General features: G+C 53.1%; 4 protein-coding genes and 1 long non-coding RNA gene across 5 annotated transcripts in view; 1 reads left to right on the forward strand and 4 right to left on the reverse strand.

The window, feature by feature from the left end:
• Positions 1 to 1,764: 1,764 nt before the first annotated feature.
• GJA4 (gap junction protein alpha 4) lies at positions 1,765 to 4,442 on the reverse strand. The gene is made up of 2 exons (XM_045548307.1): positions 4,328 to 4,442; positions 1,765 to 3,237 (listed from the first exon to the last, which is right to left on the reverse strand). The coding sequence occupies exon 2, from the start codon at positions 3,218 to 3,220 to the stop codon at positions 2,219 to 2,221; it is 1,002 nt and encodes a 333-aa protein (XP_045404263.1). The 5' UTR covers positions 3,221 to 3,237; positions 4,328 to 4,442; the 3' UTR covers positions 1,765 to 2,218.
• Positions 4,443 to 10,296: 5,854 nt separating this feature from the next.
• On the reverse strand, positions 10,297 to 14,378 carry GJB3 (gap junction protein beta 3). Its single transcript, XM_045548308.1, has 2 exons — positions 14,297 to 14,378; positions 10,297 to 11,785 (listed from the first exon to the last, which is right to left on the reverse strand). Exon 2 carries the CDS (start codon positions 11,749 to 11,751, stop codon positions 10,954 to 10,956), a length of 798 nt encoding a protein of 265 aa, XP_045404264.1. The 5' UTR covers positions 11,752 to 11,785; positions 14,297 to 14,378; the 3' UTR covers positions 10,297 to 10,953.
• Positions 14,379 to 31,304: 16,926 nt separating this feature from the next.
• Positions 31,305 to 32,546, reverse strand: GJB4 (gap junction protein beta 4). Its single transcript, XM_045548310.1, has one exon. It carries the CDS (start codon positions 32,370 to 32,372, stop codon positions 31,572 to 31,574), a length of 801 nt encoding a protein of 266 aa, XP_045404266.1. The 5' UTR covers positions 32,373 to 32,546; the 3' UTR covers positions 31,305 to 31,571.
• A 2,589-nt stretch (positions 32,547 to 35,135) lies between these two features.
• Positions 35,136 to 36,260, reverse strand: GJB5 (gap junction protein beta 5). The gene has a single exon (XM_045548311.1). The coding sequence runs from the start codon at positions 36,241 to 36,243 to the stop codon at positions 35,437 to 35,439; it is 807 nt and encodes a 268-aa protein (XP_045404267.1). The 5' UTR covers positions 36,244 to 36,260; the 3' UTR covers positions 35,136 to 35,436.
• Positions 36,261 to 68,501: 32,241 nt separating this feature from the next.
• The window catches only part of LOC123635798, a 7,487-nt gene continuing 6,481 nt past the window's right edge, over positions 68,502 to 69,507 (forward strand). The window contains exon 1 of the long non-coding RNA XR_006734211.1: positions 68,502 to 68,621. This is a non-coding gene — a long non-coding RNA (uncharacterized LOC123635798). The remainder of the gene's footprint in view (positions 68,622 to 69,507) is intronic.

Consider the following 69,507-nt stretch of genomic DNA (forward strand, 5'->3'; position numbering starts at 1 on the left):
AAATAGGGATTTTCCAGAGGTTAAATTCCAAGTTAATTTGAGGTCATTAGGGTGAGTCCTAATCCACTATGACTGGTCCCTTTCAAGCTAGGACAGGTAGGGAAAACCAGAAACACAGGCTTCTAGGGCCCTCAGGTAGGGCTGGCTCTGAGACCAACCTCTAACCCACAGCCTCTGGCCGCTCACCCTGGCTAGGGGAGAATTCCTTAGAAGACCTCAACTTCCTGGGCTCATGCTCGTCCAACGTGTGGACAGATTTCTTTCTGCCCTGTCTAACTCAATCCCTCATTTCACAGCCAAAGTGAATGCTGGGCTAGGCCCATGAGGAATGAAAGTGTCTCCTTGGCGATGCTTAGAGACTTGCTGAGATAGGCACCTACTAAGCAGGGGTCCAGATCCCTGAGAGATAGAGGTCATCACTGGAGACTAGCTGGAGAAGTCACGGAGGGCTTCCTGGAGGAGGAAGGATGTATGTTAGCCTTGCTGGAAAGTGTGAGCTGAATTTCACTACGTGCTACGTTGAGCCAGGCATAGTCATATGCTTTCTCTTATTTTATTTCTTGTCGCATGTGAGGCAGGCAGTGTTATCTGTGTCTTAGAGATGAGAAAACTGAGACTCAGGGGAGTGAAATGATTGACTCCAAACCACATAGCTTGTACATATTGGAGGAAGCATTTAACACATTGGCTGGCACACTAGAAAAAAAAATTTTTTTTCCTTGGGGCCACGGTGTTATATTATGAAAATAGAATAAAAACTTTGAAAACAAAGGATCTTTTCTAATTTAATGAAAAATTAAATCAACCCCTCATAAAGGCATCGTGGCTCTCAAGGAAAAACATGTGGCCACATGAGAAGGACTCATTCCCTCCTCCAGCCCCAGCCATCCCCGGGTAGGGAGGACGACCAGCTTGCTCACAAGGGTCACTACCTGAGGGCTCTCCCCTCCCTGGGTCACCTTCCACGTGGAAAGTCAGTTTGGCCAACAGTGGGTTAATCCTCAGCCCTGCCTCCTGCATTCTAGATGGCTCGTCAGGCCACAAGCACCCGCTCCACCCCCTGGCCATTCCCCTGCTCTAGGCCTTTGCACGAGCTGTCTCCTCTGCTTGAATCTCAGTGTTCTTTCCCTACCCAGTGAACTCCAGTTCAATTGCTCATTTTTTTCCTGCAGCCTTTGTGACTCATTGGCAAGGTTCAGTCCCTTCCACTTCTGCATACTGCCATTGTCTGTTCTGAGTTTTGGGTGCATGGAGAGATGATTTAGATCCTTAAGTTGCTCCTTCTGGTGGGCAGACTAGAAAGCGCCAAGGTAGGAAGGACAAGTGACTGAAACCTCCCTTTCCAAATCCCAAGGGGTCCAGGATGAGGTGGGAATGCAGGGCCCGTGTGAATTGGACTGTGAGGGGCTTGAGTGGCAGGCTTGCTTGGGGAGCAAACTGTCCAGTTAGGAAGCACATTGTCAGGGGTGGTGTGGCCGGGCCACCGGATGGGCATGGGGCAGGCAGGGCAAGGACGCTGCTTTGGCCACTGATTAATGGGCTGGGGCTGTGGGGACGAAAAGAGGCATTTCAAAAGCAGAACACTTAGGGCTGTTGAAGGCAGAAGGTATGAGTTAGAGGGTTTAAGATGCTGGGTGGAGCTGGGGTTGCAGAGACCGAAGACAGATGATGTAGGACCAAAAAGAAAACCAAGTCTGGTCAAAATAACTCTCTGTCCCTGGCCCTCCCTGAAGCACACCAGGACAGTATCAATACACACCTAGCTTGTGATCAAGTCCTGTTTATTTTAGAAGCATAAACAGTAGAACTAGGAAGGAGTGATGAAAACAAGGCAGCAGTCCCCCTGACAGGCGAGATCCAACACAGGCTCTGTCCGTGTGACCAAGGCCAACCCAGAAGCCCCGGTCTGCCTTCTCCTGTGAGGACAACCTGGGCAGGGGTGAATCTTCCATAAGGGTGGGGTTGGGTGAGTTGGCTCTGGGTCCCCCTGGAGCAGGTGAAAAAGGCTAGAGGGCTCACAACACCCTTGGCCAAGAGCACCCCATGCGGGCCCTGTGCCTGGGGCAAACCCACCTTCTGGACAGAAGCCATGGTGCTCTCTGGTCACCAGGAAGGCCCCAGGTGTTCAAGAACTACCTGCAGTGAGGTCCCCTGGCCAGCAAGCACCTGCTTCTCCAGTCTAGTCACTTCTCTGTTGGTTGACATAAGCCCCAGGCCCCTACACATACTGCTTCTTGGAAGCAGAGCTGCTGGGGCGACTGGGGGATTTCCGGCCACCCTGCGGGGGTGGGTCCAGGAAGAGGGGGGTTCTGGAAGAAGCCAGCCTCTCCTCTGTGGTCAGGTTGGCCCAGTTCTGCTCACTGGATGAGAGCCCGTTATAGGTGGGGCATGGTGGGGACGAGGGCCCCTGGCCCATGGGGAGGTAGAAGAAGACCTGGTCCGTGTAAGGGTCTGAGGAGGTTCCCTGGGCTGGAGGGGTGTCCTGGCCCTGCCGGGCCCTCACTCCCCGGCTGAGGCAGCGGCACAGCAGGTACACCAGCTCCAGCAGGTTGAGCACCAAGGAGATGAGTCCGACCACCAGCATAAAGATGATGAAGATGGTCTTCTCCGTGGGGCGGGAGACGAAGCAGTCCACGAGGTAGGGGCAGGGTGCCCGCTGGCACACAAACACGGGCTCCATGGTCCAGCCATAGAGGCGCCACTGGCCATAGAGGAAGCCTGCCTCTAGCACACTCTTGCAGAGCACGCTGGCCACGTAAGTGCCCATCAGCGCTCCACGGATCCGCAGGTGACCATCCTCTGCCACTGAGATCTTGGCCATCTGGCGCTCTATGGCCACCAGCGCCCGCTCCACCTGTGGATCCTTGGCTGGCAGTGCCCGCAGCTCCCCCTCCTTCTGCCGCAGCCGCTCCTCTCGCCGAGACAGGTAAATGACGTGGCCCAGGTAGACCAGGGTGGGCGTGCTGACGAAGAGGAACTGCAGCACCCAGTAGCGGATGTGGGAGATGGGGAAGGCCTGGTCGTAGCAGACGTTGGTGCAGCCTGGCTGGAGCGTGTTACACTCGAAATCCGACTGCTCGTCACCCCACACCGACTCACCGGCCAGCCCCAGGATGAGGATGCGGAAGATGAACAGCACCGTCAGCCAGATCTTGCCCACCACAGTCGAGTGCTCCTGGACCTGGTCCAGCAGCTTCTCGAGGAAGCCCCAGTCACCCATGGCTGCCGGGCCTGTGTCTGCAGGGACAGAGCATCAGCGCGTCAGCGCAGCATCCTTCTCACTCGCCCCAGCAGCAGCCCTGCAGGGAAACCCCATCCCACTGGCCTGGGTAAGGTGGATCTTAGGAGGATGGCTGCTAAGCTCTTTCTGTGGCTGCCCTCTGCTTCTCTGAATGGCCCTGGGTACGGCCACGGTCCCTGCCTAATCACACATCTGTGTCCCTCTTGTCCCCAGCCAGAACCCCAGGATGGCCACAGGCCAAGGAGACATGGATCAAGTTGAGGTTCCTTTGCCTATGGGAACAGAGAATTTGAGGAACTTATCCGAGGCAGCACAGCTGGGCATGCCCTTTCCTGCTTTTGCCCAAGGCTGGCCACCCCAGACGGCGGGGGATGGCGGTGGTAGAGGTGCTATCAGCAGCTTTCTAGGCACTCAGAGCCTCAGGTCCCTGCCAGCCTCCAGCCTCTCCCCTCCCTATCTCCCCCAGCTGGCCTTGACTGTAATCTTTGAGCTTGCAGTTGGAGGGGGGATGGGGTTTAGAAGCTGAAGGCAGCATCTTGCATTAGCTCTACGTGTCAGCTATAGCGAGCACCTGCCACTTAAGCAGGGACACTTGGTGCTGTCCTCTGCCTCCACCCCCACCCCTCCCCTCCAAAGCTGTTGCTGCCAAATTCTAGGCTCTTGAAAGGAATTGCCATTGCAGGGTGGAGGCACGGGCCACATGGTTCCCAAAACATTTCGGGGGAAGGACGGCAGGGGCAGGGGAGGGGGCAGTGCCCTTTCGCGGGGTGGAGGCTGTGTAGGGCCAGGCTCTGGAGCCAGGCCTGGGTGCAAATCTTGGCTCTTTCTTACTAACTGGAGCCTGGGAGAAGTAACAACCTCCGAGCGCCTCAGTCTCCTCTCTGGTAAAGTGCAAACAACAATGTTCCTGCCTCGGGGCTGCTATAAATTCTATGAGAAAACGGCAGGAACCGCACTCAGCACGGAGCTGGCCAAGGGCAGGCGACCCGCCCCGCAGCCACCCTCAGTCCCGGGCTGTGGCGGGACCCCTGTCCCCCGCCGGACCTCCCGCTAGCAGGTGGCGCCCCCGTCCCTCCCCCGACTCACCGCCTGCCTGCCGGGCAGCCCAGGTGGCGGCGGGGACGATGCTGGAGCGGGGCCCGCGGGAGCCGTGCGGGACCTGCCGGCGGCGCGGGCGGCGGGCGGGGCGCCTTAAATAGCGCCGGGGGCGGGGTGGGGGCAGGAAACGCGGCGGGGAGGGCGGCGGGGCCCTGAGAGGGACGGGGGCGGGGACTGGGAGGTGCGGACGCCCTGAGCCCACTCACGGGAGGTGGCAGTGTGAACTGGGGACGCCAAGAGGGGCTGTGAAGCCCCCTGCCCTTCCTCTCCTCTGCTCTCCATTCACCAGGTGTGCCAGGCTGACTAAACTCTCCTCCCCTGCGATCTTTGGCCATGGAAGGGGCTTCTCCCAGGCCAGGATTCTCCAGGGTGGCTGGATTAGGTGGCAGTAAGGGCGGTGGATCCCAGCAACTGGCCTGCGGGGCTGTGAGGGGTGGCCGATAGGGACGAGGGGTGGGGGCCACTCATTTGTCAGGTGGCCCTAGTATGCCAGGACGCGGCCATCAAGGCCAATTATGGCATGGGGAACCATGGTGGGAGACGGGGTAATAATCCACACGTCCTTGAGTCTATGGGATCTGGGGTCTTCCAGAATTCTCAGACATCCCCATGCCTGGGCAGGCTCAGAGGTCACTAAGCAGCTCCGATGGGCCGCTTGAGACTCAGGGTGGGGGGAACCTCCTGACCTTTAGCTTGGATCCCATTTTCATGCGTCTAAATGGTGTGTGGGGGGCATCCAGAGGGAATAAAGGGGTGGCAGACCCCGCCGTCATTCGTTTGGGCATCACCCACGGTGGATGAAGGTTAAGCAGGGGAGCTGGGGATACCACACTACACCCGCCAGCCTGGTCTCTGGCCTCCAGCTTTCACTGGCAGATGCAGGGACTGAGCATCTCAACCCTTGGATAACGGTAAAATTACAGATGTGGGAAGTTGTCCTGAGAAGTACTGGGTGATTGACAGGGAACTTGGTTAGGAACATTTCCCGGAGGAGGATGCATCAGCCAGAGGAAGGGGGAAGAACATTCTAGGCAGAGGAACAGCATGAGCAAGGGTTCAAAGGCCTGGAGCTGTGAGGTCTGGAGATGGTGGCCACTGTCCCCAGAGTGCTGAGACGTTATTGGTGGCAGAACCCAGAAGTTGAGCCTTTGCTATTGACGCCTGCATCCTTAAGCAAGTTGCTTAAAACCCTGTGCAAGAACAGACAATTCACTGCAGAATGAGGATAGTAATAGTACCTATTTTGTGAGGTTGATGGGAGATCCAATCAAAACACGAGAGTAATATTGGTACATAAAATTCTCAAGGGGGTGGTAGCTAAAAATATTGTGACAAAACATTTGTAACAAAAAGGATCTGTGTGTTGGTCTTGGAGCAGAAGAGGCCAGGGGCTCAGGGCAGAGCGGTGGTGGGGGCTGGGGTGGCTGAGGACAGGGAAGGTGGCAGGTGAGTGCCTGGGGCTGGCGGCAGAAGGGTCCCTGTTTCTCCACCACGGGATCCAGTCCTTGGACTCCCAGGGCCCCAGGCCTGGTCCTTGAGTGTTCCATCTCCAGCCGGGGCAGGAGGACATCTGGGGGAGCAAATGGGAGCGCTCAGACCTCAGGACTTCAGGGATGGCCGCCCCTAGGGGATCGTGGGGAGCTGTTTCCTCTCCAGGCCTCTCCCTCAGGGCCAGGCTGAGCTGGGCCTCCTGGATTTCCAAAGCTGACAACTGCCCCACTTAGTTCTGACCCTTGAGGGCATGAGAACGGAGGCCCCTGGAGCCTGCTTCTCACCACGCCCCACGGCAGCCTCTGCTCCCTCCCCAGCTCCTCTCCTGGGGCTGGGCCCAGCTCTCCCAAAGCCTTTCTGATCCGAACTCCTTGGAAGGAGGGAAGAGGCTGGAGGGCTGGGGGGTGACGTCAGGGCTGCCCTCACCCTCCTCTGACCCCTTCCTCAGGGGCTCTGGAGGTCAGGGCTTGAATAACCTGGCCCCCTCCCCAGACCAAGAAGCAGCTGGGATCAGCCGAGCCAGTAGTCCCCACAACCTGGCCATTCCATCTGGGAAACATCCCTGGAACCCCACACTTACCCCCATTCCCATTGCCCTGACCCTGTTCAGGCGGCCACCAGCTCAGTGGCCTCCCAACTGGTCTCCAGGCCTCTAGCCCCACCCCTCCAAGCCAGCCTTCACCCTTCCCTAGAAACCTGACCGCGACATTGCCTGCTCAAAACCTGTCTGTGGCTCCCCATGCTCTCCGGGTGGGGCCCAAGCTGTCCAGCCTCCAGGCCGTGGCCACTTCTCCATCCTCAGCCCTCTCCCCCTTTTGCTCTGCGGCCCGGCCCTATCTAACTGCCTGTGGTTCTCTGTGTGCTCTTGCCTTTGTCCCTGCTGTCCCCTCTGCACAGAGCAGCCTCATATGCTAAACCCTATGAATCTTTCAGGACTTTTCTCAGATGTCACCTTCTCCCAGAAGTCCCCTTACTGGCCTCCACTGGGTTAGGTGTACCTTTCTGCTCTCAGCAGCTCAGGTACTGCCCAGGGATGCACTGTTTTTTTTGTTGTTGTTTATTTATTTGTGTATATATATTTCCAGGAACGCTGTTTTGAGAATGTTTTCTTATTTTTAATTGTGGTTAAAAACCCACGTACCATAAAATTTACCACCTTAACCATTTTAAGTGTGCGGTTCGGTAGTGTCGAGTGTATTCACATTGTTGTGCAACAGGTCTCCAGAACATTTTATCTTGCAAAACTGAAACTCTGTACCCACAAAACAACCCCCCCAACCCCTGGGTGCAATGTTTACTTCTCTTCAGTCCCCTCCGCCATCAGACTGTGAGTCCCTTGAGGGCAGGCAGCTGGGTCTTGTTTATACCCCACCACTGTCAGGGCACCAGGCCAGTCTGTGAATTTATTAATTCAACAGATAGTTACTGAGCACCTCCTGGGGGCCATGGCACTGTCCTAGACACTGGAGATCAACCAGGAAACAACAAAAAATCCCTGTCCTCAGAAATTTTACATTCTAGCTGGGGGAAGACGCACAATAATATAGGACATGTTAGATGTGGATAAACGCTACAGGGAAAATAGAGTAGGGAGGGTTGCAAGTGCAAGGGGTGGCAAGTTTCAATTTCAAATAGAAGAGAAAGGAAATCCTTGCTGAGCTGCTGACCTGTGATGCGAGTCCCGAAGGAAGGGAGGGAGCCCCGTGGCTGTCTGGGGGGCAGATCGTTCCAGGCAGAGGGACCCAGCATGCAAAGGCCCTGTGGCAGGAGTGCACCTGGTGTTTCCTGCTTGAGGAACAGCCAGGAGGTTAGCGTGGCTGGAGCGGGTGAGCATGGAGGAGAGATGAATTTAGAAAGGAACAGGCGAGGTGTGGGGTAGGGCAGATCTTTTGAGCCCTCTAAGGCCTGTGTAAGATGCCTTTGGAGGTTTAGGGCAGAGGAGTGACATGGCCTGACTTGCATTTTGACAGGATCCCCTGGCTGCCGTGCTTGGGACAGACTATGAGGGCGGGTGGCAGACTCAGACATCGCCTTCAGTGTAGGACTTGCTGCCCCATGTGTGGAGCCTGGTGAGGTGACAGCCTCCACCTGGCAGCACTTCCAGGTGCGCTGCTGCTGTCCAGGTGGAACAAGCTCTTCTTGGGGTGGCCCCAGGCAATGCCTGGGCCACAGGTGGTCAGTGAGGGCCCTCTTCCTGGTTTATGCATGGCCGTCTTCTGCTTGTGTTCGCAAATGGTGGAGAGAGAAAGATCATTTCTCTCATGTCTCTTCTTATAAGGTCACTGATCCCATTCAGGAGGGCTCATTTCAACATATGAATTTTGGGGGGACGTAAACATTCAGGCCACATGGGAGCTTGGACCAGGGTGAATGAATACAAAATAATTTCCTGTTTACCTCGGGCTGCTGGATGGCTGTGACTTTATGCGGTACATGTGGGCTTGAAGACTATAAGAAATCTCAATCTATCACCCGCATGATCAAAGGAAGCTTGCAGTGCATCCTCATGCGATGGGGACAGAGAAGGTAGAGGTGTGTACCCTGAGAAGGCCAAAGGAACGTGAGGGCCACCTTGTGGTGACAGTGGTGTGCCCTGGGGACTCAGTGGTGAACAGTAGCACGGTACATGCTGAACGGGATCAGTGAGCTGCACTGCTCGGAACAGCTCCAGTCCCAAAGGCGGGATGTGCAGGGCAGGGCTGGAATGTCCCCTCCTCCACGGCCCTGGCCCACGGCCTGGAGAAACGGGCCCAGGACTGGGAGTTCAGTCCACGCTGAGCATTCAGTCTCTGCTGGGGTAGCCAGTGGCGTTCTCTGGTTGTTCTGACCTGCAAGCCACCCTTGGCCAGGCAGCCAGAACCACCCAGGAAGATGCTGGAATGTAGGTGGAGATTACCCCTCCCTGAGACCTTTGTAACTCGCCAGCTGCAGTTGAAGCTGACCTGTGTTGCATCGGGCAAAGACTTTCCTAAGTATAGTTGTACCCTGCCCCGCTATTGACTGAATACAATAGCGCTGTGCTAATGTTTTACCTATAGGGTCTCTTTTATCTCTACAACAACATGCAAGTAGGAACTGTCCCAGGTGCTGTGCTGAATATAGTCCTTTGCACTCAGATGCATTCTCCAACCTGCTCTGTGCCCCAGGAGGCTGACTTACCCTCTAACGTGTGGTTGGGCTTGGACAACGGGAGCTGCTGGCAGGCGAGCAGGAGATGGGAGAGTGAAGTTGGGGGGCTTATCTGGTGGTTGTGGATGGTGCATCCCACAGCTGCTGTCCACTGTTATCCCGGTACTAGCTGCAGGGTGCTGCAGCATCCCTTGTGGGTTTCCTCAATTATGCCCATGCCTTTGAAAGTCTCGGAGACTCTCTTTAAAGTTACTTGGTTTGAATGTTCCTTCCCTCTGTTTTCTGTTGGGCCCTGATTGGTACATTCCCATTGTATTGATGACAAGACTGAGGCTCTGAAAGCCTGCCCAAGGTGCAGCATGATGAAGCTGTGCTCATGAAGTGGTCAAACTCTGATTCGGTCATGGACGTGGGGAACAGTGGCAGCCCAGCCCTGGGCCCTTTAAACTGGGCTGGCTTATCCACCCCCTTACTGGCCACTCACGAGGGCAAAGATGGGGCCCGGCCTGCTCTGTCTACACGACGTCTCTCCTTGCTTGCTTTGGCTCTTGGTTCCGGCCTTGGCTTTGCTGGTCACTGAACGTTCCTATGGGTTAGTGTAGCCTTGCACCCCCTTTTGCTTCCCATTCTGGTCTGGGCTCGGGGGATGGTGTCCTCTTCTACATAGCAGGTCATGACTCAGCTGTGAGCCACCCCAGGGTTGCTTAGCACAGGGCTGAGTCTGCAGCTCTGTCCGCCCCAGACTCTTAGCTCTCTGGGCTCAGGTCCTACTTCCCTGCGCAGTCCCAGCACCCCCCGGGCCCTGGCGTGGAGAAAGTGCTCGGGGGAAACGGAGCGAGCCGAGGGAAACGCGGGCTGAGGCTGCGACTGCACGCCCTAGAGCGGACTCCGTGGCGTTGAGAAGGTCAATAGTGAGTGAGTGTATGAACAACAGGGATTGTGTGTACACAAGGTGGAGACGTGGGTTGTGGCGGCAGTGACTGGGTGAGAAGGAGGAGACAGTGTGGCTGTCTATAATGAGAGTGACAGTGATTGTGTCTACTGGGGCAGAGGCCAATTACGAAGGCTGAGGGTCTGCAGTAGAGGGAGCACAGCACCCTCTGGTGGCCACGACCGGAATCCCGACATATACTTGGGGAGGGTCATCCCAGCTCCACCCAGCCACCCCCAGTCCCGCCTGTCAACCCCAGCCACCCCCCCAGCTTCCAGCCACAGCCACAGCCCCCACGCTAGTTTCTCCCCCAGCCTTGGAGCTCTTTCCCTTTCTCAGGGCTACGTTCCCTGCCCCCCGGGGTCCCGTGGGCGGGAGTGTGGAAGAACGGAGGACAGAGCCAGCCTGTATAAAACTCGGCCTTTACTGATTGCAAGGAAAGCACCTTGGGGATGTTCCTGGCAGGGGGCTGCGGGGAGGAAGATGGAGCAGGGTTTGGGGGAGGGGGGCTCCTCTGAGGGAAGTAGCGACACGAGGACCCCTGGGTGTCTCCAGCACCTTCCCAAGCTCACTCTCCAGCTGCCAGACCTCCGGCTGCTGGGAGAAGACCTCTCCACCTTGGGAATCTGGGCAGCTCCTCCCAGGGGAGGGAAGAGTCCTTTTGGTCCCGAGTCCAGCCCAGGGCAAACATTTCTCTTTGTGTGGCCTCCAGGCTCCTGTGCCTGCTGTTGTCTCTGCTTGGGAGCTCTTCTCACCTCTCTGGCACATGATCTGCCCGATCACTCCTCCTGGGTTAGCCAGAAGCCCTGCTGTGAGCGCCCTAAGCGACCCCTTGCATGGCACGCATATAGCCTGTCTCCTCTGAGGGCTGGCGCTGGGCCTGTGGATTACCTGTCCGCAGGTGGACAGCCCAGTGGACAGCACCAAAAAGCATCTGCCGAAAGGGAAATTGGATAGCTTAGTGAATTCAAACTGGGGTACCCAGCCCCCAAGGGACCCTCCACCCTGCAGCACCTCCCTGCCTGTCCCGCCGGCAGCCCCAGTGTGACCCCCAGCCCCGGGGTCAGGTGGGGGTCAGCTTGGGTGCTGAAGCCTGCAGCTTGTCATCGCCTGGGTCCAGACCCAGCTCCCCAGCCTCCACCAGCTTGTGGTGGCAGCGGCAGGTGGAGGACGAGGGGCTGAGGCCCCGCCGGGGCCTGTCCTTGTTCAGGCATCGCAGGAGCCTGTGGAAGATGAGGTAGCAGATCTCGCAGATGGTGAGCACGATGCAGACAGCTGAGGCGCCCACCATGAAGTAGGTGAAGACCTTCTTCTCGGTGGGCCGGGCGATGTAGCAGTCCACGGTGTTGGGGCAGGGTGCCACGTTGGCACACTGCACCAAGCGTGGCATGCCGAAGCCGTACCAGAGAGTGTGCAGCACGTAGAGGAAGAGGAGCTCGATGAGGAGCTTGAAGATGAGGCTGAGGAGGTAGGTCCACCACAGGCCACCATGCTTCTTGCCCGTGTTGTCATATAGCTTGGCGCACTGGTCACCATGCTTCAGGCGGTGCCTCCGCTCCCGATCCTCGCGGTAGGCCACGTGCAGGATGACCAGAAGCGAGGGGCAGGTGACAAAGATGAGCTGTAGGGCCCAGAGGCGGATGTTGGAGATGGGGAAGAACTCGTCATAGCAGACGTTGGTGCAGCCGGGCTGCTTGGTGTTGCAGTCAAAGTCCTTCTGCTCGTCCCCCCACACGCGCTCTGCGGCCACCACGTACACCAGCACCCGGAAGACAAACACCACCGACAGCCAGATGCGCCCGAACGCCGTGGAGTACTTGTTCACGCCGCTCAGCAGGGCCTGGAACGTCTTCCAGTCCATGGTGCCTGGCGGGGGCTCAGGGGGCCGTGCCCACCTGGGGAAAAAGAGGGAGAACCTTGATATTAATGAATAGGTGACCTTACTGCGCATTACTGCCAGGTGCTGTTCTGAGCTCTGACTTGCTCAGTGATCACACCAACCCTAGCAGACAGTGACTACTATTCTTCCCAAGCTGCAGATAGGAAACTGAGGCACACCAAGGTTAAGTAACCTGCTCCAAGTCACAGAGCTAGTGTGCCAAAGGAAGGGGCTGTGCATTTGCTTATGATAACAGCTGCCATTTACTGTGCCTGACTATGAGCCAGGCTTGCAAACACTTTATGAGCAGGATCTCATTTAATTCTTTCTAACAACCCCTTGAGGTGGATACGACTCTGCTTGCTATTTATAGATGAAGAAACTCATAATCAAATGATTGCAAAGCACATAGTACACAGTAAGTGCTCAATTAATGCTGGCTACTCCTTACTGTGAAGTATAGAGAGCTCAAGTCACTCACCTAGAAGAGGTGGCTTCAAGGGTGGGCTGTGGGTGCCAGGGCCTGCACCTGCCCTCCCTTCTCTGCTGGACGCCTGCCCCAGACCAGATGCTGGAAACTGTCACCCTGTGGCTGCCACTCTCCTAGGAAGCTGGGGTTATGAGTCCCAGTCTTCAGAGGGAAAACTGAGGGAGATAACCTGCCCAAGGTCTCTCAGCCAGTGGGGTGGTAAAGATGGAAGACCAATTCAGGTGGGGGGTCTGTGAGGGAGGTACCGTCTGGCTCCTGGGAGGACACCAGATCCAGGAAATACCTAGAGACATCTCCCCTCTCTGTGCTGGGCCTGAGGGAGCCCCAGCCACGCTGGTTGCCAAGGCCTTGTGGTGGGGCGATGTGCTTTGTTTAGGGCCTCAAATCTCACATCTTTTTCCCAGTCCTGGAGTGACTCAGAGGGTGTGGATGGGTGGGACTGCCTGGGCGTGCTTTGTGTCTGTGCTTTGGTGGGTGTGAGAGCACACGCCTCTCCACATGTGTGTGTGTGTCGGCCCGCAAGCCCATGTGAGCGCTCCCGGAGCTGGGTTTGCACCTCTGAGCATGCGCAATGCCTGAGGGCCCACCACCCTGCTCCAAGCCACCATCGCTGTGGCCAGTATCATTGCCACGACCTCCTCACTGGCTATTCGCTTCCACCCCTGCGCCCCTAGAGGCTATTAGCTTGGTTCCTGTCTCCCTCTTACCTAAAACTCTCCACTAGTGTCTCATCATGCTTAAGGTTAAACCTCTTTAATTCTCACTGTACATTGTACATGATGATTCTACATTCATCAATGATTCAATGATTCAATTCAATGATTCCACACTCTCACCCTCCTCTCCTCCACTCTCACCCTGACTCACTCTGCTCCAGCCACGCTGGGGGCCTTGGAGGATTTGTATTGGTTCCTTCTGCCTGGAATGCTCTTCCTCCAGAACCTTGCATGGCTGGCTCCTTCTCACCACAGAGGTCTCTGCTCCAACATGATCTCCAGATCACCCTGGATCTGAAAGGGCCCTGTTCCTAGTCACTCTGCTCCTGTCTCCTTCATTTTCTTCATAGCACTTAATTACCATTCAAAATTAAAGTCTTTGTCACCTTTTTGTTCTTATTCATCGGCTGTCTCCCCTACTAGCATGTCAGCTTGGTCTTGCTGCTACTGCTATAGGTTTAGTGTCCACTGCTTGGCACATGGTCGGTACTCAATACATGCTGACGGGGTAAACATTCACTCGGTAGCTGGGTGACTTCCAGAAACACTCCTTGATCCCATTTCCTTATCGCTAAAGGGAAATAATTCTGCTTTCTTGGGCTGTCCTAATCATCGCAGGAGACGGTTCCCCTGCAAACGGCCACTCACCCGGTGAGAGTTCAGATACTGAAGTGGTGGCTGGCGCCCTGTCTGCCAGCCCGGAGAGGAAGGGTACCCTGACTGCTGCTTTCACCGGACACCCTCCCGGGGCTGCCTGCCGGGGTGCAGCCCCCTCCCGGGCCCCCACCTTCCAACTCCTGGAGGTGTCTGCCCAGTCCCTCCTGACACACCCCAGGCAGGGGCGGACTCACCCGCCAAGAATTTCCCTCCCAAGCCCGGGCTGGAGACTGGTGGAGCCGGTTCTGGTTCCCCCCAGGCCCCCCAAAGCCAGCTCCCAGCCCAACCGTTTCTTTCCAGCCCCTGGACAGGACAGCGTCCAGCCTTGCCCCCCACCCCCACAATGTCCCCCTGGGATAAGCCCCCGTCCTCCCCGGTTTCCCTCCATTCCAGGCGGCTTGGGAGCTTGCGGACATGGGAGGGGTCGTCCGGGAACCTTCCAGCAGCTGGAGCCCCCAGCGGAGCCAGAATGGAGGGGCGAGAAAGCGGGGGTGGAGTGGAGGGGCGTTGAGGGGCGAGCCCCCCATAGCCACCGCTGCAACCCCTCCGCAGCCCGGCCGCAGGCAGGTGCAAGCCCCCAGCCCCAGCCCCAGCCCCAGCCCCGCGGCGGGAGCTGCCGGGAGCGCTCAGCGGCGCTTGGGGACCCGTCCCGTCCCGCACTTACCGGCAGTGGCGCGGCCACCTCGGGGCCCCGACCCCGCGTCCCCGAGGCCCGCAGCGCAGGCGAGAGCGGCCCGGGCAGGGGCTCGGCGGTCGCGGCGGGGCGCGCGGCGGGGACACCTAGGGACGGCGAGGAGGGAGGAGCCGGCGGGCTGGTCCCTCTAGTCCCGACGCTGCCACGCGCTCCCGGGGCAACCTCCGGAGGCGCTCCCGGCGCGTCTGAGCCTTGGTCTCCTCACGCGTGGAATAGGGGCACTGGTGGCCATGGGCAGGACTGCTGCGAAGGCTCCAGTGAGATCAGGGGCGTGAAGCGCTCTGCAAACTGTTAAGTGCCGGGGCAGGGGGATGGACTACAGTCAGGACGCGCCCACGCTCGTTTGCCCCGGATACGTGCCGGGCCCTGCCTGCTGGGCCCTGTCCCCGCCCGGCGCGGGGCCTTGACCCTATGTGGGGGCACTCCGGGGAACCTGCCCTCGTGCCCTCCCGGCGCGGTAAGTCCTTGGCGGGCAGCCCCAGTGCGCTTCGGAGAGCTGGGGTGGGGGCAGACCCTGTGCCCACAGAGGGAAGGGCAAAGTGAGCCCTGTGCCTGGAAGGGTGAGGGCGGGATGGGGGAGGTTCTGTGCAGAGGTGGGGGGTTGGGGTAGGAGTAGGGGCAGAGCCTGTGCCCTCACCCTCTGCCCAGGGAGGCAGGCCTGTGGCTGGGGTGCGGCAGGGCTGGGCTCTGGGGATAAGGAAGCTTTGTGTTACTTATTAGTGTGTCATGACTGGGAACCTAAGGAGAGCCCCTGGCGCCCCAGCTGCGTGTGGGAAATTCCAGCCTCCCTGGGAGTCCCTGGATCTTAGCGTTGGGCCTGATCCTCGCTGTGTAGACAGAATGTGCCTAGCACGATGGTGACTACACATGGCATTTGCCCAAGACTGTGTGGTTTATGCCTGCAGTCTTGGCATAATTAACGATGCCCGTTTTTACACTCAAAGCATGCCCCCCAAATTAGGAAGATCAATTGTGGTCACCTCCTACTACTCATTCTGGTAGAGAAGTAACACTGAATTGGGAGCTCAGTGACATCTTTGTGCCAGGCACTGTCCCACATCCTCACAGCATCCAGATAAGGAAGGTACGGTCCCTTCTGCTTTGATAAATGAGAACACTGAGCCACAGAGAGGGTAGATGACTTGCTCAGGATCACAAAGTAAGTAATAAAGCCACCTCTAGAGGCCCTGGTAATGTCTTTTCTGGGTAGAGCAAAGTCACAGGACAAAGGCCACTTTTACCTACTGCGATAGTGGCCCTTGAAAACCATTGCTGGGTGGCACTCTTCCACCCACTGGAATGTTTCCATCCCTACCATGTTCCTAAAAATGGTCTGTCAAGGCCACCATGGATCTCCACGATGCTAAACCTGACAGTCACATCTTGTCCCCTGCCCCTAGATCTTCCGAAGCACCTGACGCAACTGGCCACTCCTTCCTTCTCAAAACACTTTCTTCTCTGGGCTTCCTTGCCCTCTTCCCCCCCCTACACTCCTGGGTTCCTCAAAACCTCAGAAGCCTCACATCCAGGTACCTAATGTGGGCATGGCCCAGGGCCCAGTCTCTTCCTTCCCTGGTGAGCTCATTGGTCCTGGGGCTTAAATACCATCCGTTCACTGACAATCCCACGTGTCCAGTGCTGGTCCTGACTTTTCCCTGAACACCAGACTCCGTGGCCCCGTTACCCACCCAACCACCGGGGTTACCAGTTTCTTGTTTTTCATCCTTGAATCATCTGTGCTTGTTCAACTACATAGATACTTTACTTTCTACCTTTAACCTGTGGGTGTATGTTATGTATATTCTTCCGTACTCTGCTTTTTTTTTAATTTAACAAAATATTGGACATTTCCTCCCATCAGTAGATCTAGAGTTGTCTTGCTATTTCTTTTTTTAAACAACTGAATGGTATATAGAAGTGGAATTCTGGGTTTAAGGTTGTGTGCTCTTTTAAAATTTTGACAGATATTGCCCAGTCCCCTCCATAGGTGTATCAGTTTTCACCACCATGAGACAAGAGAGTGCTTGCTTCCCCACGCCTTGCCAATATAGGGCATTATCAAACTTTATGATCTTTGTCAGTGACATCTCATTATACTTTTATTTTGCATTTCTCTTATTATGAGATTGAGCATCTTTTAATATATTTAAGAGCTGGTGCAGTGGCTCAGGCCTGTAATCCCAGCAACTTGGAAGACTGAGGCAGGAGGATTGCTTGAGGCCAGGAGTTTGAGACCTGCCTGGGCAACCTAGTGAAGCCCTATCTCTAAAATAATGAAAAAAAAAAAGTCAGCTGGGCATGGTGATGTGTGCCTGTTGACCCAGTTACTCAGGAGGCTGAGGTGGGAGGATCACTTGAACTCAGGAGTTCAAGGCTGCAGTGAGCTATGTTCCTGCCACTGAACTCCAACCTGGGCAACAGAGCAAGACCCTGTTTCTTTTAAAAATATATGTATATGTATTTAAGAGTCACCTTTGTTTTTCTGTGAACCATCCTTTGCCTTTGCCCATTTTTTTCTATAGGATGGTTGCTTTTTTATTATTGATTTCTTAGGAGCTCTTTACATATTAAGGAAACAAGCCCTCTGTGATACAAACAGACAGACTTCCTCCCACCCACTGTTGTTTGAAATTTGTAATTTGACTTTGTATATGGAGTTTTTACCAGGCAGTATTAAACATGTTTTATGTAGTCAAATGTAGTAATCTTATCTTTTATGGCCTCTGGGTTTGGTTGTAATTAGAAATGCCTTCTCCAGTCTGAGAACTGCAATAAAATTTTCTCATGGTTGCTTCTAGTTAAAGTAGCATTTTCATGATCTAAATCAGATCATGTCACTCCCCTATGAAAGCCTTGCAGTGACTTATCATTACCTTTAGACTAGTACTCACTGACACTGGCCTACAAGGCCCCGAGCATTCCAGTCGTGCCTCTCCTCCCATCCCACATCCCCTCAATCGCTGCTCTCCTGTCTCAGTGGCCTTCTTTCTGGTCCTCGGACAAGCCACATTCATGCCAGCCTATCAGCCTTTGCCTTTGGGGTTCCCTCTGCCCGGGCTGATCTCGTCTGACTCTTCATGGGGTGGGTCCCCCCTCCTTACTCAGATCTCGCCTTCTTATAGAGCTGTTCCCTGGCCCCCCATCGAAAGGCCCCTCACCCCACCTCCTCAGTGTAGTTTCATTACAGTCCCTGAAATTGCCTCCAGGCCAGCAGGGAGCCCTCAGGTCACAATCGCATTCCTGCTGCATCTGCAGGGCTTGGAATGTCACAAACGCTTGGTTACTATTTGTGTAGTAACCGTTGGTGCACACAGGATCTGCATGAGAACTGCCTCTGTGTGTGTGTGTGTGTGTGTGTGTGTGTGTGTGTGTGTGTGTGTGTAAGACTGGGCAGCCGTATGTTAAGGGGTGCAGTGTGGGCCACTTGGGTGTATGCTCGGTGTGGTTGTGAGTGCGTGTGATTGCAGAGATGGCTGTGTGTGAGGTGGTGGTGCGTAGTGGTGTCTGTGGGTGTGGTTGGGTCATTCTGCTCTGGTGACCGGGTGATTTTATTGTGTAGGTCCTGTCATTCTGACCCTTCCAGATGCCAGCCCCTCACTCCTGACACTAGGCAGTGTTCCCAACAACTGGCCTTTGCTTTTTTCTGGAGGGAGCTGGAAGATTTCCACATTCCAGAGAGGCTCCGAGGACCTGAAGGCCTTGCTGTCCACCCTGAATTTCTGCTCTCTGAGGAGGGGAATGTGTGGGAGGCCATCTAGGCCATCCCCTCGCCTCAGGGCAAGGCTGTGCTGCACCAGGGCTCGGCAGCTGCCCCGGCCACCCCCACTCCCCTCAGGGCCTACACCTGCTATCTCGAGGTGGCAGCCCTAAGTCTGCCACTGGCCTCTTCCGGCCCAGCCCTGGCCCAGGCTGGTCTTGCTTCTAGGCCACCCCCTCTGTCTAGAGCTCTGCCCAGGCCTCAGGCAGGGGCTCCCTGGGATGGGGAGGGCCCCCCACCTCTCAGGCTGGGGTTTCCCTGGTGTTTGTGTATGTTCAGCACAGGCCTGGGCCTGAAGCCGTCTCCACCTTGGAGCAGGGGTGGGGGCAGGCAGAAGGCCCTGGAAGGCAGGCTGGGCAGAGGGGTGCGGGCATCCAGCCCTGCTCCAGCATGTCTGGGGCTGTGGGCGGGGAGGGGCGATGTCCCAGGACCCGGGCTGGAGTGTGGCCTTCCTCCCAAGCGTCCAGAGTGGCTCGCAACTTCTGCCCTCACAGCCTAATCCTCCAGTAGAGGTAAAATGCGGCTCTGCTGAGCTACCGTTGGGATGCGGGCATTCTACGTGTACACCCCCTTCTCGCCCACTGAGACCTCGTCCCGCCACCTCTCCTCCTCCATCATCAACCCTTTGCTATTTACTGGATCTTTCCTGTTACAATAAACATGCGGGTATTTCTCCATCTCAAAAAACCCCAAACACCTCCCTTAGCTCCACTTCTTCCAGCCTCTGCCTCATTTTTTTTCCCTCTCATTTACAGCAAAATTCCTCGAAAGAGTTGTCTTGATTCATTATCTCTGTTTTCTCTTATTCTAATCAGGCTCTGGCTTCTCCTAGCACACCCACACTGCTCTTGCCCTGGTCCCCATGGCCGAATCCCACGGCCAGTTTCCAATCCCCGCCATTCCCTGAACTTTGAGCAGCATCGAATGCAGTCAATTCCTCTGGCCTTGACACTTCGTTTGGCCTCCAGGACATCACACGCTCCTGACTGTCCTCCTTCCTTGCTGGACTTTCTTTCTCAGTCTCCTTTTCTGGTTCCTCCAGATCTCCCTGACTTCTAACTGCCGGGGCACCCTGGGACTCAGTCCTTGGACTCCTTCTCTTCTCTGTCCTCACTCATCTCCTGGTAATGTCGTCCAGTCTCAGGCTTTAACACACCAAAATTAGGCTAACAACTCCTGAATACTCATCCGCAGCCTGGATCATTTCCCTAAACCTCGTGCTCACGTGTCCAGCCGTTCATCAACTTTTCCCTGTGGATGGTTAGCAGGCAGCACACACATACCATGTCTCACGTTAAAGCTCTTTACTTATTAGGGCTGCCAGACTAGGAACAAAGCAATAAATAAACCAAACCAGGACACCCGGTTAAATTTGGATTTCAGCTAGTATATGGGACACACTTATATGTAACAAGTACCTACTGTGGATGTAAAATTTGCTTCTCTGGAAACCCACTCCTTTTATTCCCCTTCAACTTGCTCTCTCACTTGCTCTTCTAGGAAGTGGTAATTTTACTCATCTGCCTGTTCGGGCCCCAAACCTTACACTCACCATCCATCCTCTTTTCTCATACCCTGCATTCAATGTCAGGGAATCATTCTGGTGCTACTTTCAAAATATTTTCAGAATCTGGCCACTTCGCACTGACTTCATTAATGTGATTCTGGTAACATTAACCATTTCTTTCCTGGATTATTGAAATAGCCTCTTAACGGGTCTCCCCGCTGCGGCCTTTGCCCGTTTCACTTATTGCTGACACAGCCACCAGCGGGATGGTGCTCCTGTTTGTTCAAAGTGCTGCACCTGCTTCTGACGCACTCGAACTGACAGTCAAAGGCATCAGCAGAGCCTGTAAGACCCTATGGGAGGCCAGGTGCGGTGGCTCACGCCTGTAATCCTAGCACTCTGGGAGACTGAGGTGGGAGGATCGCTTGAGACCAGGAGTTCAAGACCAGCCTGAGCAAGAACAAGACCCATTCTCTACCAAAAAAATAGAAAAATGAGTCAGGCATGGTGGTGTGCATCTGTAGTCCTGGCTACTTGGCAGGCTGAGGCAGGAGGATCGCTTGAGCCCAGGAGTCTGAGTCTGCAGTGAGCTATGATGACACCACTACACTCTAGCTGGGGTGACAGAAATCTTTAAAAAAAAAAAAAAAAGACCCTTCATGATTGGGTCCTTCTCAGGCCTCCGCTGAACACTCTGGCATCATTTCCACATCTCTCGGCTCACTGGCAGCCTGTCTCACTGGCATCCTTGCTGTCCTGGGTGCATGCTGGGCTTTTCCCAGTCTCAGAGCCTGTGTACTTCTCTTTCTTCTGTCTGCAACAGACTTACTGACCTTCCTGGGCCTCTGCATCTACAACTGCAGTTCCCCTCCCCAAATCCCCCACTCCCTCGCCTGATTCATTTTTATCTGTATTAGCATACTCTTCTAACATATTCTATATCTTGCTTATGTTTTTTGTCTCCAGATCTCAAGAATCTGTGAGGACAGCCTTATTTTTCCTGTTGTGTCCACTGCTATACTCCCAGTGCCTGAAACAGTGCCGGGCACTTTGTAGAAAAAAATACTAGTTGAATGAATGAATGAAACCCAGAAAGCACAGTATGCTCTGGTCCCAGGCCAGCACACAGCGGCTGTTTAATCAATTCCCTTCTAGCTCAGCAGTGCCATCCTCCTACCCTCCAGAGGTTCCCCCTGACCACCTGTCCTCCTCCAGGAAGCCTTTTATGACCAAGCCTCATTTTGCTTCATTCCTTCCTGTCACCAGGCCCAAATCCCTGGTGCTCAGAGGTCCAGTGGGCTGTGTGGCTGGCTGGAGTCTGTCTGTCCTCCTCCAGCCTCTGCTGTGCTTCTGGAAGGGAGGATCCTCCTTGCTCAGGCTGTCTTTGAACTGTGAGGGTGTGGGGTGTCAGGATGGCTGGGGAAGCCAGCTTGAGGTGAGGTGTGTGCAATGTGCCCTGAAATCAGCCTGCCACCTGAGGTGTGGAAGCTTCCAGAGCCTCAATTCTGGGCCGAGGAGGTGACGGGCACAGGGCATCCGGGAGTGGAGCTTAGACTGATCTGGGCTGCAGGGCTGTTGTGCCTGAACACGCTGCCCCTACAAGTTGAAGAGGTCTTGACATAAGCACCTGAGAAGGTGGTTTGCCATTAGCTGAGCTGGGAAGCGTGAGAGAAGGAACATGTTGGGAGAGGCAGAAGAAAACAAGGGGGTCATTGTGCCTGGAGTTTGCTAAATGATATATGCATTTGTGAATGATATTCAATGCAATCATTTTGCCAAGGTGATTGGGACATTCTGACATGGCCTTCAAAAACCCTTTCTTCTAATACAAGTGCACAACGGATGGCTTCACCCCATCTCATGCTCATCCCTGAGCCTCGCCTGATCCCCAACACTAAGCCCATCCTGGAGCCTCAGGGTGAGATGTGCCTCGGGACTGGTTGTTTTCAAGCAGCCACAGTGTCCTTAGTCTGAGTTCCCTGTGGGACGTGTGCGTTTGGATGTCCAGAGACAGTGGGAGGCATGGGACAGCCTCAGGAGAGAGAAGAATTAGAACCCTTGGGCGCTGTTCGTGCAAATGTAAAGTGGTGCAACCCTTGAGGGAAATAGTTTGGCAGCTCCTCAAAAAGTTAAGCATAGAATTACTGTCCGACCCAGCAAGTCCACTCTTGGATATATACATGAAAGGACGGAAAACAGAGACTCAGGCAAATGCTTGTACGTGAATGTTCACAGCAGCACTATTCACAGTGGTCAAAACGGGGGGACAACCCAATGTCTACTAGTGGGCAAATGGACAAACAAATGTGGTATATCCATATAGTGGACTGTTGTTCACCCATAAAAAGGAATGGAGTTCTGATACATGCTGCAGTTAAGTGAAATAAGCCACACACTAAAGGACAAATATTGTATGATTGTACTTTTTGGAAATATTGAGAATAGGCAGATTCTTAGAGACAGGAAGTAGGTTAGAGGTTACCAGGAGCTGGGCTGAGGGATGAGTGGGGTTTATTGTTTAGTGGGTACAGAGTTCTTGTTAGAGGTGATGAAAAATTTTGGAAATAGATAGGGGTGATGGTTGTACAACATTGTGAATGTAATTAATGCTACTGAATTGTACACTTAAAAATGATTAAAATGGTAATTTTTATGTTATGTATGTTCTATCACAATAATATATATTTTTTTAAATAGGAGAAGGGTGGAAATATGGATTTGCGAGTCAACAGTGACCAGATGGCCATCAGGGCCGTGGGGAGAGTACACAATCGCCCAGGTGGACGTGAGACTGAGGCGGGCAGACAGCCGGGGACAGGGCCCTGAGGACCTTCCTAGCCAAGAGCTGGGCTGAGGGAGGTTGAGAGGGAGTGGCTGGAGCAGTGGGAGGAAAACCAGAAGAGTGATGTCCCAGAAGCCTGGGTGTATGAGTCAGCACTCTTAGTTGCAATTGGTGGAAATGCAACTTGAATTAATTTGGGCACACATGGGAATTTATAGGCTTATAGAAACACGGGGTGGGCAGGGGTAACTTGGGGTACCAGAGGCACCTGGTGTCAGGTCTGGGGTGCGTCTGGGATCTCTCTCCTGCTGCCAGGCCTCTGCTCCTCTCTGGCTGTTGGCGCTTTCCTGGTACTGATGAGATTTTGCACAAGACTCTTGTAGAAGGTTACCAGTGGCTCTGAGCTCATGTTTTCTCAAGTTTTACCACAACACACTTCCCCGAGAAACCATTGAAATGACCTGGGGAAGAGCCCTAATTGGCCTCCCCTGGAGCATGTACCCATCCTGAGGACCAGGGGCCAGGACGGGCTGGCAGTTGCGTTTGGAGCCCCAGTTTGGAGGAAGAGCGGAAGTGCTTGTGGGCAGAACAAAGAAGGGGGCCAGGGCAGAGCAAGAGACTCAAGAAGAAAGGCCACGTACCTTGTTCAGCGCCTCCTCACCCAGACGAGGACTGCAAAGCATCCACCAGGCTTAGTGACAAAGGCATCGTGGGTGAACTTGGCAGTGGTGGGGCAGTTTGAGTGGCATGGTGGGGACAGAGATGGATCACAGCCGGTGGGTGAGAGAGTGGGAGGGGAGGAAGGAGAGACGATAAGTGCAGACGTGTCTCAGGAGGCACAGTTGTGAAAGGCAGGAGGGAGATAAGAAGGTAGCCGCAGGGGACATGGGGTCAAGGAAGTGTTTGGCTTTTGTTTTTTGGATGGGAAAGAGCTGAGCATGCTGAAATGTTGAGAGGGCGGAAGAGAGATAGAGGCTGAAGATACAGGAGAAAGCAAGGAGGTGGCGAGAAAGGGGATCCCCAGCACAGGTGTGGGAAAGAGAATTAGCAGGGGCCCAGCCCTCTGTGCGGTGGGAGAGGAGGGAGGGAGGATGTGGGTGAGTTGTCTGTAGGTTTGGTGGCATTCTTCTCAGATAGCTTCTACTTTCTCTAAGAAATAAGATCTGAATAAGATAGAATGTGCTAGACCATTTGGAGAGAGTGGAGAAATTCGGAAGGCTGGCACCAAGGACAACCACAGAGAGACCAAAGCTGGCGGCATCCAGCACCCAGGCCAGCTTGGAGAAGGTGAATTTGCAGTGGCCTTGCTGTTTGGTCGTGTGGTTCACGTTAGCAGAGCCCAGCCCAGGGGGTAGGGACGGAAGAGCCTGGTTGGATGGATGGGGCCTGGAGTCTTGCTAAGGGGGAGGGCAGAGGGAAGTGGGAATGTTGGTGAGACAGCAGTTCATTCCAGGCCTGATCTCAGCAAATGTCCATTGCCCTTTTAGCGCATGCCAGGTGTCACTGGGGATACGCTGCCCAACCACGCAGATGCTGCTCCTGCCCTCAGAGAGCCTGAGGTCCAGCAGGGAAGGCAGCTCCCAGGTGGGAGCAGGGTGATGGCAGAGACACCGTGGAGCCCAGGCCTAGGCCGGATGCAGAAGGGAGGGGACGTAGGATTGGGAGAAGGTCACAGGGTCAGGTTTGGAGGTGCCTGTGAGGCCGTAGGCAGGTGTTGGAGGGAGGAACTAGGTGAGAGGGCTGGGGCGGGGGCTGTGGGCAGGCGTGGGGTGGCCTGCACCTGTCCCGCCGTTTCCTCCTTCCCTCCTGTCACAGCAGCCAGCCTGTACTGCTCGGGTCCAAGTTGAGCCTCCTGCTGGGCTCCGGATCCCACTCCTTCTGGCTGTCCCTGCTCTACTGGGTGCACTCCACCCTCACTTACACATGCTCAAGGCTCTCCATGGTAAAAAATAAATCTCTTGCCCCCCTATTCTCTTGCAACAACCCCCCTTTCATTTCCATTCTTTTTATGGGTACATTTCCTGGCCAGTTGTCCACACCTATCCCCTTTTACTTGGCCCTTGCTGTCCCCTCGCCTCCCTGGGACCTGGTTTCTGCATCTCATTCTCTCCAGACGACACTCCTGCACGGGCACCGGTGACCGTCTTGTTGTTAATCAAACAGACACTGGCCAGTCCTTATTTGATTTGGCCCATGTCCATGTTTGGCCCTGAAAATCACTCTCTCCTTCTAGAAACACTCTTCTCTTGGCTCCTGTGACATCAGCTTCCTCTGGCTGTCATACTCCCTTGACTTCTGTGACACCTGCTTACCCTTAGCTGGCTTCCCCCGTGCCGTTTGCATGCGAAGCCTCTACCCTAGGACATCTCGTCCCCAGTCTCTGTGCTGTCTGCTCCACTCCCCAGGTTCAAGCCACCAGCTATGTGGAGGCCCAGACACGTCTCCAAATAAAAAGCAACTGTCCATAGTCCCAAGAGACCCCCCAAAATGTCATGGGCTAACCTGAATACATAAACTTTGAGTGTGGTTGAAATAATAATGTACTTTATTAACTTGATTTACTATACATCTTAAACATCACATATTATATAAAACAATGTATTAAGAAGTGTTATTTTTCTCCTCTTGTATTTGATAAAGCAATTTTATTTAAACTCAACATTTTTCTCTACCGTCTGAGTTCATATCCATAGAGCTTTGTTTGCTATTAACATTTTACAAAACATAAACACCTTCATTTCTACCCAAGTTATATGTGACATACATAGTGCTTTTCGGATCTGTGTATGATGCTGGAAATTTTATTCTCTGCCACAAAAGCCTGGTTGCATCAATTTAAAAAAATCGTCCAGGGAGTGTGTATTTGTCATCTCCACAATATAACCACTTCCTTTATTGTTTTCAAAGTGATTTTTTAAAAAGGTCTTGATTACAAAGATAATACTTGCAATTGTAAGGTCATACCCCAGGAATAATGACTAAATCTACGTGAAATGTCTTTGCCTCCTTTTTTCCCTATTCTGCCAAGCAGCCTCCATGAATATCCAAAACTTCACTGACTGAGGTTATTTCAGGGTAATGAGTTCCCCCCAAAGAGTGTTTTGTTGTTCAAAATGCAATAATTGAGAGCATGCCCCTGAGGGCAGGAGACTTTGTAAGGACTTACCTATAAGGCAAACCCTTCCCACCCTCGGGGTAATTTTGGAGCAAAATCTTGTTCTATGTTCAGGAGTTCATGCCCCGACTCCCAGAACAATATGTCCTGACTAGTTCTTTCCCCCTTGCATCAACGAACCTGTAGACGTCTCCCCCTGGGTGCCGTTCATCAGTCAGTTGGGCCATTTTTATCGAGCACCTACAATGTGTCAAGCACTGTTCTAGTGCTGGGGGGTGACAAGGGGAACACGAAAGAGTCCCTGTTCTCAAGGAGCTCATCCCAGTGGGACAATAAGAAAATGTCATATGTTAGTAAATGCTACAGAGAAGATAAAATGAGGTCGTGTGTGGTGTGTACTTCTGGGGATGGTGGCTCAGAAAGGGCTTCCTGGAAGGAGGGGTGTCTCAGTTGGGGTGTGGGTGCTGAGGAGACAGTGGGTCAAGCTCAGGTGGGGGTGGGGGAGAGCCCTATCAGCAGAAGCAGGTGCAGGGACCCTGAGCTGGGAGAAGCCAGGGTGGGTGGAGCGTGGTGAGAGGGGAGAGCGGAGGGAGGTGGCTTTGGAGAGGTACCCGGGCCCTAACCCTGGAGGGCCTTGCAGCCTGTGATAAAGAGTTTGGATTATTTTAATTTTCCTGGCCACGATGGAAAGCCACTTGCTACAAAGGTCTTTCAGGCTGCTGTGTGGAAGAAGAATTTCAGGGACGAAGAGGGGCCCATTGCCGCAGGTGTCAGGTGTTGGAATGTGGTGGCCTGGCCTGGGATTGAAGCACTTGGAGATGATAGGAAGTAACTGGATTTTGAATATAGTATTTTGGAATTAAGGCCACCATGACTTGCTAATGGGGTGGATGTGGTTATGAGGAAAGAGACTCTTGGCTTTTGAATTGAGCAGCTGGGTAGACGGGGATGTCATCTTCCAAGGTGGAGACGCCTGGGAGAGGGCGTACATCTGTTCTCGGTGAGGGAGTTCAGGAATTCTATTTGACATGACAACAGGAAGTTGGATACATGGGTCTGACACTCATGGGAGTGGTTAGGTCTGGATACACCAGTGTGGGAGTCATCAGTTGCTATATGTTTTCATGGATGGTACTGGATAGGATCACCGGGGGAGAAGGGATACAGAGGAGAAAAGAGTAGAGAATTGGGCCGCAGGGCATCTTCCATTTAGGGATTGGGAAGAGGAAGACAAGGCATCCATGGAGGTCAAGAAAGACCCATCAATGAGGTGGGAGGAGAGTAGAGGAAGCTGATTTCTGGAAGCTGAGGGAAGACAGTGCTTAGGGAGCGAGCTCTCTGTGGTCAGATGTGGCTGAGGGAGTAGAACCCACCATTGGGTTTGGTGACTGGGAGGCCACTGGGGACCTTGACAAGAGCAGTCCTGACTGGAGTGGGTTGAAGTGCTGATGAAGCGGAGATAGCAGGTGTAGACAGCTTTTAGCTGGAGGAGGATGGGATGTCAAGAGAGAACTATGAATGGAGTGAGATGACAATATGATAGTGTATTTGCAGAAAGGGGAGTTGTGAGGCAGGATGGCGTGGCACCAATGTGGAGCACTGTCCAGAGTGGGTGAGAGGTGAAGGGTCCAGTGTCCAAGTGGAGGGTGTCTCAGGAGCAGGGATGCTTTTCCCGTGTGACAGGGGAGCAGGCAGAGCGATGGGCATTCATGCTGGGAGGTGGGCAGCCTGGAAGATGGGGAGATGAGCTAGCCATGGCTCCTTCTCCCCAGACACATGATGCCTGGCTCTCAGCTGAAATGGAGGATTAGGGGAATGGGGGCTGGAGGCTTGAGGCAAGAGGGGAAGGTGTGATACAGTTATCTTGGAGAATAGAGTTAAAGTTTTAGAAAAATGTAGACTTTCTTAGAGATGCTGAGTACCCACTTGAACTTTGTGGTTAGAAGGTTAACTTGAGCCCAGTCAGCCCAGTTGTATTAAGATTATTCTCCAGGTGCTTGGGAACAGGTGCACAGAGAGTTGGGTTAACCAGACATAGGGTCTTGCCAGGTGTGCACTGGAGAAGCCCGACAAGACAATGGGGTGGAGGCACCTATGAGTCAGTGATTATCTGGGGGCTGGTGGAGTTCATGCAGGGAAATGAGGGCAGGGAGGATGTGAAGGGGGCAGGGAAAATAGTGGGGGTCAATAGAGGGGCAGAAGAACCACTGGGATGGGACTGAAAGTGGGCAGCTGTGTAGGTAGATGATGCAGCTCTCGTGGAGACAAGGCTGAGGTGTGAACATGCATGTGGGTGGGCTGGATGGGTGGAGAAAAAGACTGTTAGAAATAGGAAGTCAAGGGAGTGAGAGGCCATGGTGTTGGATGTGACGTCACCAAGAATGAAGATACCTACAGTAGCAGAGAGAAAGACAGCGAGCCAGGGGCTAGGATTGCCTGCCAATGAGAGGGAGTAACCAGGGTATCTTACTTGTATCTCAGACTGCGCACATCTGAAACTGAAGCCGTCCGCATCTCCCTGCTGCAGTCAATAGCACCTCCGTCCAGAACCAGAAACCTGGGTGTCACTCTGATCCCCACACCCAATCAAATCGCCACATCTTTCTGATTCTATCTCATAAACATTTCTTAAATCCAACTACTTCTTTCCGTCCCCAGTGCGCACACCCTGGTTCAGGCTATTGTTGTTGCTTGCTCGGACGATTGCATCAGATTCCAAACAGGTAGCCCTGCCCTGGCCCCTGCACACTGTAGCCGGAGACACTGCAAATTAGACCTTGTCACTTCTGTGCTAAGTCTCTCCAGGGATAAAATCCAACATCATTAACAAGAACTTACAAAGCAAGCCCTGCATGATCCAGCCTCATGCGCTCCAGCCTGGCCCAAGCCCTCCTGGGTTTCCTTCAGTCTTTGTCATTAGGTTTGCTCTCCCCTTGCTGTCCCCTCTGGAATCCCACCGAGTTTGCTAGGCAAATCCTGCTCCTTCTCTAGGTGTCAGTGTAAAAAGCCTGAGGGGGCATTCAGGCCTCTTTCCTGGGTACGAGGACATCAGTCTCTCCCTCCTTTCCCCCAGCATCCTGGCTCCCCCACGTGTCATGAGTCCGGGAGTTGCCTTCTTCTCTAGGACATAAGCAAGGTCAGGGGCCATGTCTGATTCTTGCTGGACAAATCCTCAGCACCTAGGGCGGAGCTTTCACATAAAAGTGAATAATAAACAACACAGATTCCCATGAATGGAAGGTTCCAGAGGTGGAGCAGTTCTAAGTGGTAACAAGGTCTGGGGCATGGTCCTGTGAGTGGGTAGCTGAATGTCGCAGAGGGGTGGTCGTGGTGGGGGGTCAGGAGAAGAGGACAGGGCGATGCACAGGTGGTCTCCGACCCCGGGTTGTGGGGGAACAGCAGGAGGAGGAGATCCTGGGCCATGCGCTCAGTCTTCAGTGAGTGAAGGGAAGGTGGCAGCAATGGGGGCAGGAGACAGGGCAGAAGAGGAGGCAGGGGCTGGAGCAGAGGGGAACGTAGGGGGTCTGGGGGTGGTGAGAGCAGTGTGGGAGCTGGAGAGTGTGGGTGGGGCTGGGGATAAGACAGTCCGATGGCTGACGGGCTTCCTGGAGGATGAGCCTCTGCCTTTCTCAGTGGCTCAGGACTTGAGACCTTTGGGAACAGCACCCAGGGAGAGGATGTCAGGTCCTGGAATGAGCTCACCGTGTGCTGGGCCCAGCCCTGGAGAAGGGATCAGGAATTTTGGAGGGAGTTGGCTGTGGCTGGCCCCTGGACTGGACTGAGCAGTGTGGGGCCATCTGGCTTTGATGTGTTCTCCTGGATTGGGCGGTCACAGCTGAGGTCTGGGTTGGGGGTAGAAGCCATCCTTGTCCCCAGAGTCAGGAGTTCAGTAGATGGCATTGGTGCCCTGCCATGTCCCCTGACTGCTGTGAATATTGGCTGCTCATGGCTTACTGAGCCGGAGGACCCCGCCCCTTCCTGCCAGTCCTCCTGCCGTTGGGGCAGCCTGAAGCCAATGACTGACTGGACCCTGGTGGGATTTATGATCCAAAGTGCCCTCTCCCCACGATCGAGGCTACATCTCCCTGAGCCCACTCCCTGCCCTGTTCAGCCCCTCCTCCCTCACTTCCTTTGCTCCTGCCTTTACCTGCACACAAGCCGCTGCCCCTGGCTCTGCTCCCGGGGAACCTGACACAAGACGGTGACCCTGCTCTTGGCCCATAATCGGGGTGGGCAGGGAGGCTACCCACTGACCACAGGGGACACAGCCCAACAGACTCAGTAGATCTGTGTGGGCGTGGAGGGCCCCCTCTCCTCTCTGGTACCAAGTGTGTTCTCCTATAAATGAGACCTTTAGGCTGGTTTCAGTTAAAGCAGCAACAACAAAAACAGAACACGCAAGCAAACACTTTACTGAACTCCCCGGGCTAGGCGTGGCAGAGGATTCAGATAAACAAGACACAGTTCCTTCCCCCAAGCAGCTCACGGCCTATTAACTCATTTAACAAGCATTTATTGAAGGTGTCCGGTGACCTGGATGACTCAGGGTCCTGCCCAGGAAGGGCTCACAGACTGGTGGAGAGACACTTGGGGGGACTGACCCTTCCAATTTTGGGAGCATGGCAGAGGTACAGGTGAGGCTGGCACACGGAGGGGTGGGTAAGCCTGTCTTCAAGGCTTGAGGGAGGGTCGCAGAGGAGGCAGGAAGAGCATTCCAGGCAGAGGGAACAGCATGGCAAAGGCGTGAGGCATGACACAACGTGATGTGTCTGCTCAGTGAACCACGTGCCCTTCGGTATTGCTGGTGGCTGAGGAGGAGGGAGGAAGCAGGGGTGAAGCTGGGAGGTCAGTGGGCCCTCAGGGGTGGTGGCAGTGGGAGGATTTTTAAAGCAGGAGGAATGACTTGGTCAGATGCAATTGCAGATCAATCACTGCGTCCCAGTGGTGGAGGGCAGATGGGAGGGGCTCTGCGAGTAGTTTTAAGGGAGAGAAGGAGTGGATTCAGGAGGCCTTTAGGGGCTGGAATCCATGGGGTTTGGTGCTGGTGGGGATGTGGGGTGTGAGGGACCAGGACGACAGGCCAGCGCCTGGCTTGGACAGCCGGAGGGATGGCAGTACCCTGCAGGAGGTGGGGTGGGGCAGCTGGGAGGAGAGGTTCAGGGGGAGTCGATGAGGTCAGTTTGGAGCTGCCAAGGGTGAGATGTCTGGTGGGCAGTTGGTGGGACACAGAGGCGGGTCCAGGCTGTAGGGAGCCTGGGGAGTCGTCGAGGTCTGAGTGGTGGCAGGCTGGGGAGGATGAGGCTGCTCAGGGAATGTGTGTCCATGAAAAGATCAGGAAATTCCACAGCCTTGAGGATCCATGAAGGACCTTTTAGCTCAGATGCTCTCAGTGGGCCATGGCCGGTGGGGACCTGCCTCCTGGACATCCCGACAGACTCCACCCCTGACCTGCTCTCAGCACTGTCCCCTCCTGCCATCAGAGGGGCTCACTGAGCTGGGACCTGTTCTGGAAAGGGCTGGGAGGCCAGTGGGGGAGGCAGAGGCCTGATGAACATGCAGGGAGAACTGACTCTTGCTGGGCACACGGTCCCCTGGGGTCCCCTCCTCCTGCCTTGGGCAGCTGGCTGCAGATGTCCGCAGAGTGGCCTCTGCCTTGGGGCACTTCCCACCACTTCTGTGTGTGTGGTGGGCGTGGTGGGTGAGCCTGCATCTGAGGGTCCGGCACTCAGGTGTTCACTGAGTGGTCTTGGGCTCCTTTCCAATGTCCATCTGATCCCCCTGCCTTCCCACCCGCCACCCCCCACCTGGTCTACAAAGTACGGGGAAAATCACATCTATTAAGGGTTTTGATGTACCCTATTGCCATATACAAACCCCCAGTAGCCATTGGCCTCCCTCCCCGAGGCTCAGGACCCAGGGCCCCAGCTGCCCCTGACACTGGCCCCGTGTGAGCCTCCTGAGCCCCACGGCCACCCTCCTCACCTGCCCTGCTACAGAAAGATGCCACTGCCCTTCCCCATTTTCTTGGGTGGCCTCAGGAACATGTGGGGGCAGCCTGCGGATCCTACCTGCCAACCTCGCAGGTTACGGATACCCACCTGCATCCATGGGGGCTGACCCAGCCTTCAATAGGACAGAGTTCTTGTCCTCGGGGTGCCCTCCCTGGGAGAGGACATATGGTGGGCACGTGTCGGGTAGACGAACCCGGAGCCGAGACCGCCGGCGCCTGGGTCCGAGGATCTCCATGCACCTCTTGCCCACCAGGTAGAAGACCTCACTGAGGTTGAGCAGGATGCAGATGGCGGCTGTGGTCACCATGAAGTAGGTGAAGACCTTCTTCTCCGTGGGCCGGGAGATGTAGCAGTCCACAGTGTGAGGGCACGGTGCCACGGAGCAGGCCACCACGCGGGGCATGTCATAGTCCCGGTAGAGGCGGTGGAAGATGTAGAGGAAGCAGGAGTCGACGGCGGCCTTGAAGATGAGACTCAGCAGGTAGGTCCACCAGAGCCCGCCCCGCTTCTTGGTAGGGTTGTCGTACAGGGATGGCGCGTGGGGCCCGTGTTTCAGGCGGTGCTTCCGCTCACGCTCCTCGCGGTAGGCCACGTGCATGACCACCAGCAGCGAGGGGCAGGTGACCAGGATGAGCTGCAGGGCCCAGAGGCGCACGTGGGACACAGGGAAGAACTCATCGTAGCAGACGTTGGGGCAGCCGGGCTGCTTGGTGTTGCAGACAAAGTCCTTCTGCTCGTCGTGCCACACCTCCTCGGCCGCTACCACGTACACCAGCACGCGGAAGATGAAGACCACGGACAGCCAGATGCGGCTCAGTGCCGTGGAGTACTTGTTCACGCCGCTCAGGATTCCCTGCAGAAACGCCCAGTTCATGTTGGCTGTGTCCTCGGGACCTTACGTGGACGGTCTACACCTGGGCACCACTCACTCAGGCTTGGGAGCCTCGAGGCCAGGAGATGGGCACCCTTAGCGATAGTGCAACTGACAAATCCTTTTCACAACCCCTGTGTCATCATGTCCTCACTCCCAGTGAGTTGGAACGGTAGGGGTCATTGTCTCCATTTCTCAAAGTGTAAGCCAAGGCTCAGAGGCACCTGCCTAAGGCCTCAATGGCCGGAAGTAGCAGAGTTGGTCTTGAACCTGAGTCTTCAGGTTCCAAAATCAGGGTCTATTTCATTCTACAAAGTAAAAGATACATGTGAAGATACTCACCATGCACTGGGCATGCCAGACAACCTCTTTTACCCACGTTTTGGCCCCATGGGTCACAGCAAGAAGGCCTGGACTGGATGAGCCACCCTTCCATCAGCTGCTGGGCTGGGCCAGGAGAGGGTGGGATGGGAGTGTGTCCTTATCACTTGTCACATTCATCCCACTTTTACTGGATGCCAAATGTGAGCCTAGCCCTGTGCTGGACACGGTCACATCAGCCCCCTGGTAGATCCTGGAACAGTCTTCGTCCTTATTCCTCCTCTCTGGCTCCAGGAAGGTTCCCAGCCCTGAGGTTCCCTCCCAAACTAAACAGAAACTCTTTGGCATCACGGTGGCCTGGCATTACCCCACCACCCCCTCGGTTGGTGCTGGGGCCCGAGGGCTGACTGTCTCGACCACAGTGGGTTCCTCTGGAATCCAACCATTCATTCCAGCTTTAGGGAGGGACCTGGGAAGGGACAGAGGCCAGATGTGGCATGGTCTGTTTCCCACCATTTCCTTTCTCTCCCAGGGACACCCCTCCCCACCTGCTTAGTAGCTGTCTCCTGCCCAAGTCTCCCATTTTTTTCTGTTCAGGCCCATCCTGTGCACTCCAACCTCCACAGCCGCTTGCCTGGAGTCCCCATCCTGTTCGATCCCCAAGCCCTGCCCTCCCCTGTCCCCGACCCAGCTCTCAGCCTCTCCAGACATCATGCCTCGGGACACTTTCTGAGCACCCTCCTCTGTTTTTTGTGGCAGGATGCATCACTGTGCTCCAATGGTCTATTCACCTGTCGTCCTTGCCAGGCTCTCGGCTGCTGGGAGGCAGACCACACCTCATCCCTCTCCGTCTCCCCAGGGCCCAGCACCAGGCCTGGCCCACAGAACACACAATGGATGTTTGTGAAAAGGACTTGAAACCTATTTCCTCCTGATCCCTTCTCTTCCTCACCTCTTCTCTGGTCCTCTGCCCGCCCTTTGGTTGGGCAGCACATTCCTTCCCCTCCGTGAGCTTCCCTGGGGTTTCTCCAGGGACCCTGACCCTCTGGCCCCCTCCCTGAAGTCTGGTCCACAGCCCAGCTGGTCCCTTGCTTCCCGGCCCAGTCTCCTGCCCTAGTTGGTCCTCACCCTTCTTGGGTCCAGTAGCCGCTCTCCTGTCCCTGGGCTTGCCGGATCTGCCTGAGGGCCTCCCAGAGGCAGCTTTTGTTCCTCACTCCCCTGCTGGGTGGGGCTTTCTGAGCCAATGAGCCAAGCGAGAGTGATTGGGTGGGCAGGAGGGAGGGCGGACTTCCCCGGGCACATATTCAGAGCAAACACCTGCGGCTCTCCTGGCCCACGCCTTCTCTCTACCTGGCTGGGCATGGCCCTGCCTGGCTCCCAGGTGGGCAGGTATGTGGGTGAGATGCAGAGAGGGGGCCAGGGGCCTGGCATCCTCATACTCATGGGGTTGACCCTGTCCCCTTCTGTTGTCCCATGGCCCGTGCCTCCTTGGCCTCAGACCTTCGCGCCCTTTGCTCTGGACACCTGGTTCTGAGTCCTCAGCAGTTGATGTCTATGGAAAGCAGCAACCTTGATTCAGTTCAGGAATGCATCCTGCCCTCGTGGGGACATTTGTGGGGACTAGAGCCTGGGCTGCTCCTGGGTATGTAGGGGACAAAAGAGGTTGGCTATGGCTTTTCTAGACCAGGGTACCCGCTGCCCCAGTGGAGCCCAGGAATGCAGGGTGGCAGCATGGAATGCCCAGCTGGCATGGGGCCAGGCACAGCTTGCTGTCTGTCCCCAGAGGGCCCGGGCCTCTGGGGCTCTGGGGAAGGCCTTCCGGAAGCTGGAGTGTGACCCCACATGTGCTGAAGAGGGGCCTGGGGCCTGTGTCCTGGCTGGGACAGTGAAGGTTAATGTGCAGCCAGAGAGGGGCCCTCTGCTTCATTTTCCAAAAGCATTTACTGAGCACTTCCTAATACTAATGACTAACATGTATGTGTCCTTTTCCAGCCTGCCGGCCCTGTCCACAGCCATGAGCTCATCAGACCTCACGATAACCCCACAGGCTAGGTATTATTAACCCATTTTGGAGAGGAGTTGAAGTCACTTTCCCAGAGTCCTGGTGGAACTTGGGTCTGTGTGCAGGCATCTGGCTCCAGAGCCCAGGAACCTCCCTCTGCCAGATACGGCTCCCCACGGGCTAAGCTCCATTCGCTTTGCAGGTGACCTATAGGCCTGAACTTGCAACTGGGAATACAGGCTAGACTTGAGCATGAGCAAGTAGCATGGTCCCCAGGAGTGCTGGGAGACCCCTCATCTGGCTGGATCAAGTACAGCCCTTTGCAGGGCCAGGGAGGTCCGCACAATGAACTGATGATAAGAGTCACAAAGGCCAAACGACCAAAGGGCACCTGGAATCAGCACATGAGCTGGCTTTTATTAAGCCCTGACGGGGGGCCACACACACTGCACGTGCTTGCACACCTGTTCCCTTACGAAACCCCTCCTGACAACAACGCTGAGAAGTGGCACTCAGTGTCTCCGTTTTACAGACAAGGAGACCGAGGTGCAGAGCAGCGGGGTAACTCGTCCAAGGCCACATGCTGGGGGCAGGTGGCTGCAGCCGAGGAATAGGACTCAGATCCCAGGCCTCTCGCCTGCCCCTTCCTCATGGTTCAGCGCCCCCACTCCCAGGTGGCACCTATGAGAGATTCTGGAACCTTCCAACCCAGGCCTAACCCGTCAGCCCAGTCTAGGCAGCCCCTCACAGGATGGTTTTCTTCATGTAGTCTTGAGGCGGGGCTGGTACGAGAGGAGGGTGAGCGTCTGAGGCCAGAAAGATGAGGTCGCCTGAGAGGAGGTCGTCCTGCTTGCAGTGTGGGTGATGCCCTGGCCACGCGGCTCGGGCTCTTCTTGCTGCCAGGCACTCGCGGCACCTCTTGCTCACCAGGTAGGCCAGCTCCACGAGGTTGAGCAGGATGCAGACGGCGGCCGTGACTACCATGAAGAGGGTGAAGATGTTCTTCTCGGAGGGCTTGGAGATGAAGCAGTCCACTATATTGCCACACGGAACTGCGTGGCACTTGACCACACGAGGGAGGGTGTATTTGGGGTAGAACGAGTGGAACACATAGAGGAAGGTGGCGTCTATGCCAGCCTTGAACACCAGGCTGCAGACGTACGTCCACCAGAGCCCACCCCGCTTCTTGCCAGGGCCCAGGTGGAGGTGCCCACCGCCCTCCCCAGTGGCCTCTTGGTGCCTCTTCTCTCGAGCCTCGCGGTAGGCCACGTGCATGACCACCAGCAGCGAGGGGCACGTGACCAGGATGAGCTGCAGGGCCCAGAGGCGCACGTGGGACACAGGGAAGAACTCGTCGAAGCAGACATTGGAGCACCCAGGCTGGCGGGTGTTGCAGTCGAAGTCCTTGTGGTCGTCACTCCACACGCGCTCGGCCGTCACCAGGTACACCAGCACGCGGAAGATGAAAACCAGGGACAGCCAGATGCGCCCAAAGGCTGTGGAGTATTTGTTGACCCCGCTCAGGAGCCCCTCAAAGATTGCCCAGTTCATGGCGGACCCAGGCGTCGGCTTCTCCTGCAGGGAAATGATAATAATAATTCTCCACGTTTATGGAATACGCGTGCATTTTGTAGAAATAGGTCATCGTGCGTAATCCTGGCCATGACCAGAGGAACTAGGTCCTTTTACTGTCCCCATTTTACAGGTGGAGGAAGCTGAGGCTCAGAGGGGTTATACAAGGTTACGCAACTATCAGGTGCAGAGCTGGGACTGGAGCACAGGTAATTAAGTCCAGAACCCAACTCACCATAGAAGTGGAGGAAGGGGGGTCCAGGGAGCCCTGTGTTCTTCCCATGGCCTGAGGCTCTGGTCTTGGGGTTCTGCAGAGTGAAGACTCAGGGAGCTGGGACGTTCTGCCTTCTCCCTCTGTTCCCACCCCGACCTTCCTCCTCAGGGGGCTCAGCCTTGGGATGACTTCTCTCCCTTCTGAGCACTGCTCTCTCCCAAGGGGCTCAGGGGCTGGGGCTGGGGAGGATGCTGGACCTTGTCCCCAAACCCCTGTCAGGTCTAACACCGTAAATACCCTGGCTCTGTCCTGCTCAGGTGCGACTCACTGGAGGCAAGGCCAGCGGCAGTCCAGCTGAAGGGTAAAGTAGGGAGCAACAACTCTCTTTAGACAGTGGGCTTCCCAGAGTAGCCTGGTATTCCAGCGTTTCCCAAACCAGTGTTCCATGGAGCCCTGTTCCATAGGCTGGCAACAGGACTAGTGAGAGAAAAGCATTCTGTGTCCAAGAAAAGTCGGCAAACACTGGCTTCAGCAAAGTTAAATGAGTCCGTTTGCTCAACCGTGCTAATACATTCATTTTGTGAAACACCAAATGAGGGACAAAATATGTGGCATTGCCCCGACTCCTCTGCCACAGAACCCCCTTTCCCCCTGACACATCGTTTATCGTCTTGTGGAACAGCCTTGCAAGACACCAGAATGGGGAATGCTGTCCCAGTCGGTTCTGCTGGTGGATTTGGCAGGATGAACTCACAGAATCAGGTTTACCCCCATTTAAGGACTGTGGTCACTATGCAAAGTGAGGGGTGCCCACATCCTCTGCCGGATTCCTGGGGGCTCCACCGAGACCCATGCACTGTGGTCTCACCCTGCTGTGCACCCAGGACCTTGTGTGCATAGCCTCTTGCTCTAAGGGGTTCACGATGCCCTCCCAGTGCTGGTCCAGGCTGGGGGTCACCCGGCTGCCCTGTGCCCCTGCATGCAAAAGCAGCACAGTGGTAACAGCCAACACTGATGGGGTGTTTGTGCCCCGCCAGTGTGTTCTAAGCACTTTGCATGAATCGATACAGTATTCCTTCACAGCAACCTTAGGAAAGAGGATACTTTTTATTCCCAATTTACAAATGAGGAAAGTGGAGCACAGAGAGGTTAGTTAATTTGCTCACCATTATGCAGCTAATAGGCAGCAGAACTCGGATTTGAACCTGGGCCAGCTGGCTCCAGAGCCCACCCTCTGGGGACTGCCCTGTCTTGAGCCTGAGCCCCTTTCCTCAAGTTTTGGTGAGCTGCCTGCTCGTCTGTGCCCACTCCATCCTCTTCCTCATGGATCCTGGGAGAGGGAGGCTGGGGGTACATTTGCCCCCCTCCCTGTCTCTCCGCCACCTACCACTTGGACGTGGGGCCCCTGCTCTGAATCATCGGCTTGTCTGCTCGGTCCTGCCTATGGTGGGTGGAACTCCTGGCAGCTTGTCAGGGAACACCCAGGGAGGCCCCAGCCCTTAGCCCCCAGGGACTCTCAGTCAGCGCACCCTACTTGGGGCGGGGTGGGGCGGGGCTTTGCAGGCCTGGGCAGAGCTGCTCCTCCTGCCGGGCGCCGGCCGCTCAGCCCACCTCCCACTCAGTTCCCTGCTCCCACCTTTGCCCAGCTGGGGAGGGCAGGAAGAGCCCAGAGCAGGGAGGGCCCCTCATTCCTCCACCGTCAGGACCCAGGGTGGCTGACGGGTCTAGGCCATCTCCCCCTACTCCCTATCAGACGTGTCCACCCCTGCCGAGTGTGCCAAGGGGCAGGGCACATCTGGACACAGATGCCCTTACCTGGGTGGCTACTCCTCAGTGCTCTCCTGGCTCCTGGCAGCGGACAGTGGGACTCAGTAAGCAGCTAGAATTCATGTCCGAACCCGGGAAGGTTTCTGGGGAAGCCCGTTCCTGGGACAGAGCCTGCCTGGGTGTGCCGGCCCAGCCTGGGAGGAGGAGGAGGAGGAGCTGCGGCCAGTACTGCCATTGGCTGGGCCCCAGCCTCCCCAGACTCAGACACTTAGGGGTTCACTCCTCCCAGGGCACCGAGCCTGGAATCCTGGCATCCTCTCAGGGGAGAACCACAGGTCCACTCTGACCCCCTGTTCATCTTCCTATCCCTGACCTTGGGTGGGAGGAGCTGAGGCCTGTCCTACCCTCTTGGTCTTCTTCAGATGTTTTCCACTGCTGATTCTTTGGGCTCCTCTAGCTTCCACAGGCTGCTCTCAGGTTCTCCTCTCTCGGGCTGCTCCGCAGTGGCTTTCCATTCTCATGACTCTTGTTGCCTTGGAAACTCCATGCCTCCCAGTGTCTGGCTCTGGCCCAGGTGCTTGTGCCCCTTCAGTTGCCGCCACCTGGACCCCCTGATCTCACCTCCCTCTTTGTCAGGTCAATCCCTCCTAGTTGGAGGAGTTGCACCTGAGCCCCACACCCCTGCATCAGGACCCCACACCCCTGCATCAGGACCCCACACCCCTGCATCAGGGCCCCACACCCCTGCATCAGGGCCCCACACCCCTGCATCAGGACACCACACCCCTGCATCAGGGCCCCACACCCCTGCATCAGGGCCCCACACCCCTGCATCAGGGCGATACACCCCTGCATCAGGGCCCCACACCCCTGCATCAGGGCCCCACACCCCTGCATCAGGGCGATACACCCCTGCATCAGGGCCCCACACCCCTGCATCAGGGCCCCACACCCCTGCATCAGGGCGATACACCCCTGCATCAGGGCCCCACACCCCTGCATCAGGGCGATACACCCCTGCATCAGGGCCCCACACCCCTGCATCAGGGCCCCACACCCCTGCATCAGGGCGATACACCCCTGCATCAGGGCCCCACACCCCTGCATCAGGGCCCCACACCCCTGCATCAGGGCCCCACACCCCTGCATCAGGGCGATACACCCCTGCATCAGGGCCCCACACCCCTGCATCAGGGCCCCATATCCCTCCATCAGGGCGATACACCCCTGCATCAGGGCCCCACACCCCTGCATCAGGACCCCACACCCCTGCATCAGGGCCCCACACCCCTGCATCAGGGCCCCACACCCCTGCATCAGGACCCCACACCCCTGCATCAGGGCCCCACACCCCTGCATCAGGGCCCCACACCCCTGCATCAGGACCCCACACCCCTGGATCTAGAGCCCCACACCCCTGCATCAGGACCCCACACCCCTGCATCAGGGCCCCACACCCCTGGATCTAGAGCCCCACACCCCTGCATCAGGGCCCCATACCCCTGCATCAGGACCCCACACCCCTGCATCAGGACCCCACACCCCTGCATCAGGGCCCCATACCCCTGCATCAGGGCCCCACACCCCTGCATCAGGGCCCCATACCCCTGCATCAGGGCCCCACACCCCTGCATCAGGGCCCCACATCCCTGCATCAGGACCCCACACCCCTGCATCAGGACCCCACACCCCTGCATCAGGGCCCCACACCCCTGCATCAGGACCCCACACCCCTGCATCAGGGCCCCATATCCCTCCATCAGGGCCCCACACCCCTGCATCAGGGCCCCACACCCCTGCATCAGGGCCCCACACCCCTGCATCTGGGTTCCACATCCCTGCATTTGGAATCTCACACCCTGGATTTGAGTCTCATCCCTGCTAGTTTTTGATCTGCGTAATTACCTGTTTTCTTCTCTGAACAATGAGACGTCCCACACCTGTGAGGGGTGTTGTGAGAAGACAGTGAGTGCCATGCAGGGCAGTGACTGAGTGCACGGACTGCGTGGGCTGAGTCCCAGCTCTGCTACTTCCTCACTGTGGGATGCCTCAGCTTCTTATCTGTAAAAGTGGGAAAATAGCAACACCTACCTTATAGGGTTGATGCCTGAACTCACCCAGCCTTAGAGGTAAAGTGCTTAGAACGGAGCCTGGCACGAAGCAAGCCCTCTCTACAGCTGTCTCTGACACATGTAAACTGCCCAGCACAGGCTGGTGCACGGTGGGTACTCAAAAAACATGTTGCTTCCTCCCTTTTTTCCTTATTCCTATGCCCTTTCTGAGTGTGGGTCAGGCAGAGGAGAAGGGAGGGAAAGACCGATATACTCACTAGAGAAAATCTCATTTGGATGGATGTTGTCTTTGGGTCAAAAAGGCCAAAGCCGAGCCAGGCAGGGACTGCAGGAGAGACAGGGAGGTGGGCGGGGGCGCCCGGGGAGGGTTTCTCATTAGTGCACAGACACAGTCTGTTGGCCTAATTAACTTCCAAAACGCCCTGTATCAACAGGTCACAGCGGGTTGGAATTCAATAGACTGGGTGTCCAGGAGCCACAAACACCACATGTCCCCAAGCAAGCACAGTGCAGTCTCGCGTGTACACACTCTTACACACAGGCCACGCTTGCAGGCACAGTGTTGCATACACATGGGGCAGTGGCGTTATTTTGTTCACTGCTGTACCTCTGGTGCCTCGATTAGTGCCTGGTGTCAAGTTAGGCCTCAATTTACATTAATTGAATGAGTGATGTATGAAACGTACGCACCCTGCAAATAGAGTCACACACGTCTGTACTCCTCCACGCGCTTCCCAAAAAACTATTGTCAAGAACAGGAGAGAGGAGACACATGAATTGATCAGTTATAACATTGTGAGAAGTGCTATAAGAGATATATAACAGAGAAGGGAGTGTCAAGTTCAGTTAGAGGGAGACCTGGAGAGGGTGGTATTTAAGCTGGGTCTTGAAGGATGTATAGGAGTTCACCAAGAGGAGACAGAGAGGAGAGGCATTTGAGGCGGTGGGCACAGAGTGTGCAGAAGACCTCTGCGAAAGACGATGAAAGAGAGTTAGAGAATGGGCTGGGCATTGGTGGGGCAGCACAGGGCAAGGTGGCTGGAAGGTCAGTAAAGTCCTTCCAGATGATGTGGGACCTGAATGTCATACTGAGGAGTTTGAATTGATCTTGTGTGCAGAGGGAGGCATGGGAGATTCTAAACAAGGAAGAAGCAAGGTCAGATTGGTACTCTTGATTCTCATTATTCAAGGTGATTATGTTCTATAAGTCCCCAAGAACACTGAATACTGAGCCAATGCTCCTGGGGGACATACAAGGTTAGGTTCCTGTGGGCTTCTGTTTGCAGGATTTTTATCAACAGATCAATACTTTGTTTTGTGTGTGTTTCTGTTGAAGACCCCTTATTTAATACGCAGTGTTGATTCGTGAATATCAAACTCATGGCCAACACCACTAAAACTCATGCCCGAATGAAGCTTGTCTAACACGCATATTTTCTCCATAAGGCACATCACGGCCTTTCTTGTGCTAGGAACACTAGATGGTACTTGGGCACTATGCTTGGGGGCTATTTTAAATAGCAAAATCACACACACACAAAAAAAAACCCAAGAAAAACAGGGCACTAAATAGACCTCCAACAGGACATGTGTTTACAGTGTGACAGCTGAAGGCAGAGTGTCACCTTGCTTGACCTCAGCTAAGAACATGTGCATCAAGCGACTCAAGTTTTTTCCACGCTGTGTGAGTTGTGAATGGCCACGAAAGTGTCTCGAGTATTAACTTTGGGGTTAGAAATAAATTTTTGTGAGTAGATGAATTCATAATATGAAATCTGTGACTGGTGAAGATCAACTGTATGTTTAGAAAGCTCCCTCTGTGTGCGAGAAGAGGCCAGATCGGATGGGCTTGTGTGACCAGTGACAAAGTTACTGCAACGATTTAGGCAGGAGACGAACAAGAGGGTCAGATTTGGGAAATAGTTGATAAATACAACGGGCGGTTTGGGGGACTGACTAGATGTAGGGGGTGAGGTAGGATGGGTCCTGAGTCGCTGGTTTTGGTGATTTGGCAGGTGGTTGGGCCACGGATAGAAATGAGGACTACAGAAGGAAAACAGGCTGTTCGGGTGGGTGTGACTTAGTCTGTTTTGGGCTGCTCTAACAGAATACTTGAGACTGGCTAATTCCTGAAGAACGCAGATTTATTTCTTACAGTTCTGGAGGCTGGGAAGTCCAAGATCAAGGGGCTGGCACCCGGTGAGGGCCTTCTTGCTGCGCCATAACACGGTGGAAGGCATCAGCTAGGTGAGACAGTGTGAGAGTGAGGGGCTGAATTCGCTTTTATGACAAACTCACTCTCAAGATAACAAACCCACTCCCTCCATAACAACATTAATCCACCTGACCTAATCAGTTCTTAAAGTCCCACTTCCCCAACGGTGTCGCATTGGGGATTAAGTTTCCAATATGAACTCTGAGGGACACATTCAGACCATGGCAGGGGGCGTGAGTGAGGAAGGTGATGTGGAGCATGGATGTTGGTGGAGTTAGTGAGTCCCGTGTCACTGGTGCTGACTAGAGCCACGTGGGCTGTCCTGGTCGGTAGGTGGCAGCAGCGGCCGGGTCCTCAGCCCCAAGGGCGTGGCTGGAGCCGCAGGAGTGGACCAGGCAGCGCTGAGAGGAGGAGAGGGTCCAGGTGGAGCTCTGGAGCCTGCTGGCATTTAGGAAGCAGGCAGAGAATCCCCAGGTGGAAGAGAAAGAAAGGTCAGAGGGAAAAAGAGAAATCAGGGCAGGCCAAGGATGGGAGAAGACCCTGAAAGAGGGATCCAGGAAGCCCACCTGCAGAGAGGCCGGTGGGAGGGCCTGGCCACTTTCAGTAATTGCAGCACAGGGGTGGGGACCGAGCAGGGGTGAGGGGGGTGGGGGAAGGAGAAAGGGCAGTGGGTGGAGGGATGGGGCCGAAGAAGGGTTTACTTCCTGCAGGGAGACAGGAGCAGATGCTCAGAGGAGGGAAGGAGCCGCTGGAGAGCCATGGGACCTGCACGTGGACCTGGCTCTATATCCGCCTGGTTCCTGGCCTCTGCTTGGCTCTCCATGTCTCCCCCAGTGTCAGCCCAGGCTTTCCTGACTCCAATCGCCATCTTTACCATGTTCTTCTAGCCCAGACTGACTTCCTCCCTCAGCCCCGACCCCAGTGGGCAGAGCTAGCCTCCTCTCTGGGTCTGCCCTGTGGCTTCCTGCCTGTCCTCCCTGTCACTGGGCGTGCGGTGGGAGGGAGTTGGACTCACTTCTGGGCACCAGCCATCCCCTGGAGCTCCCTTCTGAATGCAGCAGGCACAGGCAAGTTTAGGCACGCTGGCCCGACACCTGCCAGTCAACTGTCAAAGTCACTGTTTCTAAAGGAGAGTCAATTTTTGGTTCTAGGGAGAAAAGGTGGATTGGCCTGCGGGGCCAGGTTACCGAGGTGGTGCCCATTCGCTCCACCCAGGAGAGGCAGATGTGCTGGAAAACGGAGTAGTGGCAACAACGTCAGCCTCGTCATTGAGCATCTCGTGTGTGCCAGACGCTAGGCCAGATGCTGCACACACACCATGTGTGTGACTGCTGCCTGCTCTGGCTTTGCCCTCTGCAATCAGTTCTCTGCCACACAGCAGAGCATCTCTAGAAAATGCAAATTGTATTTTAAAAATGTTCAAGGCCTTTCAAGGGCTCCCACTGTCCCTAAAATAAAATCCCATAGTGCTAAAATGGCCTGTAAAGTCCCATAAGATCTGGCCTCTGCCACCCTCTTTGCTCTCAGCCTCTTCCTCTGGAGCTTCCTTGGCCTTCTTTTACTTTCTCCAACATAAGAATCTCTTTCCCACCTCAGGGCCTTTGCACGTGCCTGAATGTTCTTTCCTCATTTTGTCTGAGCTAGCATGGACTCAAGCTCCAGACCTCAAGTTAAATGTCACACTCTTAGAGAAGCTTTCCCCATCCCCCAAAACTAGGTCTGTTTTTTTGTTATATATTCTCTTGGCACCATGTTTCTCCTTTCTGCCTCCATCACAATCGCACTAACAGAGGCACTGGTGTGCTTATGTGCCTAACGTCTCCTCTCCCGCTTTAGGCCGTAGTCCTCAAGAGGCCCAGGCCCAGAGGTTGAACCCCGAGAATCACGATTACTGTTCTATCCACCATCAGGCACAGCACCCAGCACATAGTAGGTGCTTAATGAATATTTGACAATAAATAAGTGATTCTGTTCATCAAGAGTAAAGGAGCCAGGAGAGTTGCCCAATCCCTGGGCATGAATCCTCTGGTGTTGAAGCATTATTGTGTTAGGAACATGGACTCTGGAGCCCATCTGCCCGAATTCCAATCCCAATTCCCCTGCTTACTGGCTGTGCAACCCCAGGCAAAATTCTTATCCTCTCTGGGCCTCAGTTTTTCATCTGGAACATGGGAAAGGGGCACTGGAGTTCCTACGCCATAGCGTTAGTGAGAGGATTCGATGAATAAAAACATGTATGCCTGGCATACAATAAACACCCAACAAATGCTAGCTCTTGTCATTCTCAGCCAGGACCAGTGTCTGGGAGTGAGACTGAGTTTATGCTGCTGTCTGTTTTCTTTCCTGATTGTTTGGTGGTGGTCTTTGGAGGAGACTGTCTCAGCTCTGCTAAGGGGAAACGGGGGGAGAGGTAAACGGCCGCCAGGGCCTGAGCAGTCCAGTCCTCCACCGTCACTGGAAGGACAAGGAGACGCAGCAGGCGCGATTCCTGCTCTCAAGTTGCTCACATCCCAGAGGGGAGTGGGGAGCCCAGTCACACAGGTCCTGGGGAGAGAGCAGGGCCCAGCCCCCGGGAAAGCTTCCCCTGCAGATGATCTGCTTTGACCATGAGGCTTGGCCCGGGCTTAGCAGCATATCCCGCTCCTGGGCAGAGGTCAGATTTTCAACCTGTGCTGGGAGAAGTTTGCTTTCTCGTGGAAACGGGAAAAGTTGTGAGTTCTCCCCGTGGAAGGTTTTAATGGAAGCTTGAGGGCTGTCTTTTTACAGAGGGATGGGAGTGGGGGAAGTGGGGGTCCGTGAAGGAGGTGAGGGTGGGAAACGTCGAGGGTGGGCATGACGGAGAAGAGGCAGGGCTGGAAAGGGCGGGAGAACCGTGTGACAGGCAGAACCCACACCAACTGCGCTCAAACCCCATTTCTACTCCCCAGCTCTGTGGCCTGTGTCAAATAATTTTCCCTCTTTGAGCCTTAGTTTCCTTTCTTTAGCATGCGGGAGGGGTGGGGGCGTGATTGAGAGGCCCTGTGTAAAGCACGGTGATTGGAAGTTGCACGCCCCATGAATTCACTTCTCCCCAGCTCTGTGGCTGTTCTCTCTCATCTGTAGACTGGACATTCTTTTTCCCCCTGGGGTGGGGACTAATGGTCGTGCTCTTCCTCTATGACCTGCTTCTCTTCCTGGGCCTCCAAAACTACCCCACCACCTCTGCCTATGTAGCCCAGCTCAGCCTGAGGGGGCTGGGACTGGGATGAGCCCCGTGGTCTCTCCATGCTATTCTGAGGCTCTGTGTGGGGCAGGCCACGGCAGCAGTGAGACCCACCACTCCTGGGACTGGGGCCCGATGCTTCCATGTGTCTTCATCCCTCCAGCCAGGCCCACACTAAGACTGAATCGATGGGCCCAATCATCCCCTCCTCCCCGCCCCTGCTGGCCAGGAGTTCCAGGGCCAAGGACCTCCCTATGGAGCCCTGGCCTAGATGCTCAGATCCTCTGCTTGGTCACGGTGTAGGTGGGGACTAGACTACATGGCTTACTGGAAACAACCACACAGATCTGGGTTCTAAACCTTGGGGGCAATACACATAGCAGGTGGTATGAGTACCCACCCCGAGTCCCCTTGGTGTGCTCCATCCCAGTGGTCGAGAGGATTTATATAAACATGGCGATATGCATCAGGCAGGTCCAACGTCCAGTGGCCAGCACCTGCCACTCTGCCTGGGGCTTTCTGGGCTCCTGGGGGCCTCTCTGCATGCCTATGGGGTAGGCTGGAAGTGCCTGCGAATTGATGCCCTGCCAGAAGAGCCCTCAGTCCATGACTGATGGAGGTTGGAGGATACATTCTCCAGCCTCCTCAGCCTTTGATGGAGATGACGAAGAAGCCATTTTCTGCTGTTTCTCAGAGGTCCCCAGCAGGATTAAGTGCAGTTGTCTATGGAGGTAACTTGCTCAATTAAATACCTTTCATTAGCCTCCCTTCCTCCTCTGACTCACTGCCCGTTCCCACGCTCATTTCCTGGGATTGCCTCCCAAACAAACAACCTCAATGCAAATCCTTGTCGCAGGCTTGGCTTTTGGGAGAACCCAAACTAAGACATCTCTTGTTTGAACAGAGCAGCAGCCTCATCTCCTGGGGGAATTCTCCCATCCTCGCTCTAACAAGCTGCATCTTGTTGCAGCGTGCGCTCTCTTGAGGGCTGCTGATTGGTCCAGGGGTGGGACTGGCCCCAGATTGGGCTAATCAGTCCTACTAGCCTTGCTCAGTTGATTGGGCCAATGTGGCAACTTAACCCATGCTGATCTATTAAGGGTCCTTCCCTGGGACTTTTGAACATGGGACAGGGAGAGTGTCCATCCGATGACAGACAGCGAGAAGTGGGGCTGTGGACTTGCTGGCAGCCTGCTGTTTGGAAATGCTGACGTGCTGGAGGAGACAATGGTCGTGATACAGGAAGGGAAGCAGGAACGAGAGATGAGCAAGTGAGCGCTCAGAAAGCACTGGAGTTCCTGGCTGCTTTTATCTTTGGAGCCCAGCGATATTGCTTTCCTTCCTGCAGGCACATAAGCTACGATATCACCTCTTTGTCTTAGCCTGTTTAATTTAGGGATCTGTTACTTGCAACCAAAAATACTCTGTGGGACCTTGGGTTTGCCATTGAACAGTGCCCAGTGCACAGTAGGTGTTGAGTAAGTATTTGTTAACTGACACCCTCTGGACCTTGCTCCCCGCATTTGCGTGTTGGGGCTGGTGATGACCAGCTTGCAGGGTTGCTACCTAAGAGGGAATGAAAGGGGGAGGGGGCCGTCTTAGTCTGATTTGTGCTGCTACAACAGAATACCACAGACTGGGTAATTTATAAAGCATAGGGATTTATTCTCTCGCAGTTGTGGAGACTGAGAAGTCCAAGATCAAGGTGTCGGCATCTGTTTCCAAGATGGTGCCTTGAACACTGTGTCCCTTGGAGAGGAGGGAGGCTGTGTCCTCATGTGGCAGAAGGTGGAAGGGCAAAGAGGGGTGAACTCCCTCCATCAAGCCCCTTTGTAAAGGGCATTAACCCGTTCGGGAAGGTGGAGCCCTCATGGCCTCACCACCTCCAAATTAGGCCGCACCTCCCAATGTTGTTGCATTCGGGATTGAGTTCCCAACACATGAATTTTCAGGAACGCATTCAGACTGTAGCAAGCGGTTTGTCAACTGTGAGGTCTCAGACCCAAGCAAAGCGCTCCGTTCTGCCTAGTGAGCTGGGGGGGATGCCAGGGAGGGCACGGCGTCCGGGTGAGGGGCGTAGAGCCCTGCCCGTCTGTCGGGGGACAGGGCCTGGTGGCCACTGGCCAACAAAGACCACATGATGATGAAGATGATGAAAGTGGAGGAATGGCTTGGGGAGACTTTTTTTTCCCCTTTTGAGACAATTAATAAGAAGGGCAGGGCAGGGAGTTAGTGTTTACCGACTCTCTGTTACGTAGCACGCACTGGGAACGCCGCCTCGCGCACATCGGCAAGCACAAACCGGGTGACCTGGAGGCAGATGTTTTGTTTGGCTTTCATGGTGCTAAAGAAACATTTCAATTAATTGCCAACATATACAAATCTGGAGATTCCACATAAAAATGTGTTTTGGGGGATGCTCTTGAAAAATCAGAAGATCTGGTGACATGGGCCTATGTTTCCTGTGGCATCAACAGTCACAGCTGCCAAGCGGCTGCCGCTCTCAACGGGATAGTCTCTCTCCAGTTTTCCATAGGCCCCACCAGGCCCCCTGCATTCGTATATGCTACTTGCCTGGCCCCTGTGCTCATTTGACTCAACCGATCTTCCCAACAGCCCTGCAAAGTGGATACACTCAGTCCCATTTCAGAGATGGTAAAACTGAGAGTCTGCAGTAATGTGATCTTCTCCAGGTCACACAGGTAGGGAATGACGGAGCTGGGACTATAGCTCAGTTCTCCCCAAAGTCTACTCTCCCACCACAGCATGGGGACTGGCTGTGTGTGAGGGAGAGGGAGGAGGGAGAGAGGTTTGGTGCCAGTGATTAGGAAGGGTGGGGGTGCCCTGGGTAGAGGCTGGGAGAATTGGGGGTGGGGAGATGATATCGTCAGACCGAGGCGTTGCCAGTTTGAAGGGACCACAGGTTGTCCAGGTGAAGGGGGCCACTCTCAGGTAAGTTACAGGACCTGGAAGCTGGGCTTGGTGGTCTGAGGGGAACAGAAAAATAGAGGGTCGTGGCTGGAAATATCTTGGGGACTTGGTGGCTGACTCGCCAAGGGGACTGAGGCAAAGGGACGAGACATGAATGATGCTCAGGTGTCTTGCTTGGGAGCCTGGGTGGCTGGTGGTCCAGCAGGTCAGGGTGGGGGCAGGAAGGAGGAGGGGAGGGTTGGGGGGAAGCAGGTTCGGGAGGGGGAGATGGTGCGTCCAGCTTTGCACGGAGTTTGAGGGCCCGAGGGATGTGCTGGGGCGAGTTGGCTGAACCAGGCTGGAGCGCGGGAGAAAGCTCCTGCCTGGAGATAATGATCCGGAGATTAAGCCAGACAAGAGGGCCGGGCCTGGGCCGTCCGGGCCAACCTGGGGCCTCAGTGTTCGGTGGAGGCTGGAGGGATGTCCCCCGCACCCCGTTCATTCTCTCTGACCTTCTACAAGGTAATGAGGATCCTGCCTTCCTGGCCCAGTGGGCCCCTCCGTAATCGGCTTCCCCGGGGATGTCTGGGCGAAACGCAACAGTGAGGCAGGCAGGGAAGGAGGGAGGGAGAGCTGGTTATCTCTTCCCCTCAGCTCCAAGTGGATAATTACACAGCTCTCCGAGCCCCAGGACGGGGCCGGGCGGCAATCCACACAGACGGCCTCTCAGAATTAATGGGACTCCAAGGGCTGGGTGGGGGGAGGGACGAGGCGGAGAGGCCGGGAAAGATAAAGTAGACACAGGCACGGGAAGAGACTGTGTCTGACAGAAGGAGCCCAAGGTGCAGGGTCTGAAACAGAGGTGGAGGGAAACAGCAGGGAAATCGAAGCCCAGAGAGGGTAAGTTACCTGCTCAGAGTCACACAGCGGCAAAGCTGGGGTCTGGCCTCTGGCTGCCTGTGTCCAGAGCGCATGCTCCTAACCCACTCCATGGGTTTCCTTCCTCCTCACTGAGAAGTCACCTGGACAGAGGCCCGCAGGGAACAAACCCTGGGTCAAAGCTGCTTCTGGTATGAACGAAGGTGGGGACCCAGGGAAGAGCAGGGACGTGTGTAGAAGGTGAGGGAGGAAGAGGGAGCAAGTGTGACGTGTCCTCCCGGGTCAGCCCCCGTAGGAGCTGAGGGCCTCCTAGTGTCCCGCCGTGGCATGCCTCTCTAGCATGCTTCTGGGCACATCTGGATCTTGGTTTATAGTATTGTGCCAGTGTCAGTCTCTTGGTTTTAATACATGTGCATGGTTATGTGAGACGTATCAGTAGGGGAAGCTGGGTAAGTGGTATACAGGATCTCTTTGTACTATCTTTGTGATTTTTACATTATCTCAAAATAAAAAGTTTGTTAAAAAGACTCCCACAACACACAGGGCAGATGCCAGCTGTTGGTTGGGGGAAGGGGAGAGGACAGGGCCCCAGAGGGAATTGGGGTGCAGAAAATTGATGCAGGTGCCCAACAGCAGCCTTCTCACCTAGCTCAGGCACCTGAGGGCTCCTGGCACTCGAGGTACCCCAGTTGGGGCAGTACCATTCACTTACGGCCCCACTGGCCACGTCACCAGGGCCCCAGGCTGAGTCTACACTGTGCTCACTCATGATTCAGTTCACCTGGAGGGTGATCATGGGCAGAAAAGCACCAGAAACATCTACACCTTACTTCACATATGTTATGTACAGGGAAGACTCCTAAGCTGCTTCACATACAGCATGGATTTGAACTCTCACAAAATCCCATTTCATGGAGGAGTGTGAGGCACAGAGAGGTTAAGTAACTTACCCAAGGTCACACAGTATGTTCTGGCCAGACTGTTTTAAACTTGCCCCACATAGGGGATTTATTGTAGATGCAGCAGGGCTTCCAGGTCTCCCAGGGCAGGAGCTGCTGGACCAGCAGACCTCTGGCAGCCTGGAGCTTAGGAGCCAGCAGGACTGAAATTGGCTCCCAGGCCCTCTCCCAGAAGCTTCTGGGTCATCTCAGCCTGGCTCTTCTCTTCTCTTCTATTTCCTCTTACACCCGACCCCTAAAGCTGACTTGCCCCCTCTACTTTGTGGTGAAGCTCAGCTACTCCTGGTCTCTGTGTCCACTGCTCCCAGAGATTGGCCCTGTTCCTCTTCCTGAGGATTGGTCACCCTTGGGTCCAGGTGGCTGTGACCTGGACTGGCGGGACATGCAGGACAGTATGGCTCAGTGGCACAAGCCTGGACTCTGCTGATGGATTGCTTGGGTTTGGATCCCATTTCCTCTCTGTGTGGCCTTAGGCAAGTGACTTCACTATTCTGTGCTCTCAGCTCATTATTGGAGGTAGCAATGGCACATCCCTCTTGTGAAGACTGAATGCATGTTGCAGCGTGAGTGAATGCACGTGGAGCTCTGGCACAGAGGAAGCACTCTGCTAGTGCCGATTATTGGCATTGTTATTATTGCTGTCATAGAACACGGTGTGTCTGCTTGGCAGGGGCTATTGGTGGGGCAAGGGGTGACGGACACGTCTGCTGCACCCAGGAGCCCACGGACTATCGGTGCCAACACTCGCCATCCTGACCTGCTCGGCATCCTGAGTGAAGGACCCACCCTGGGGAAAGGGAGAGCTTGGTGCAGGAGTGTGTGTGTGTGGCGTGTGCACACGTGCAGATAAAAATAATTTTGACCCTCTTCCACTGCTGTGAATGAGCCCTTGGGCAGTGGCCCTGCTTTGGCCCTTATCCCCTCATAGGGGTGGTGGAGGGCTTTCCCCTACCTCAGCGGAGCACAGGTGGAGTGCGTGCAAATTTTAGGCTTTTAGGGGGACATAAGGGCTTTGCCTGACAATCAGGCGTCTTCTAGAATTGTAGGAGTCAGGCTGACTCTGGGTAAGGTAGCAAGTGGATGATGGGGAAGGGAGGCAGTGTCTGCAAAGCTGCAAAGCCAGAACTCCTCCTGTCCTGATGTGTGGAACACCTATTTCTCCAGCTCAGAATCCTACCTAGAAGTGGGTTCCCCAGCTGCTGGTGTGTTGGTGGGGATCACAGGCAGGAGAAACCTGAGAGGCTGGTGAGACGATGGCTCAGGCCTCCAGGCCTGGGGCCCGGGCAAGATGTGAGAGGGGGAATAAAGGGCGGGAGGAGGCTGAATGACAATAACAGGGTGCTTCCTTTGTGCCAGATACTGTTCATCTAATCCCAACAACAACCCAATGAAGAAATGTGATGGTCATCTGTCCATTTTGCAGATGAGAAAATAAATCAAGGCTTTAAGAGGCTAAATAATCATTTTTCTGTTCATTCTGAACATGCCAAGATTACTTCTACCCCAGGCCCTTTGCACTTGCTCTTCCTTGCCTGCAGTGTTCTGCCCTCAAATCTTCACAAAGCCAGTAAGTGTATTAGCTTCATAACAAATCACCCCCAAATTTAGTAGCTCATAACAACTCAATCTCCTGCTGGATAACAAATCACCCCTGAATTTAGTAGCTTACAATAACAAATATTCCTTTTCTCCAAGTTTCTATGGGTCAGGAATTCTGGTGCAGCTTCAGGCCCACATTATGACTTCCATGGGACTGAGGCACTCTTGCCTTTGTTGGCCCTTTCCCTTTTAAAAGAATACTAAAAGATTACCTTTTATGATTGTGTTGGTGTAAAGATAATGAATGTTATATCTTAAAAACTTTTTCTTTGACCTAAAAGTTCTTTCTTTCTCCTAGTGTTAAAAGAAATCAAAACATTTTCACAGGCTTTAACAGTACTGTGGGCCCGAGGCACTGCGCCTGCTGTGTCTAGGGGATGGATTGTCCTGAGTGGCTTGGTCAAGTAGTTTGGCTTAGGGTCTCGCGGTGGCTGCAGTCAGGATGTTGGCACAGGCTGCAGCCACCCAAAGGCTCGACGGAGACCGGAGCATCCACTTCTAAGGTGCTCACTCACATGGGTGTTGGCAGGAGGGTTCAGTGGGCCTCTCCATGGGGCTACTTGAGTGTCCTCATGACATGGCAGCTGGCTTCCCGCAGAGCGAGAGAGAGAGAGAGAGAGAGAGAGAGAGAGAGGATGCTACAGTGCTTTTTATGCCCGTCTGGGAAGTCATGCGTGGTCAGCGCACCATCACTTCTGCCACATTCTTCCAGTTAGAAGGGAGTCACTAAATACAGCCTGCACTTAAGGGACTTATGGGCAGGGAAATTAGACTCCACTTTTGAAGGCAGTGGACGTCTTTTCAAACCATCACACCTGGCTTCAGAGAGTCCTTCCCTGGTCACCCAATTTCACCCCCTGCTGCCAGCTGCCCAGTCCCCTCTAACCCATCACTCAGTTGGTTGTCTCTATCTGAAATTACCTTTATTGATTGCCTGTTCACCCCAGCTGGACAGTGAACCCCATGAGAGAGAACCTTGTGTGTCTGTTCTCTGCCATTGCTCCCAGGGTGTGGCATCAAGCCCAGCGCCCACGAGGCTCTCGGTGAGTATTCGGTGCCTGAGTGAATGAAGGTGGTGGTGGTGGGAGCCGGCGGTCACTTCAGGGAGCAGGAGGCGCACGTGCAGACAGGCTGGGGCTGCAGTGGGGTTGGTTGCCGTGGCATGGTCAGGGAGTTTGGGGGGAAAGGTGGGCTTGGGAAGGAGGTCTGGTAGGGAAGAGGGGGGAGAGTGGTATGGGGATGAGAGGCCTGGAGAGGCTGGCCGACCAGAGGGCGTGGGATTACTTTGTGAGCAGGGACCCCAGATCGCAGGGTCCAGTGGGGGAGCGAGACGTAGGAACAGGTATATTGCAAAGTATTATAACAGGAGTGTGTTCAAGCCCCATTAGGCTGGATCCTGATGTCACCACTGACCGAGGCCTTTGTTTTGGCCCATCCCTGAGTGGACCTTGCTCACTTGCTGGGGTGTTGGGTAGGGGGTTCATGAGTCCTGGGGAGATACACTCACTCAGCGGCTGGGCTGCGGCAGACTGGCTCACCTGCCTGTGCTGCTCCATGCAGCCTCTGGGGGGCAGCAGAGGCCCAGGCTTGGGGTAGCGCCCGGCTCCTGCAACCTCAGCCGTCGGAGCCGCTCCGGTTCCTGCGGGAGGGGGGAGATGCTGAGTAGGGTGGAGGTCCAAAGTTTGGGGTCTTCCAGCCTATGTTCCTGCCTCTGAATTCTTCCTTCCACTCTCCCCCCAATCTCTTCCTGGTGTCCCTTCCTCCCCTGCAAAGCTTCCTGGGAGATGAGAGTCGGGGTGGGGTTGGGGGGTTGGGGGGTTGGGTGAGGGGCCCAGAACTTGTCAACTTTTAGGAAAGAGCTGGACTTCGCCCTAAGGGCAATGGAAAGTTCACGGAAATGCTTGAAACAGGGAAGCCATATGATCAGATCCGTGTTTTCAGAAAGGTCCCCCTGGCTGCAGGAGGAAGGATGACCAGAGCAGCAAATCCAGAGCAGAGTGGCTGCAATGGCCCAGGGGGGAGACGGGTCTGAGAAGAGCCAGCCAAGCATCTGGGCAGTCGGCAGATACCAGAGAGGCCTGCAGGGGGACACGGGGCAGAGCTGGGTGGAGCATGGGGGTGCAGGCTGAACCCTAGAATGGGTAGGCCACTGCCGTGGTTGCAGAGGGCTCAGGACACAGGGCCCAGCCCAGACAGACCTGGTCTGAGGCCAGGATTCTATTTGTGGGGTGGCAGCAGCAGGAGGGGGCAGCCCCCAGCCCTAGGTGGACTGGCTGTGAGTCAGGAACAGGGCCCAGGGACCCACAGCTGAGCACAGGGTCGGTGTTGGCCTTGGCACCAGGGGAATCTCTGAGCAGACCTGGGCTCCGAAGGGCAGCTGGACCTCCAATCCCTGAAGGTAGTTCCCTCATGCCCACGTGCTCCAAAGGTGCTGTCACCAGGCATCAGGGGCCATGGAGGGAAGCCCGAGGATTGGTTTGGGCTTGGCCCTTATGTAGAGGTGACAGCGTGTCTACACTTTCCCACTTGGGGCTGAATCCATGGGCCTCACCAGTGATCATATCTGCTGCCCACCAGCCCTCGCCTCCCCTGGCGCCAGGTCCTCCTCCGGGCTGGTGTTGAGCTGGAAGCCGCCTGTGTGATCACAGGTGGCCTCGTGCCCAGACACTGCAGTTGGGCTGGTCTAGCAGAGCGGGCTGCTCCTGCTTCTGGCCTCCATGCTATTGTTGCAAGTGGTGACGGATTCATCTCTGAGCCTCCAGGAAGCTTTTGGTTTGTGCACTTTTCTGCCTTCCCATGGGCTGTTTTCTGTGTCTGAAGCATTCTCTCACTGCTCACTTTTACCTGGCCAACTCCGTCATCTTTATGTCTCAGTTTAAATGTCACTTCCTTGGAAACAATTTTAGTGCCACCATTATTCTTGTTCAGAGCACCCTTTGCTTTTCCTGCGGTGCATTTATTATAACTTATCATACTTTTATTGTGCATGCGTGTGTGTGTGTGCGCGTGTGTGTTTATTTTAACATCCTGACCCAGTGAGTAGACTGGAAGCTTCCTGAAGCAGCGATTATGCCTATTTTACTCAGCATAGCAGTCCCAGGCTCTAGCCCCAGGCCTGGGACACTGTAGGCACTCTAAAAATAGTTGTCGAATGATTGAATGAAAGAAAGAAAAGAATGGATGCATTATGGATGCCCCTGGGGACACCCTATGTGTTGGGAATTCATAAAGCCACTGAGTAAACCTGGCATCTCTCTGGATCATCAATTTTACTTGATGATAAGGAATTAGAAGCATCATATTTACTTATTAACTGAATATTTTACATTACAAAAGTAATACATGTTCCTTGTCAGAATTCAATCAATAGGCATTATTTTGATATTGAAACAAACCCTGACACATTGTGGAACAGAATGCAAAGTTCACTTGGCTTTTAAAGAGAAAATATGAGGCTTCAAAGACATTTTGAGCTTAAGAAGAGACAGACTGGCCTGCAGCACAGGCTCCTGCAGGGATGAGGTCACTCCTGTGGGTTAGGGCAGCTCCGCGGGAGAGGCCGAGAAACTGTCGTTAGGCAATCGCACTGCTGTGGGTATTGTGGCTGCAGAGCATGGGCCCTGGCTGGACCTGGAGAAAAAGCAAATGCTGCTTTGCACAACGAGAAGTCTGCAGGCCAGATTCCAGGGCGAGGGGCCCGGAGGAGAAGAGTGTTTTCACAGAGGAGCGGGGATGCAGGGAGGCATTCTAGGGTGTATCAGGAAGGAAGCGTCCCTAGTGAGGAAATACAAATGTTTTTGGGAGAACGGGAGAGGTCACTTCCTGGGAAGGGGTCCTGTAACAGATCAGCCACTTTAGAGGAGCAGAGCTGGCTGCCCAGAGCTGGGGGCTTCAGGGCTGCAGAGAACTGGGGGCAAGTGTGGGTGGGGAGAGCCACTGGCTTGGCTGGGGGGCAACCCGTGGCCATTCAGGGAGACCGGAAGGGAGTGGACCATGGAGAATGACAGTGTTATGTGCAAAATACAAAGCATGCAGTGAAATAAAGGACGTAGACCTGGAGCCTAACAGATTCAGGTTCAAATCCCAGCTCTGCCATTTTTAGTTGTGTGACTTTGGTCAAGTCCTTTTTTTCTCTGAGCCTCAGTTTCTCTATCTGCAAAAGGGGGATCCTAAGTACCATCTTTAAAAGGGTTTCAAGGGTTACATTAGGATTTTTTTCTGTGCACATTAGAATCACCTGGGAAGTGTTTAAACAATACCGACGTCTGGGCTTTAGCCCAAGCCAACTGAGTAGGAATCTCTGCGAGGCTATCTCCAGCATCTAGGACTTTTGCAAAGCACCCCGGCTGATTCTGTGAGCAGCTGGAGGGGGGAATCCCTGTGCTAGGTGGTCTGAGCCATAGCCTTACTGTCTCCAGCTGAGGAAGCAGTTTGAGTTTCCAGATTAATCCACAACAGCTGTCCCCAGGCTTTGTGGTCAGTCAACAAGCCTTCGTGCATCTCATCGGGCTGCCCTCCTGTGCTCAGCTGCTCTGCTTTTTGTCTGGGTCCCAGCTGTCGGGGACATGGGGATATAGCTGCTTTCTGTGCAGTGGCCTCAGGGGTGACAGACAGACACGGACCTACAGGGAGGATGACCCAGGGACAGGGACACATAAGCCAGGCCTAGAGCAAGGGACACCCTCCCCCACTCACATATCCAAAAAGAGAGATTGACTTAGTGCTTGAACTTGAGCTGCAGCAGAAGTCCCTTGTGGGATGGTGCTTGTTGAAATGCAGAGTGCCAGGCCCTCAACCCCAGAGCTTCGGATCCAGTAGGTCTGGGGTGGGGCCCGGAATGCGCATGTCTAACAAATTCCCAGGTGCTGCTGCTGGCCCCGAGGGCTGCACTTTGAGAACCACTGACTTAGAGAGAACTCAGACAGGAAGGCAGGCAGACAGACAGAATCTGAGACAGAGAAACCCAGGCACACACCACTTCCATGCACAGAGAGAGAGACAGAGAGAGAAACAGACCCAGAGAACTGACCGTCATGCACACCCACGGCCGGTCTCTGAGACAGAGCTACTGAGGAGCCGAGAGACCCGGGGACACACAAATGGAGCTGGGTAGACACAGGGACCTCTATACAAATCCCAGGAGGAGGCCACTAAGGGACAGGGACAATGACACTATCCTGACCCCTCACCCCAGGTCGGAGAATGACCAGCACCTCAGGAAAGACAGATAGGCTGACCTGAAGCTAGGCTGACGGAGTGGAGGACAGAGAGGCAGGTGGACGTTCAGGGTGCGTGAGCTGGCACCAACTTGCCCCATTGATTTTCAGGACATCTGCTGGCCAATTGCACAACCTTGATGGTTTGAAATTGGCCCTGATGGGATTATTCACCCCATCTCAGACCCCTGAGGAGCCCAATGTGGTGGTGGCTTTATAAGCCAGGGCTCCTTTTTTCTGGCTTAGGTTTGGCCAGGGTGGGACTTTGCACTTCTGCTCAAAGGTCAGGTCCTATCACCTCCTCCAGGAAGCCTTCCTGACTGTTCCACCCATGTGGCTCTTGTCTCCCAGGAGTTTTGGGGGGTTCAGCTTCTTGGGCTTTCTGTGGATTTTTCAGGGCTCATTGTTTCTGGTGTGACTCTGGGTTAAATGTGACCCCCTTTCTGGCCCTTGGTGTCTCTGTGTGTAAAATGTGGGTGGGGGTTGGCTGATTGATCCTTGGGGCCTCTTCCATTCAAAATAATTGATTTTGCTCCCTCTCTCCTGCCCTTTTATGGATCACATTTCTCTTTTCTTGAAACTTTCTGAGTGAGGCCCCTCAATATACATTTGTTTATTTATATAAAATATACACATCGTGAGACATACATAAAATATAAGTTAAAAAGGGTGAGATAGAAATACAAATAGAAGTTACTATATATATATATATATATATATATATTTTTTTTTTTTTTTTTCTTTTTCTCCCCGAGGAGGCCTCTGCCCTAATTTGGAAGCTCGCTGAAGCCGTCTTAGTCTTCTGTATCCCAGGCAGGACTTGCTTGGCCTGGGGTAGCTGTTCTCTGATTACCGGATGATAGCAGCCACAGAACACTCTCACTGGGCTGGGCACCACGCTAAGTGCTTCCTATGAATGAAATCTTTTAAGCCCCTTAACGACCCTCCAAGGTGGGTACTGTCATTAACTCCACTTCCCAGGTGGGGAGACTGAGGCACAGACATGGTAAAACGTGCCCTTTATCACACAACCAGCAAATCGTGTGGCTGCAGTTTGAACCCTGGTCGGGCCACCAAGCTCTAGCCGCCTCTTACAGGGCAACCGGCTCTGAGGCCTGGCCCCAGAACCTGCGTGCTCCCAGCGGGCACAGCCCGCGCCGTCTGTTTTCATTAGAACCGCTGCTAAACATCCTCTGAGCGCTCCCGGGGCCTGTGCCAGGAGCCAGACCCACACCCTCTCATCCGCTCCTTCCCCAAACGCTGCCAGGGCGGGGTCACCGTCCTTAACGAGCCTGAACCTGGGGGCAGGGCCCTCCCCTGGGGCCTGGCTGGGCCACTCTCTTGCCACCCCGGCTGAGCAGGAGGGTGAGATTTACTCGTAAACACATTAGGCGATGCATCAAGTCGCCCTGGAAACTAGACTCTAGTTAAGTGCCTGAAAAGTAATTATAAACTCCAGAATATCTTTCAGCCGAGCAGGTGGCTGGAAAATTAGAAATCTATTTCTGAGACACCTTCTGCTTTCCAGAAAGGCTGAGGTTACGCTGCAGGCAGGGTGAGCGCCGGTGGCCTCTGCAGAATGTGTGTGCGTGTGTGTGTGCGTGTGTGTGCGTGCGTGTGCATGTGCATGTGTGTGCGTGTGCGTGTGTGTGCGTGCGTGTGCGTGTGCATGTGCGTGTGCATGTGTGCGTGTGTGTGTGCATGTGTGCGCGTGTGTGCGTGTGCTTGCGTGTGCGTGTGTGTGCATGTGTGCGTGCGTGTGTGTGTGTGTGCGTGTGTGTGCGTGTGTGCGTGTGCTTGCGTGTGCGTGTGCATGTGCATGTGCATGTGTGCGTGTGTGCGTGTGCTTGCGTGTGCGTGGACGGGGTGCAGTACTGAGGGGCCGAAGGGAGGGGAGACGCCAGTCTGGGGCTGTAGCTGTCGCGCCCGCCCCTCCCTGGTGCTCTGCGCGGCGCGGAGGCGGCGAGCGCCTCCTCTCCGATGTCACCCCTCGAGAGCTGGGTTGCTAGGACACCGGAGCCGAGGAAATGCCAGTTGATTTGCCAAACAATTTTTCTTCCAATTAGGAATAATTAGACAAAGGGAGAAAGTGCGCACTTTGATGGTGTCAAAGACTGGCTTGGAGCTTGGGAACCCCATGGAGTCGTCGGGGCTTCATGGCTGGAGACAGCCGGGAGTGTGGGCCCCCCGGGAAGGAGCCTCTCTCTGGTCCCACAGCACCCAGCTGGAGGGAGGGAGGAGGGGACCTCACATTATCAAGTGCCTACCACATGCCAGGCATCGTGTCTGCTGCCTTACCTGCACGGCCTCTTTCCTGCTCACCACAAGCGAGGAAGAGGGACTAGATGATGTCACACTACGGTCCCTGCGTTGCTGGCGGTCGTGCTGGGCGCCTCACAGGCCCCAAACTTCTTAGGGTTCTTGCACATGCTCTTCTGTCCTCCCAGGATGCGCATGCTCCTCCTGTCTGCGTGGCTGGCTCCTTCTCACTCCTCGGGGGACCACTCTTATTATCCAAAATAGGTCCCCACCCCTTCCCTTCCCCTTCGGCCCCTTGCTACTTTTCTGCATGGCACTTGTTACGGGCTTGCAATTATTTTATTTGTCTAGTCACTTGTTTTCTCGTCCGTCTTCCTAGCTAGCATGTCAGATTCGTGAGGACAGGGGACAGTGTGTGTCTCACTGATGGCACACTTCCTAGCACATGAAAGGCTCTCAATAAATATTTGCGGAATGGGTGAATGAGGATCTCTGTTTTGTCAAAAGGAAGCTGGGGTTCAGGGAATCTATAGTTCTTCCCTAAGGTCTGCAGCTGAGTAAGTAGAGCCAGGCCGCAGCCCCATAGTGATCTTACCCCCTAGCTCTTCTCTCCCCTGGCATCGTGCTGCCTCTGACCAGCTGCAGCCTTGGTCCGTGCCCCACTCTCCAAAGAGGCCTGCACAGGAGGGACGGCCTCGGGGTCTCCTGCCACCCTCAGACACAGAGATTCCCAGTGTAAGGTAGTGGTCCCTGGAGTTGATCTGCCAATCACTAGCTCTGTGACCCTGGCTGAATCTCGGTGTTCCCATTTATAATGCACAGATGACAGCAGAGCCTATTTCTCAAGGGTCTTGTGAGGATATAATGAGATAATATATGCAGAATGTTGAGAACAGTGCCTGGCACACAGGAAGTGCCTCCTACAATGTAAGTTATAGGAAAAGCTGGGGTAACAAACTGCTCTGATCCTCCCCTCTTGTGTCTGTGACACACCAGGGACCAGACCATGCAGCCCTTTGAGTGCCTGGAGTATCAATTACTCATCCTGGCATCTGAGGCCCCAAAGTCTTAAGAGTTCCACTATTGGAAAGCTGGGAGAAGCTAGTGGGTGTGAAAGAGCCTAGTACAGTGTTTGGCACATAGTAGGTGTTCAGTAAAATGGCAGTTGAGCCACTCCTGAGATAGCCGGGGTGAATGTCCAACTGACTATTGAAACTCTCCATCTGGAGTTGCCATTTGAGGCCTCTCAACTGCAATAATAAAAATAGCTGTTGAGTGGATTATGTGTCAGGCACTAAATTATTTATGTATCAATATCGTTTTGCCTTTGGCTATAAGCTCCATGGGGGTAGAGTTGCTTGTTGTCTTTTTCAAGTACACAGTTGGCATTCAATATACAGTTACATGAATTAATGACCTTGCTTAATCTTCCCAATGACTTTATAATAATGATAGATATTATTGTCCCCACTGTATGAAAACTAACGTTAAGAAGAGATAAGTTACCTGCTCAAGGCCACAAGTTAGCGATGGCAGAGTTGATGCCAAGGCCCATGCTTTTAACTGCTCCCCAAACTCTTCTAGTCTAAAACTGAGCCATCATCCTCTCCTGCCCCCTCTTCCTTCCATCACTGCTCAAAAAATGAAAATCTGAACAACAAAAACCAAACCCTTTGCCTCTGCTATGTTTCCTGTCTCAATAAATGGTCCCATGGCAATAACCTGCTCTCACTCTCTCCCTTCTCCACTCAGCATTAAGAGAGAGATTTTAAAAACTTCTATCAGATTGTATCACTCCCTTGCTCCAGTGGTTTCCCATGACCTTAGAATAATATCTCAGCTCATCAGCATGGCCTACAGGCCCTATACGACCTGGTAGCTGCCCTCCTCTCCGACCTCATCATCTTCCATTCCCCTCTTTGCTCACTTGTTCACTCTTCTCCAGCCACACTTCTGTCCTCAAGCCCACCAAGGTCATTTGGACCTCAGGGCTTTTGCAGCTGCAATACCTTTGGCGTATATGGAGGATTAAAGATGACTACACCTTATTTGTCCTTTCTCCCACAGAGAGATGATGTCTATTTCTCTGTCCCCTTGAATCTGGGCCTGGCCTTGATTCTTTCACCAATAAAATGTGGTAGAAGTGATGATGTGCCAGTTTTGGACTGGCAGCTCCTGCTTTCTTCCTTTTGCAATTCCATTACCATGCTGTGAGGAAGCCCAAGCCGCCATGTGGAGGTCCACGTGGAGGTTGATTGACACACCCAGCTGACAGCCCCAGCTGACATCTAGACCACCTGGCCAGACCATGTGAGTGAGTCCTGTTGGAATACAGCTGACTCTCAAACAATGCAGGGGATAGAGGTGCCAACACCCCCTGTGCATTTGAAAATCCATGTATAACTTTTGACTCTCCCAAAACTTAACTACTAATAGCCTACCGATGACTGGAAGCCTTGCTGGTAAACATAAACAGTTGATTAACACATATTTTGTATGTTATATGTATTATATATTGTATTGTTACAATACAGTAAGCTAGAGAAAAGAAAATGTTATTAAGAAAATCATAAGGAAGAGAAAATAAGTTTACTACTCATTAAGTGGAAGTGGAGCATCATAAAGGTCTTCATCCTCATTGTCTTCACGTTGAGTGGGCTGAGGAGGAGAAGGGGTTGGTCTTACTGTCTCAGGGGTGGCAGAGGCAGAAGAAAATTCCCATGTAAGTGGCCTGTGCAGTTCAAACCTGTCTCGTTCAAGGGTCAGCTATCTGTCCTCTAGTCCCAACTGAGCCATGCCAACTGATGCCACAGGAAGCAGAGATGAGCTGCTCCTACTGAGCTCTGCCAAACTGCAAACTCAGGAACAAAGAAATGGTTGTTTGAGCCATTAAGTTTCAGGATGGTTTGTTTTGCAGCAGAGGTTGAACCACACAATCTAAAATGCTGTTCTCCTTGATCTTTGCTTGGTGAGCTCCCCAGGATTCTGGCCACCTCCTCGGAAAGGCTTTCCCTGAACACCCAATCTGAGGTAGTGCCTCCCTGCAACTAGCAACTTACTATTCTGTCACCCTCTCTTATTTACTTCATGTGCTTACAACTGTTTGAAATTATCCTGTTTAAATCATTTATCATCTGCCTCTTCCCACTAGAATGAAAGCTGCCAGAGAGAGGGCTTTGTCTGCCAGTTCACTTCTGTTTTCCCTGTGCCCAGAGCAGTGCCTGGCACATAGTAGGCCTTCAATAAATACTTGTCAAATTAATCACCCTCATATCTGTTATGGATCCTGTATTAATTTCCTATTGTTGTTGCAACAGATTACTGCAAATTCTAGGAATCAGAACATTGACATCTTTTGGGGGGCTGTTATACTGCCTATTTACTGCAGGCCTGACATCTGTTTATCGTTTTCAATGGTTTTTCTCTTTTCCTCTAATTCCTTCCTCCTCCCCTACCCCACTGCCCAAGCCCTGGCCCCCAGTCTTTACAACACCAAGGTCTGTCTTGATGGACAGGCCCTGGGTTCTCTTTCCAAACAGCTCTTGACAGTGAAATCTGGGAGTGATAAGGCAATTCTAAGACTTATTTTTTATTTTTTTAATTTCAGCGTATTACAGGGGTACAAATGATTAGGTTACATATATTGCCTTTGCCCCACCGAATCAGAGCTTCAAGCATGTCCATCCCCCAGACAGTGCGCACAATACCCATTAGGTGTGAATATACCCATCCCTCTCCTCCCCCCTCACCTGCCTGACACCCGATGAATGTTACTACTGTATGTGCACATAAGTGTTGATCAGTTAATACCAATTTGATGGTGAGTACATGTAGTGCTTGTTTTTCCATTCTTGTGATATTTCACTTTAGTAGAATGGGCTCCTCAGCTCTATCCAGGATAATAGATCACTGTTGTGTTTTGTGGCTCAGAACTCCATGGTATACATATACCACATTTTATTAATCCACTAATGTATTGATGGGCACTTGGGTTGTTTCCACATCTTTGCAATTGTGAATTATGCTGCTATAAAAATTCTAGTGCAGATGTCTTTTTTATAGAATGTCTTTTTTTTCCTTTGGGTAGATGCCCAGTAATGGGATTGCTGGATCAAATGGTAGTTCTACTTGCGGCTCTTTGAGGTATTTTCATATTACTTTCCACAGAGGTAGTACCAGTTTGCAGTCCCACCAGCAGCATACGAGTGGTCCTGTCTCTCCGCATCCACACCAATATTCGTTGTTTTGGGACTTTTTGGTAAAGGCCATTCTCACTGGAGTGAAGTGATATCTCATAGTGGTTTTGATTTGCATTTCCCTGATGATTAGAGATGTTGAGCATTTTTTTCATATTTTTCTTGGGTATTAGTCTATCTTCTTTTGAAAAGTTTCTGTTCATGTCCTTTGCCCACTTTTTGATAGGGTTGTTTGATTTTTTTCTTGCTGATTTTCCTGAGTTCTATATAGATTCTAGTTATCAGCCCTTTGTCGGATGTGTAACATGCAAATATTTTCTCCCATTCTGTAGGCTGTCTGTTTGTTCTCATGATAGTTTCCTTGGCAATGCAGAAGCTTTTTAATTTGATCAAGTCCCATTTATTCATTTTTGTTGTTGCTGTGATTGCCTTTGGGGTATTCTTCATAAATTCTTTGCCTAGGCCAATGTCTCTAAGAAGTTTTCCAACATTTTCTTCTGGAGTGCTTATAGTTTCACACCTTAGGTTTAAGTCTGTTACCCACCATGAGTTGATTTTTGTGAGAGGTGAAAGGTGTGGATCCTGTTTCAGTCTTCTACATGTGGCTATCCAGTTTTCCCAGCACCATTTATTGAATAAGGATTCTTTTCCCCAGTCTATGTTTTGTCTGCCTTGTCAAAGATTAGATGGCTATATGAGGATGGTTTTATATATGGGTGCTCAGTTCTGTTTCATTGCTCTATGTCTCTGTTCTTGTGCCAGTACCATGCTGTTTTAGTCACTATAGCCTTGTAGTATAGCTTGAAGTCTGGTAAATTGATGCTTCCCAATTTGTCCTTTTTGCTTAAGATTGCTTTTGCTATACAGAGTCTTCTCTGGTTCCATACGAAGTGTAGAATTATTATTTCTAGATCGGTGAAAAAATGATGTTGATATTTTAATAGGGATTGCATTGAGTCTGTAGATCACTTTGGGTAGTATAGACATTTTAACAATGTCGATTCTGCTGACCTATGAGCATGGTATTGTTTTCCACCTGTTTATATCCCCTGCTATTTCCTTCCTCCATGTTTTGTAGTTCTCCCTGTAGAGGTTTTTTACCTCCTTAGTTAAATATATTCCTAGATACTTTATTTTCTTTGTTGCTATTATGAAGAGTGTTGAGTCTTTGATTTAGTTCTCAGTTTGACTGTTGTTGGCATATAGGAATGCTACTGATTTGTGTACATTGATTTTGTAACCTGAGACTTTACTGAATTTGTTTATCAATTCCAGTAGTGTCATGGCAGAATCTTTGGGGTTTTCTAGACATAAAATCATATTGTCAGCAAAGAGCTATATTTTGACCTCTTCTGCCCCCATTTGGATGCCCTTGATTTGTCTGATTGCTCTGGCTAGGACTTCTAGCACTATGTTGAATAGAAGCAGTGATAGATGGCAACCTTGTCTGGTTCCAGTTCTAAGTGGAAATGCTTTCAATTTTTCCCCATTCAGTATAATGTTGGCTGTGGGTTTGTCATATATGGCTTGTATCATTTTTAGGTAAGTTCCATCTATGCCTATTTTTTTAAGTGTTCTTATCATAAAAGGGTGCTGAATTTTTTTGAAAGCTTTTTCTGTGTTTACTGAGAGGATGATATGGTATTTGTTTTTGCTTCTATTTATGTGGTGAATTACATTTATAGATTTATATATGTTGAACCATCCCTGCATCTCTGGGATGAAGCCCACTTGGTCATGATGGATTATTTTTTTGATAAGCACCTGAATTTGGTTTGCTAGAATTTTGTTGAGAATTTTTGCATCTATATTCATAAGGGATATTGGTCTGTAGTTTTCTTTTTTTGTTGTGTTCTTTCTTGGTTTTGGTGTCAGGGGATGTTGACTTCATAAAACATGTTGGGGAGGATTCCTTCCTTCTTGATTTTGTGGAATAATTTCTGCAGGATAGGCACCAGTTCTTCTTTGTAGGTCTGATAAAATTTGCGTGTGAAACCATCTGGTCCGGGACTTTTCTTTTTAATAAGGTTTTTTATTGCTACTTAAATTTCAGTACTTGATATTGGTTTGCTCAGAAATTCTATTTCTTCCTGATTGATCCTAGGGAGGCTGTGTGTTTCTAAGAATTTGTCCATTTCCTCCACATTTTTATAGTATTCATAGATGATATTTTGTATTTCCATGATATCAGTTGTAATTTCTCCTTTTTTATTCTTGATTGAGCTTATTAGAGTCCTTTCTTTTCTGCTTTGTGTTTATCTAGGAAGAGGTGTGCCAATTTTGTTTATTTTTTCAAAGAACCAGCTTTTTGTTTTGTGAATCTTCTGTATAGTTGTTTTAATTATCTATTTCATTTAGTTCTGCTCTGGTCCTTGTTATTTCTTTTCTTCTTCTGGGTTTGGAGTTGGTTTGCTCATCCTTTTCCAGTTCTTTGAGATGATTCATTAGATTGTTGATTTGTGATCTTTCTGTCTTTTGGATGTAGGCATTTATGGGTATAAATATTCCTCTCAGGACTCCTATAGCTGTGTCTCACATATTTTGATAACTTGTGTCTCCTTTATCATTTAGTTCAAAGAATCTTTTGATTTCCATCTTAATTTCCTCCTTAACACAATAATTATTCAGCAGAAGGTTGTATGACTTTGTGTAGAGATGAGAGTTTCTGTTGGACTTGATTTCTAATTTTATTCCACTATGGTCTGAGAGGGTGTATGGTATAATTTCTATTTTTTAAAAAATTTGTTGAGACATGATTTGTGGCCCAGGATACGGTCTATCTTAGAGAATGTCCCATGAGCTGATAAAAAAAATGTGTATTTAGTGGTTTTTGGGTAGAATGTTCTGTAAATGTCAGTCAGGGCCTTTTGTTCTAGAGTTCTGTTTAAGTTCACTGTTTCTTTGTTTATTTTCTGTTTGGAGGATTTGTCCTATTTTGTCAGGAGGATGTTGAAGTCCCTGACTATTACAGTGTTGCTTTTATCATTTTTTTTTAGATTAAGTAGGATTTCCTTTATGAATCTGGGTGCACCTGAGTTAGGTGCATAAATATTTAGAATTGTTATGTCTTCTTGTTGAATTGCAACCTTCACCATTATATAGTGACCATCTTTGTCTTTCATTGCTTTTGTTGATTTGAAGACTAAGTTATCTGAAATCAGAACTGCTAAGCCAGCTTTCTTTTCGCATCTGTTCACATGGAATATTGTTTTCCATCTCTTCACCTTGAGTCTGAATTCATCCTTGTGGGTTAGATGTGTTTCCTGAAGACAGCAGATACTTGGCTTCTGTATATTTATCCATTGGGACAGCCTATGTCTCTTTAGTGAGTAGTTCAAGCCATTCACATTTATTGAAATAATTGATATATGGGGCAGATTTCTGTTCATCCTGTTGAGTTGAACTTTGTTGCTTTGTTTTCTCTCTTGAGCCATTGTGGCATCTGGCTTTTGACCTTTAGCTTTCAGATGATTTTACACCGGTGAGTGTTTATTGTGCTATTCCGTGTGTAACACTGCTCTGAGTACTTCCTCCAGTGCAGATCTTGTTTTGATGAATTCCCTCAGAAATAAAGACATTTATTTCTCCTTCATATAAGAAACTGAGTTTTTCAGGGTACAGGATTCTAGGCTGGGCATTATTCTGTTTGAGAAGAGTGAGAATGGGCCCCCAGTCTCTTCTCATTTGTAAGGTCTCAGTTGAGAAGTCTGCAGTTAGTCTGATGAGTTTTCTTTTGTAGGTTACCTGCTTCTTTTGCTTTACAGCTTATAGGAGGGCCTCTTTCATGTTTATTTGGGCAGTCTGATGACTATGTGTCGTGATATCTTCCTGTTTGCAATGAATCTCCCAGGAGTCTTTTGAGCTTCTTTTACCTAGATCTAGATTTTTAGCAAGGTCAGGGAAATTTTCCTCAATTATATCCTCAAATAGTTTATCCATCCCTTGTGTATTTTCTTCTTCACCCTCAGGGATGCCTGTTATTCTCATATTAGGCCTCTTCACATAATCCCATATTTCTTGTAAGCTTTGCTCTTTTCTCTTATTTCTCTACTCTATCTCTGCAACTGATGTATTTAATTGAAAGATGTTATCTGCAATCCCTGAGATTCTTTCTTGTGTTTGATCTACCCTATTCTTGAGGCTTTCCACTGTGTTTTGTAATTCCTTGAATAAATTCTTAATTTCCAGAAGTTCTGTTTGATTTTTCTTTAATATTTTAATTTTTTTAGTGAATTTTTCTTCCAAGTCCAGGATTTTTTTTGTGTGTGTGGTTTCTTTGTGTTGGGTATCCATTTTCTCTTGCATAGCATTGAATTTTCTTACAATCCATGTTCAATATTATTATTATGTCATTTTAGTGTGCTGAATTTGGTTGATATTCATTGCTAAGGAGCTGGTGTTCCCCTCTGGGGGTGTGCTTCAGTTTGATTCTTCATACTTCCAGAGTTCTTTCACTGATTCCTTCCCATCTGGATCAGCTGTTGTTTCTTACCTTTAGATTTTCATTTAGATTATGACACATCCAGTTTAGTCTCTGAGCCAGTAGGTGGTGTTTGTGGGTGAGATTCGACCACACCCTGTATGATAAGTCTGTAAATACAGTAAAAGAGTGTGCAAATTGACCTCCCTGTCAGTAGGTGGTGCTTGCTAGGAGGAGCAAGCTACCGTGTTGTTTTTGGGTCCTGTAACCATTGCTCCTTCCTCTGGAGAGGCACTCTAGTGCCTCAGGTGGTGGGTGGGGCCCTGGGACTTCCAGGTGTTTCCTTATTCTCCACCTCAGCTGTGGCAGGTGGGGAAGTTAGGATGGGCAGAGCTGGGTTGGGTGAACCTGCCCTCAAGCTCCACAATTGCTGTTAGCTGGGGTCAAAGGTATGTTCTCTGATTTTGTGAAAGCTTCCAGGGAGGGGCTGAAATGGCTCCATTCAGCCAAAAAGTCTGCATGTGGAGGTGGGGCTGTCTGAGACCTGCAGTCTGGAGCAGGCCTCTCTCCTTACCACCCTCCCCTATTCTGAGGGGTTTCTTTGGGCCTCTGCTGGCTGGCATGACCTCAAGCCAGCGGATCTCCCCTGACTGTAATGGGAGCCGGGAGATTTTGTGCCCAGGATCACAGCCTGAGCTGGGAGCGCAGACCTCCCATGGGAGGAGGGTTGCCCCTCAAGCACACTGCAGCTAGGACCCACTCTGATCTGTCCCTGAAGCCCACACACCTCAGTAGACTAGTTCAGAGATATCCCTTCTGTGCCCCCAGGCAATGTGATCGAGACCTGGGTGTACAGAATCTGGCCTGCAGGCCTGTCCCCGGGGTCCCAGAGATCAATCCCTGACCCTGCCAGGGAGAATAGTGCTAGTCTCAAGTCACCTGTGGGGTGCCCAAGCTGGATCAATGTCTCTCTGCCGTGGGGTTTGCCCGGCTCTGCTGGAGTCACCAGGCAGGCAGCACCTGGGAGGGCCGGCGGGTAGGGAGCTCACAGTCCGAGTACCCCTCAGTCTGCTGCAGGGCCCCAGAAGGAAATATCCTATTCCCCGTGGATGCCTCCGGGTGGTGGCTAAATTGTCTCTCTCAGCAGCTGCGGGTAGGGGAGGGCAAGAGGAGAATGAAGCAATATGGTGCCTGCCGATCGGCTCAGGTCTGTGGGCTGGGAGGTGCCCCGAGGGAGCTGGGAGCCTGGTGCCCTGTCCGCAAGAGGCTCACCACTGGCAGCAGCCGTCTCTGGGCTGGTGCTGGCAGGGCTCTCCAGCAGCTCGGGAGCCCACC

This window comes from Lemur catta, chromosome 3, assembly GCF_020740605.2.
Source record: "Lemur catta isolate mLemCat1 chromosome 3, mLemCat1.pri, whole genome shotgun sequence".
NCBI classification, from domain to species: domain Eukaryota; kingdom Metazoa; phylum Chordata; class Mammalia; order Primates; family Lemuridae; genus Lemur; species Lemur catta.

Excerpts from the sequence above, each read along its gene's own strand:
- GJA4 (XM_045548307.1), bottom strand. The coding sequence starts at position 3,220 with ATGGGTGACTGGGGCTTCCTCGAGAAGCTGCTGGACCAGGTCCAGGAG.
- GJB3 (XM_045548308.1), bottom strand. The coding sequence starts at position 11,751 with ATGGACTGGAAGACGTTCCAGGCCCTGCTGAGCGGCGTGAACAAGTAC.
- GJB4 (XM_045548310.1), bottom strand. The coding sequence starts at position 32,372 with ATGAACTGGGCGTTTCTGCAGGGAATCCTGAGCGGCGTGAACAAGTAC.
- GJB5 (XM_045548311.1), bottom strand. The coding sequence starts at position 36,243 with ATGAACTGGGCAATCTTTGAGGGGCTCCTGAGCGGGGTCAACAAATAC.